The following is a 67637-nucleotide window of genomic DNA, read 5'->3' as shown; positions in this document are numbered from 1 at the left end:
CCAGCCCCCTGCTCCCCTCTTCTCCTTTTCTCTCCTCTGCTCTCCCCACCCGGCTCGGAGTAATATTACATTAGATGTGGCGTCCTGGGGCAGGGCAATTCTTCTGTGTTAGGACCAGGATGCTGTGAGGGAGCGAGCCAGATCCAGGATCACCACAGAGGAGATGGTTCCATGTGCCGCACTTCAGGGACTGTTTACGCTTCCAAACACGTGTTTCCTTCCTGCTTTGTCCCGCATAACATAATGCTACAAAAGGCCGCTGTGCTTGCACCTTCCCCCACGTCTTCTCATCAGGCTTCTTTCTCATTGAAATCAGACACAGATCACAGCGCTTAATTAGGCCGTGGCTTGCACCAAGTGCCAATTTTCCCAAGTGAAGCTCCAAATGTGAAGAGGCTCTTTGAGAGGCCCTTGAAGGGGATGAGCCTGCACTCGAATGCCATTACCTTGCAGTTACCAGGACAAATGCCAATCTGGGTGTGAAGAGGCCAGAATGAATGCCACAGGAAGGGCTTGCCTCTATGCTAACAGTGCATGTGTAATATGTTCTGGGTGTTTTGTTTAGATTAGCTCCAAATGTGGTGATTACACAATATCAAGGACAACAATAAATATTTTGGCATGTCGCTAGCACTAATGACCATGAAATTATTCGTCACACATTTTAAGTGACTATATTCCTTGAAGTACGCATTTTTAAAGATCCTTATAAATTGATTGCCAACCTCTGTGGTCTATACTGCCTTATAAATCTGTCAAAGCAATCTATAATGTTTTAGCCTGTGCACTAATTGAGATTCAGTAATGATGCAAATGTGGGGAGATTAGGGCAGGTCAGTCAGGGAGAGGCTTTAGACAAGAAAAACATATTTCATCATTCTGCAACAAGAGAATTTGAAGCATTGCTGCTATGAATAGATGAAGATCGATATAAAACTCTGGAGGAACGTACTCTTCCACCTTATTAAACAACAAGATTTCCCTTCCACTCACTGGTACACTGAAGGCACCACGGACAACAATATTCTCACTCCCTCTCCCTCTCCTTCTCTATCTGTATTGTGACATCTCTGTTAGGCAGCAGTTCCCATTTACACAATGTCACACCAGCCAGTGGCCTTGCCGCAGGATAGACAGACTCACACACACACACACACACACACAAAGGCAGACACAGGCACACACGTACATCATCTCACGCAGAGGCTCTAGGCTCCTTTGGTATGTGTCTAAACATGTAGCATGATTGCAACAGAAAATGAATATAAATCAAGACATCAAGTGCTAATTAGAATACGTGCTGAGCCATTTCATAGGTTGCCTGCATGCATACACCCAGTGTGGCTGTCAGCGATGTTTGGGTGAGGACCAATACTAGCTACAGGAGTATGCTCCTTACTGCAGCTATGCACTATATTTGCCACAGAAATGCTCCAGTCGAAGTAAAGGGCACACAGTGCTTGAGTGTTTGATAATAGCACACAGTTAGCAATACTTAACTTGCCTTGGGTGCCATTGTGAGCAGTTAAGGTCCAGAGCGAGTGGTGTGTGTTCGCAGCTGGCTGTGCATGTGCACTCTATACCAGCTAGTGGGGAGCAGCTGTGGGTCCGACTGGCAACTGCGCTTGGCAACCCCAGGATGCACCACACACACGGACTAACAGAGACATGAACACACACACACACACACACACACACACACACACACACATGCGCGTATAGTCTGTGATAGGACAGAGCTAAAAAAGGGTGCTGCAATCTTTCCCGCACTGTGTTCTGCAAAGCTGCTGAATGTGACTGGGTCAATCAGTAATTTTGGGACACTATTTTATTAAAATCCCCCGACACATCTTTATAAGCAACCATCACGCCTGCAGCAAACCAGCAGATGAGGGGGGTGAGGTGCGGGGCAGCCAAAAAAAGAGTGAAAGTCCCTTTGAAACAAATAAGCCTATTAGCATAATTTTCAAAGCCTCTTGGAATGTGATTGCGCCTATCTGAGCTGGTCCTCCTCCTTGGCTCTGTTGGGTAAATGCTTGCCCACAGAAGGCAGCACAATGGGAGCTCTGCTCTGGCCACCACCTAATCCCCTATTGTGGCAGGTTTACTACCATCTCTTTCTGTGCCACTCAGGTTCCTCCATTCCTTGGGAGGTGCTGGACCACACGGAATCCACTGCTACTGATAAATCTCTCCGACAGACGAAAGGGAGAGCAGGTCAGCCAAGGGTTTAGGGATTGTGTCGCTCACATTTAATGTACGCCACCTGTCAGCCGCTGCCATGACTGATAACAGAGGAATTATTTTCGCGCGGGTGCAGCACCCAAACACCAGCCATAAAAATGTCCCATTCGAATCCAAACGACCTGCTCCTTCCTATTGTGGTGCTTCTATTCCTAGTCCAAGCATGATAACCAGGCCCAGTGCTGCTGTTGGCCAGGGGAGGATTCAGCAGACTGTGAATTAGTGTCTGTCTCTCTATTGTGTCCCTGTGGCCAGCAGTAACGTGAGGGCCTCCATTACCACAATAATGAGGGAACATACACACTCAGGCGACAGGGTTTTCTTAGACTGCGTTACACCTCCTCCAGAACCGTATCGAGGGTGACACCAAAAGCAAAAAGGGATGGTGAAAAAAATCTGAAAATTCAGGGTAGAAGTAATTATTATTAAAATGGTGCCTCCCTTACGCCTCAGTCAACTTCACACATTTGGTAAGTGGATGTATGCATGTATTTGTGTGTGTGTACAGCATGCATGTGTGTGTAGTATCTGCATGTTATGTGTTAGCATGTATGTTTTGTGTGTGCGTGTGTGGTACATGTGTGTGTGTGTGTGTGTGTGTGTGTGTGTGTGTGTGTGTGTGTGTGTGTGCAGAGCACTGTGAACAAAGGCCTGCATGAATGACACTAGTCATTTGGAATTGTCCTGCTTGTAGAAATGCTGAAGTAGGTCAACTAGAACTCTTCAGATCAACAACACTCGTATGGCCCACTTCCCCACCACCCATAAATCCTCATCCACCTGTTCATAATTCACACCACACAATATCAATACTGATGTGTGTGCACAGACACACACACACACACACACACACACACACACACACACACACACACACACACACACACACATACACACACACACACACACACACACACACACATACACACACACACACTCACACACACACACACACACACACATACACACACACAAACACACATGCACGCACACACACACACACACACACACACACACACACACACAACACACACGCATGCACACATGCCACACACACACATGCATGCACAAACACACACACACAAACACACATGCATGCACACACGCACACATACACAAACACACACGCATGCACACACGCCGCACACACACAGATACAAACACACAAACACACACACACACACAAACACACACGCATGCACACACGCCACACACACACACACACACACACACACACTCATGTGGCAATATATAGTGTATAATATGTAATTTTTATGTACACAAACATTCAAAGTACTATAGAACTATAAACCCACACTTAATGGACTTTCATACTTGCACATTATACATTTCCACACGTTTTTAATACATGCGATGTATACATGTTTCAGTATATAAATAAATTCACTGAATTCTAGTTATTTACACATTTTGCCTTTGATTAATCCACTCTTATGGTGGGTGACATGAAATAAAATGTTCTTGATTTGTTTACCCAGCTGACTCCCCACTTTGTCTTGACTTTGTCAAGAGACCTAAAGTGATGCTTCACATGGGGGTACAAAGGAGTTCTCACAAACCTGCAGAGTTCCTACAGTCTAATTTCAAAACATGGCTTTTCACTGCAAACACATGGCTTGCTGCGGCATTCACCTTCTCTCAGCTTCCAGTCTGGAGCAGTTCTGCTACAGACCATTGGATATTCCAATCTAATATTTACATGCTTTCTGTGTATGTGGCAGAGACGAGTAACCTCACTGCAACAACTTTTTTATTTGTTCCGCAAAAATAGCAGAAATGCATCTTGAAGGGAGAACATTGTGATCAGTAATTAGAGCTATATGTCCAGTGTTTATTGTATATGACATATTTATTCTAATAAGCACCGTACTGGGTTTCGTGGTAATGACAGTTAATGAATTGGCCCTAATGAAATAAATATGTAGATCTCATTAAAGGAACACTGGCTGCCTGTGTATAAAAGTTCCCCGGAAAAGATCAGCTTGGTCAGCGATTAAAATCTGTGAGCATAGTTAGGGAGTGGGGTGACATCCTCACTGTATCAGGGAGTGCAAAGACCACTGTGCTATTTAGATTGCTGCGGCAGGTGCCTCTGTGCTAGCCTGGGCAGAGGGGCCCTGCAAATCAATCTCTCATGTCGGGCCACTCGGCAGGGTGTCCACACATTTTTTAAGACTGGCCCATCCAGCCGGCCCCTATCCATCTCCGTACAGGGAGAGGCGACGCTCCAGGGGGGCAGGCTAGCTCGCTCAGGGGCCGCACCGGACAGGCTGAGCGTAGAGTCCCACGCCGCAATAAATCAGAAGCTCTGAGTTCAGAGCTGCACAGCAGGGCTGTCAGGGTCGGTGGAGACACGGCACCGCAGGTGATCACTCAGACACTCGGGCACAGCCATGCCACGCATCAACAGTCTCTTCTTACCTAGCCACTGGCAGCTGCTCAGATTCCCTTGCCTTCCCCTCACACACACAAATATCCAAACACATCAATTACATTCTCATACAGCCACTTGCACAATTCCCTGTGACATAAAATGTCCTCCTGTAGAGCTCTTAAGCCTCAGATATCTGCTGATGACACAGCAGTGAGACTGAATTTATGAGACAAGAATGAAGCTTTGAATTTAAAAAAATAACAAAAAAAAAGAAAAGTGCTGCACAGCAAGTCAGCATTCTCATGGGCGAGGATACAGAACGAGGATGCGGGTTGAGATGATACATGAACTGAGATCTGCTGCTTTCACCTTCAGATAAAAACATTGCTGGCTCTTAAACTCTCCAGCTCACCAAGCAAGCCTGCAGAACAGCGGAAGGTTGTCTAGGTCCTGCTTAACTCTCCCCAGCATTGAAAAATGCAGTACTTGAGGAAGGCCGACATTTCACACAAAAGCCCCTGGTTACACTTGTCCTCTTACAAGGAGTGTGGCAATTATCAGAGTGTTTGCAGCAGTCAGGGGGGCAATTACCTCAGGGGGATAGAAGCAGTGTTCCACATCAGCAGCTTGGCACGGGAACGATCGATCTCCTGGGCCCCTGACACACATGGTCTCACCTGGAAATCTGCTCTCTAACACGCTGAGACCCAACACATGGCTCCTACAAGTCTGAGCCTTACACTGTACCTGAGGCCTACAGGCCCAGACTATGACCCAAACGCAGTGGCATGCTGCACTGAGGACCGCATAGAGCAAAGAACTATCGAGTTTGACAGATTTTGTGAGAACACTAAAAGTTTACACTTAAACCTTTTGAGGTATGCAAACATATAAACCCAGGCCATTATTAAATCAATCATGAAACAGTGCCTCACGGTTTTGTTCTGCTGCATTTCTGCTTCTGTTGCATGACTGTTATTTCAGATATCTAGGAACTCGGTGAATGTTGCAACTCATCATAGCTTACTCATCATTAGAGCCACCTTATGTAATGTCTGTATATTTGGGTTTTGGTTTGGCTTTCAGCACATCTCAGCATTGTTTCCATACCACAACTACCATATAACCAATTATATGAAATGGTGACCCCAGGAAAGAAAATGTTTATTTACACTCTATAGTGAACAACAGTTAGATTTATTTATAACCTTACCATTTCACAAAGCATACACACACACACACACACACGCATGCACACGTGCACACACACACACACACACACACACACGCATACATGCACGCACGCACGCACACGTGCACACACACACACACACACAACTACTGTTGCCCACTCATTTATCTCCCAGATTCTGTATATCTGAGCTGGAGTTTGGTGGACTTTGAATCCTTTTCTCTCATTTCTTTCCTTTGGTGTCTTGGTGTCCTCGAAGCTCTGTGCTCCTGCAGAAGTGCTCACACAGCAGAACCCAGCTTCACACACACAAACAATGCAGCACAGAGTCAGTGAGGGAAGTCTGCATACTTTGTGGGAGCTTTGAGTTGGGTGCAAAATAATGACGAAATCCATATTCTCATAACTGTGTGGCCGCGTGTGTGTTTGGCACTACACGTCTACTGTGCCCCAAGAGCAGAACAAACTCATTAAAGCTCACCTTGCACATTGCCTTGTGGAATCATTGAAATTCCAACTCTGTGTTCAATAATACCTTCTCTCTGGATTGCTGCACCACATTAATGGCGAAGGCAAAACCCATGCTCTGCTTTACGTCGACACTCACACCGCACACACCAATAAGGACCCTTGTCTATCTGCTTTGTCTATCTTTTTCACAATCTGATAAGAAGGTGTGAGGATTTTAAAAAGAAATGTACACATTTTTGATATAATGCAATGCAGCCACAGTTCCATTAATGTCACCCTTCAGTGCATGAGCCTTTGTTCCTGGCCTGATGACACTCGCTATTAGTTTGCACTGATGGATCTCTTAAGACATCAGAAGGGATGTTAGAACACAGTTCACTGTGAAAAACAATCCCTGCACTGGGCCCCTTTCCTCAGAATCTAATCGATGTGCACTCATACAGGGCTTGTCAGGACTGGGCTTCTTTGACTGGCCAGCAGCGAAGAACAGACAGTAGACAAGTTGACAGTGGCCCACCACGGCCCACCCCCCATCGATCTTCTGAAGGCCCTGCTGTTACACACACACACACACACACACACACACACACACACACACACACACACACACACACACACTATCCTACACAGCTGTGTGACTGCTGTGGCAAACATACAGCATGCCACCTAGCATGCGACATACACACACACCATATACACCATACTACACACACACACACACACACACACACACACACACACACACACACACATTCTGACTTACAACCACCTGGTAAAAAAGCATGTGCATAAGGCAAATGGATCATATGTAAAAATAAATAAGTAAATAAATAAATAAATAAATAAAATGTTTATATAAAATTCACTAGATACAGCAATCACTGGTGGCTTAAAGAACTCATTTTGACGGAAACAGAACTATTGAAGGGGATCTTTGTGTAATAGATTGCTTCACTTACGTGGCAGTCCACAATCTCTCATTAATCACAGACACTCACCCTCTCTAGCATGACAAAGACTGGGCATGCACTCAGAAATGAACAATCAGGGGCCTCGCCAATGGAGCTCCAGCTATTAAAGCTGTGTTTGTTTGTGCTAAACTAAAACCAACCACTAAAGAAGCTGACAGAAATAAGCCTGCCAGAAACTGCTTCACTTCTACAGACTGACAGAGTTCGTGATTACTGAGTACTCGCTACTCCGGATACTGACTTCTCAAAGTGTTGTGGGCATTTTCCTGCTTTTATGTAAAGCAGATGTAAGGAGATTTGAGGTACCTCATTTCTGAATCACCTCCAAAAAACACATACAGTTTATTTCATGCATTTTTCCTGACAAATAAACAACAACTTGGCAAGCCTAGTTTAACCGGAACACCATTCTCCGCACAGCAGTCTTCAAGTGTCAACAGTATGATATGTGAAACCGCTGGAGATCTCTGCAGGAAACATTGAATTTGATTGGTCTTCTGTGTCTTACTGCTGAGACAACTGCCCTGGTTCCAAAAGGCCTTCTCTCTTGTAAGCTTTTCAATTATTAGTTGTAGACACAGCTAACAATAAATGTTAAAGTAAAACTCCACTGTCAGAAAATGTCATGACATCATGTTATCATTCTAATTTTCTTATGTATACAAGACATAATGAGAGACATTCGAATATACATAATTCATAACGGGGGTGGATCACGAATCTCATGAATATTGTATATAAAGAACCTGACAGTGAAGTTGGCAGCATTGTGGCAGATTTTCCACACCTGATTTGGAAGATCAGGAGAGCTGTTTCTGCATTATTTATCAACCCTGACCATACATGTATGAGGCTATGGCAGAAGCAGAGTTTCCATCTGAAAGTAGAAGTAAAAGACCTTAATGTAACAGAATGGTACAGGGATGACCTTAATGTAACAGAATGGTACAGGGTACAAGCTTACATAGTGAAGGTGGTAAGCCAGAGGCAATATGGCAAAAAATAAGCAGTTCTCATATGTTCACAGGCAAACACTTTTAGAAGTATTGTGCAAAATATATCACAGCAGTAGTACACATTTATACATAGTTATAATCTAATACTGTATCTAATGCAAATTATTAGTGCTTACTTGTATGTAATTGAATGCAATCGATGCACTTAAATGTTAACTTTCTTCACATCTAAGGTTCTACTGAGCCTCTGCATCATGCGGAGAGCTACAAGATGTTGATAAGAGCTGCTGATGGGTTTTGGTGGAACCTGTAGTATTTTGCACTGACGAGAGGTGATGTGCTGCTCGGAGGAGGAGGGAGTTTTGAGGGGTTGAGGCTGAGGATGGTGTGATTAAGGTGGGGTTTGAAATGTGCTGAATGTACAGAGCTAGAGGAATGTCTCCCTACTGGGTGCACACATGGCTTTTCGCTCTGCTCTCCCCCACAGACCCGCTGAAGCTGCAGCCTGGACAACAGATCCAGCAAAACCAGCGTCTGCTCTTACAGGATCCCAGGGCTGTGTCAGAGAGTACTGTGCCTCAGGACTCCTCCTGTTCAGATGCGACGCCATGCGGCTATTTGGTCTCCCCATGTTCCCCTCAATGATAAAAACGTCTCTCACAGTAGGCTGTTTTTTTTTTTTTTTACAGAATTATGCTTATACTTAACCAAATAATGAACATAGATTTAAGCAGGTGTGCCAGTGCTGTAAACAGAGTGTGGAGTAGATTCACTGACCTAGTGTGTCATAAGGCCTGATAGCAGGTTATGATGATAAATCCCATCTATTCATTACCATTGATCTCACTTAGTAAAAATGCTGGCTTTGGACAAACTCCTCTGTACTTCTCTTATGTAAGCTTGAACATTCTCCAGCATCCAGGTATTCTAAATACAAGCTGAACGGCAGTAAGCATAATTAGCCCAATTAGAATGATGAGTAATAAGGGTAGCAATTCTTCACACACCTGGAGACAATTTTCTGATGCTTTGTACACTATAGTGCAATAATTACTATTGATCCATATCATGTGATTTCCAGTTGCTCATTGTTCTTTAAACTGCATCTGTAATTTACACTAAACAATTACATAGAACTTGTACGCTTTTAAAATCCATTTAGTAGTGAGCAGACAAAGACCATGCTATGCATTTTGCTACACACACACACACACAAAATGTCACATATACATGTGTATGTGCCTATCATGCCATAGATATTTTTTGTTTTTAATTACTTAAATAGTATATACAAGTATATACATTTAAAACACATTTAAAATTTCAATCAAAGTGAAACTTTGAAAGAGTAATCAGAAGGTTGGAGTCAGAATGTTTAATTTATGATGTGGTGATTAACACATTTTAACACTATAATCGTATGCAGTATTATCTGATATCTCTGTTAGACAGGAATTTGCATGGTAACGACATGCAAATGAAAGTGAGCTAAACCTTTCCCTACCTATTTATATGTAAATCATTCTATTAATTGGTTTGTCCTCATTAAGTATGGCAAGTTGTCACTGATAGGCTTGACAGTCAACCATCACAGAATCATAGAATGAAGACCCTGTGGAAAATCATTTATGTAAGATTATGGTTGATAAACAAACACTAAAACTCATCTTGTTCACCTCCTTTTTTGATGATTTTAAAGCCTTGCTGTTATTCTACTATGATTCCCAATCATCCAACCATTTACAGTGCCATCCAAAAGTAAACCATAGACGATTACACAGATAGTGATAAAACCATCCCTCCTTTGAGAAATTAAACAAATCAAACATGCCTATTACTTGATTCACTGACATTAAGATCCATTATTCGGGCTGTTTCAGCTGTGTTTTAGCTGTGAGGCTAGTCTTTTTCAGGAACTTAAGAGCATCTAATGTCATTGTTTTACTGCTATGCCCTAGAAGCAAGTCCAAATCTCTGAACATAATAATACATGTGCACGGTCTTTAAGCATTAATACATGTACACAGTCTTTAAGCATTAATAAATGTGCATGGTCTTTAAGAATTAATTGTGTGTAGCAAAGTCTCAGAGTGGTTTTTGGCAGAAGACTGACATTCCTTCGTCAAGTGCCAAGATCAAGGACAGGGTGATGAGCAAATAATAATGTTTGAGCTATTAATTTCCAATCTAGAAAATTTCTTTGCGATGGAACTCAGACCTATTTGGTTAAAAAGAGAAAGAATGCTTTGTAACCAAAACTCCTCTGCAATAAGAATAAGTTTCCTTCCTTTAATAAAGCCAGTTTTGTGTAAGTATAGCACAGTATACATTCTCTTGTATCTAGTATTGCAAACAAAAATCAGGAATCCAAAGAACCAACTCTTTTTAAACCCAATTACTGGATTGTTATACTCCTTTTGACAGACACCTCTGTGGATTTGTATTGGAAGAACATGTTGAGAGATTAACAAGAAAAGGAGGGTGAAAATGTCCTCCAGTTAATTTTGCACAATGTGTATATTAATCTTAGTGGACTGTCCTTGGTGGCATTTCCAGTCTCCACGGTCCCCTGCTCTGACCACATGTGTTTAAAGACGTCTCTCAAACAGTGGCTTCCTGAAAGGTCACTGGTCGTCTCAAAGGCAACTCACAACCTTTAAAGGTCTCCTCCTTTGTCCTCTCTTTAAGTGGCACATCAAAGAGCTTGTTCTTCCCGCCACTTCTCAATTACAAGTTCTGATCTGATGTCTGAATTGAAGCACCAGGATGCTTCAGGATCTGGGCTTTACAGCACTGTCTGATAGTATCACCACAGAACATCAACAGAAAAGCTTGCTTTGTTGAGTCTCGGCTGAGCCTCGGGGATCTTGGCTTTCATCAACCTAAGCCCCCAAGCACAGCCTTTTCCGGGTATCCATTGTAGCCTCCACGCACTGCTGCTCTGGAAGATCCACTGTTATGCTTGGCATTGGAGGTGAAGGGCCTGCTAAAAGGCTGGGGAGCTGTGTAAGTGTACTGGAGCCTGAAACACTTTAATAAGCTGAGGGTGCAGAAACTGCATCCTCTCAGGAGTGATGCATGCACTCAGCAGGCTAATCTGTAAAGGAACTATGTAGGTCCTTTCCTTGACCTGCCTCTTTCTCTCCCTTTGTCTTTCTGCCTCGCTCTCCCTTTCTCTCGCTCTGTCAATCTATCCCTTTTTCACTCTTTGCCACTTTCTGTAGTCCTCTCTTACTCCCATCCCCTCGTCCAGCTGAACGGAACAAAGCCAGAAGACCTTTCTGGAACTCCTGGATGTGAACTCTTCCTGCATTCATCGATACAGCAGATTTTTTCACCTTTAACTGTGTTTTCCCAGACAGCTTTACTAAAAGAGAGGAATATTTGACTGGATGTCAAGAATTTGAGCATTCTCCACCACCATTCGGAAGATTCACCCAGTATTCTGGTTGTGAACTCTCGGTTAGTTTAGAGGATGGAAAAGATCACCTGGGCATATATGAGTGGAATTTTATTTTATGTTAATAATGGAAGTTATCATTTGTTTTATACATGCAATGTCGTGTAATATATAAACATAAGCAAACATTTTTATTTTGAGCCAGTGATTTCAACGTTTTATTATTTTTTAAATTAAAAAACCTTGATTATTCTGGACCATTTTATTGGACATTGAATAAACCTGATTCTACCAGTTGCATTGCCAGTGGTGAATCATTGGAAATTCTCTTTAGTCTAGAGTTAGGTTTAATTAAGGTTTAGCAAACTGGCCCTCTTATGTTAGATAATAGTGTTATCAGACCAAATCTATTATGTTTTGCTAATGATTTTGTGTAATTTATGTTTCAAAAGCTTAATGCACAGTATAAAGAACATTCTAGCAGTTATCTATTCATAAGAACAGCCATGTAGCATGCAGGTATTATGAGAGTCTCTTTGTTGCTTGGAGCCTTGCAGCTCACAGTTACTGGTAGGAACACACAGACAGTGGGAACTATCCCAGAAGCCTATAGGACACAACCAAACAAAACACACCATGTACTCATTTACAAAAGAATAAACAAACATTTGCACAACAATGTAGCCAAGCTATTAAGCACTTTGAGGAAGGCTTGGTGATTACTTTTCAAGATAATATACTAACAATAATTCATTTTAAAATCTTAGCATCTGGTTTGTGCTGTCTACTGTAACTGTAAGTACAGCATTTCAAATGCCTTGAGAGCTTACTCATTTACAGTAGTGTCATTCCTAAACAAACAGTATTGTCTTCAGACCTATAGCAGCAAATGAGGTTTCCAATGCTACCACCTGCTGCACTGATGTAGATGAAACACTGGAGACAAACGAAACAGCCCCAAAACACCAGCTTTTAAGCACAGGGCCAAGGTCTACACCACAGAAAGCATGTGTTCTCCAGTGGAGCCAGGGGAATCTGGGCAGATCTTCTAAGAATGGCAGGTCTAACATAGAAATACTAATCTGGCAACATATTGTTTTAAAAGTGTTTCCCTCATGAGAAGATGTTCTTTTAGCCAAATAACAGACATTCACTTACCAAAGACAAAAGCAACAGAGGCATAACAGCCTAAGTTAAGAGCTAATTAATAACACTGCTGTCAAAACTGAAATCGAAAAGAAAAAAACAGACACACAGTGCCAGAAGAGGCTGCCATTGTGTTTGGCCTGGTGAATGGTCTACTTCCCCCTGTGTGGACTGAGTGAGGGGTGGACTTGGCCTCGGGAGTGCCTGCAGCACTGGGTGCCAGAGGGGCCTTGTCCCGCTGTCAGGCTAGCACCACGCTCATCCATCACAGGCACACCCCCTCCAGCCCACGTCCATCCTCCACCGGGGTCCATCCCAAATAAACAGCATCAGCCAGTGGCCGCATCTGCAGCCTGGAGGCTTACATTCCTGGGCCTGTGGTTACCATCTTTGAAGTGAAAAACTCCAGGCCCGTTCAGAAAAAGCTCTGCCTGGGCTGGAGCTCCCTCCAGACCCGTTCCCTTCTGGCCCACTCCGGAGCCCTGAAAGGTGAAGTGATAAAGGAACAGTTGGAAAAGTAAACACGCTTTTGATTATGTGAATAGATTGGAGCTCTAGGGGAGGAGGGACGGTGTGGGGACCAGAGCAGAGGCCCAGACACTCGGCCCGTCTCAGTGCCTTTATGCTGTTCTCTTCCCCACACACATAATTCTTGGGTCAGCATTTGAGAATAGTGTCTTCAATAAAAAAGCAGCGCTTGTTATTCAGACCGCTCCTTTCCCACAGGATTCCCCAACAACTGATGCTTGTGTGAAAAGTATTATTGCAATGGGTGTTACCCAAATTTAATAAGGTTTGTTATATAAAGTGAAATGATGTGATGTTCCAACGTCAAATACCTCCCAGGGCCTTTCCGGAGAAACATGAAATAAACGTAGAAATGGAAAGGTTTACAAAGGCTACATAAATAAGGCACTGCAGAATTACTTGTAAAATAATAAAATTGAACTTTTCACACCATAACAACATACCATAACAACACTAAACTAGTTACAACACTGTAACTGTTTACATATAAAACACTGTTGACATAAATAAACCAAATTCATATTTTCCATCATATTTTTCCATGTTGTGCTGTTGTCTAAAGAAACGGTTGGATTCTTGTGTTGACCTTTGTGGATTTCTAATGTATAGTTCTTGCATTGTAAAACCATCCTGAAATAATCTCACCTCAGTTTGCCCATGGAAAATGTCCAGCCCGAGTATTTCTTGTGAAAAACGCTTTGGGGTCAGTGAATACGCAGCTAGAAAAATAGTGAGGGTGTAAGTGTTCCCTAACTTTCAATTGATAGAAAAACCAAATGCAGTGAGTCTGAGGTACAATAATGACTTCCATGTGGGACCTCACCCAAGCTTATGAAGGATAATTTCAGCATAAAAGGCCCAAGCAAACTTGGCAATCACTGACTCTGAGGAACAAAGGCTCCAGCCTGCAAAGGTGTCAAACAATTACCACACTAGGTAAAGACACAAATAACCTTCCCTGCATCCCAAGGCCATGGGTCTGACTCATAAAACCTGGGCCTACTGGAACAGAAAGCATTGAGGAGATGAAGTGGGCGAAGCCCTAGAACCGAGCCCCAGCTCCCTGCAGCACACACGGCCTCATGACCCCTCACGACCTCCACCCGTACTCCAGCTAAATGCTAACAAGCTCAACCCTCGTGGGTCTGGATCTCGTATGACGAAGGGAGGCAATGAAGTAACATAGCATTCCCAAGCAAGCCCACTCAGCAAACAAATGGAAAATCAAGCAGACTTCTGTGGCAACCATTTTTCCCCCTTTACTGAGCGCTTGTAGTGGGTCATTGTAAATGATAGCACTCAGCAAACCACTGGCCTCCTGCTCCAAAAGCAGGAGAAGATGGAGGACACAATCCTAAGAGCTGTTCTTGAAGAGCATGCACAACATAAACAAGCTCTGCGAGCAGAGGCTCTTTATCACTGGGCCAGAAAACTATGCTTATTCCAGTTCTGGTACGGTACACAATTATACACATATAATCTTTCAGACACAAGTATAACCTCCCAATATGATTTACTGTGAGGGTACAACTAAGTGTTATGGCAACCAACAAAGTCTGAACATAAACCAAACTATTCCTTAGAAAGGAACTCAGCGTTTGATGTGCAACATGTTCAAAGATGCTAGTCCAATGCACATTTAAGCAGAGCTTTCTATCTAGTCTCTATAGACATGTTACTCACAAATACACAAGGAAGGAGATATTTATGGACTGTAACTGTTCTCACGGTGTGAAAGTGCCCTGATTAGGAAGTGACAGTAAGCATCACATTACATAATAAGATAAGTGAAAATCTGTCAGATCTGAGCAAAAGCAGCCTGGTCAGAAGCCCCATTTGGTCTTCTCATTATTGCAAATGGCCTGAATATGATGAAACCTGAAAGCACTGGAATCCTAACAAACAGAACATCTCACACTCTGTCCTTCATTTCATGTGGGAGCACTTTGGCCGTTTTAAGGATGTGCTGTTTGGGAGCAACGATGTGGTCCATCAGCAGTAGGACGACCTGCGGTGAAGTCTTGACAACATGCATGAGCCCTACAAGTGCGTCTGAGGGAAAACAGAGGGGAAAGCATTTAGAGAGAGTGTGGAGAGTGATAGTAAACACGTGGCATACGATCGACACCTAGGCACGCAAGCACAGCCTTTGATCTTCCAGTCAGGACAGTCCGAGCACCGCCAGCCCGACCACTTTCACAGAGCATCAGTGGGAAGAAACCCAGAGATGGAAAAAATCACAGTTCCTACAGCCTCCTCCAATGAGCAGGCTCCCACAGCGGAGCATGTGCCCTTGGGTACTACTATCATGACTGGTAGCACTTAGATCACTGTGAAAAAATGAGAATGTCTGAATTAATACCATTTGAGGTCAAAGGGTATGTGTAGGGTGAGTGACAGCAAGCTGTGTATGGCAGAATGTTTTTGTTTGTTTTTTGCTTTGCTGCATTTTTCTTTCACTTTTTGGAAGTTTAGTTTAAACATTTATTCTGTTACAATTTATTGATCACCAATTTCAAAATGTATCAAAAATGTAAATGTTTGTATTGCAAAATGTAAAGTAATGTAAAGCATTGCTATATTAAAGTAACACAATCTGATTACTTTCTGTGTTTTTTTTTTTTCTTCCAAAGAGTTTTGGAACACTTTTCCCATACAGTGCTAGCCAGTATGAAACATGGCAGTGCCTCTGTGCAGACTTATGAACAATTCAGATGTGTAAAACATGTCCCTTCTTCAGATGTCCGGCATTGCTGAGTCCCTGTGCTGCAGAATGGCCAGCCTGCACGCTTGTTAATTCGGTAGGCTCCTCCCAGACAAGTACGGAATGTTATGGCATTAGTGAAAATGACTCCAAACTCTTTGTGGAAAATACTGAGTAAAACACACCTCAGCGATAGAACACTTGTCTATTTCACCATTTTGCCAAAGAAAGTGCGTAACTTCTGGTTAAAAATTGGTGTACCTTGGAAAGCGCATGATAATCCAGGTTCTTCGCTCCAACGGCATGATAAACAGAGTGAAAACAGGAGTTTCTCACTTTATAATGATAACAGAACATATGACAATTGTAGTGTTAGTGACTGGCTGTTTGGAATCCAGTGATCTACTATTTGTCAACTGAACATGAAAGATGTGTAACTTAATCAAGGTAAATTTTACTTAACATATATAAAATTCATATGACCCAAATAAAGTGTCCATGAAAAGCTAATCTTGCCTTATCATTGGGAAAGCCACAGCTCAGGATAAAAATCTTGTAATAAAGCTAGTATCACTCAAAATGCTTAGTGTGCAGTAATGAAAGCAAAGAAAGGCATGAAGTGTACCAGAAAAAGTTTGCAAAAGCACGTCTGTCTCCAGTCAGTAATTGCAAGGAAAGACCACACCCAGTGTAGGAAGACAACACGTTCTGCGTGTTTTAAACCTTCAAAGGCTAGAGTCAGTGCCTATGTTGCTGAAGTGCGACAACAGCCGGAACCATACACTCGTTAATATATACAAGGAACCATTTAGGGAAGAAAGAGAAGAACAAAGGAAAATAAGGAGTAAGTTATCCTTGTCAAGTTGTAATGGAACACTTCTAGTAATCTTTAAATTTACCAGTAATCTTTTCTGTAACGGTAACAAAATACCTTGCTTGTATACTGATGTAACATCATTACATGTATTTGAGAATAGCACAAGTCAAACTTAGCATTCACCAGGTGGAAATGAATGAGTCCCTCTGAAGCACACCTACTGACTCTTGAGCACATGCCTTGAGCATTAAAAGGCAACATCATCGTCACCAGAACCACTAGATAATGATATTCAAACAAAGCAACCCATTTTAAATATTTTAAGAGGAAGCTATGATACAGAACTCTGATAAGATGTATATCTCTGCTGAATGGACACTTTGATGTGCAGACAGACATGGCCCCTTCATTGCAAGGAGTCGAACTTCTTAACTGAGAGAGAAAGGCAAACTTTGGAACTAAACCTGGGCTCAAAGCCTGACAGCGCATCACACAAACAAGATTAGTGCTCAAAGCTCAATGAAAAGTAAGAATAGCATCTGTCTGAATTAAAGGCAGTTTTCAGGCTTGACATCCAGGAAAGCTTTAAGGGCCTGTTAAAACATCCCACTGAACTTTCTGCAGCAGCATTAATAAGATCTGATAACTAATCAGGGACAGCGAGTGTGGGGATTGTATATCCTGGTAAATCCAGGAGGAATGTAAACCACTGAGGCTCTCAAAGGAGGCCTGTGGCAGCTGGGAACATGGGAAGCCCAGCGAGCAGACAGACATCCGGATCATATACTCCTTTTATTTGCTGTTTTAAGATCAAATTATGGTTAAAAGAATTTCACACAGATATTAGACAGTTCATGTGCTGAGTTCATTATGGTAATAGGACATACTTTCATGTCTCCTTGTGACTTACTCATAGTGTACCAATATGCTGGCAATAAAGCTAATGTCAGAGTTTTAAGACTTTACATTTTTCTCACCCTCTTATTGTTAATGCTGTTCAGTAGAACTATTGGTAAACATCTAAAAAACACAATTAAATCTTAAATCTCTCCTCCAGTTGTATTTCTTTGCTTATGGTCAATGAGAAACACTGTCTCTCTCTCACACACAGTTTCACTTAGGTAGTGTTTGAAATTAAATGTGCTGCATGGTGATGCATTGCAAACTTAAATAATTTCAAACACGCAATATGCACGTATATACACGTACACATGTTTATGTACACACAATCACATACTGCATGAAAGCAGCCCTTCACCACAAACAGCACATGAAATATTCAGGAAAGGACCTGTGTGAAAGCCCTCCCTATGACTCAGATGCACACTCAATGTGTTAAAGTCTGCACACCTCAAAATATCTGTGTTAAAGCGACACTCAGGCTCCCCACAGTAATCAATCTGTTAACACCGCAGGGCTGCATAGTGAGCCGTGAATCCAGAACTTCCCCTGCAAATGCGGCTGTAAGGATGGAGGTGCAGCTGTCACACTCTGGTAATACAAGCCCTTATTAGTGTCCATTAGCCTGTCCTGAAACTAATAAGAGATTGTCAAATCCATCCAAACATTCAGAAAAAAGCAGCACACAAATAAGATAATGCAGCAAATGGTGATCTTAATGCAATGGTCAAGCAGAACAGCAATAAGTTGTCACATCCATTTTCAGTACAGGGTGATCAGGATGAAGCAGTTTCAGTTACTGCAATGCTGCAAAGTAATTGATAGAATTTATCCAAACATAAATTAGGGATTTATTAAGTTGTTAACTTAGTCATTAATTTACTCCCTCATCCTCTCACTTACTCATGTTGTCTTGTCGTTATCACTGCACATTAAAGTAACACGACGAATCACTTGTCAGTTGCCAGGTTTACATACTACAAATGGTGCTGGGATTGATCAAGCGTCGGAGTGGTCACCTTCGCGGTTGTCAGTCTCGTGCCAAACCACAGGCTAGAAAACCAGCCAACCAAAACGCACGACCATGCACAACTATTTGACATGTATGGTCAGGCCTCAGACATCAGCTTTGTATTTAGTTTCACTAGAAGAATCATTTTGGCTGCTTCTATGGTTCATTCCACTCTTGGGGTAAAATGAGAAAGGGCGAAATCACATACGTTATACATGATGTGCACTGGGCAAATAACAGATCGGGAAAAAATCTCACTAAAAATCTCAAAGGGATTTTTCAAATTCTTTGATCAACACCGATTACAGAAACATTTCATTAAAAAAAGAAATGTAATTCAACAAAGTTGTTGTTATTGTTGTTAGTAAGAATTATAATAAATGTCAGTTGACTACTATGAAATTTACAATGGAACTGACATTGGCCATTTCCTTTGCTTATAAAATTATTACAGTCTTTTTGTGTTTTGGGAAATGTATAATTTACACAAATAATAAATGCACAAATAATACAAATTTCAGGAAATATTAATTCAAATCATTTTCTGGCAATATAATACCCTATAACAAATTACATATAAGATGCAGTGCAATTGTGTTATTTCATATATGTGTAAACCGTTATCATGTACACCTTGCAGTATTAGACAAACAGTAAAACTAAAACCTGTTTTTCAAATACCAGACCTCAGTTCATGGCTGTTCTGTGAGCTAACTCCCATCTACAATAACAGTAAAAGCTAAGCAGTGTGTTTAAGTAGCACATCATACTAATGAGAAAATCACTGTTCCCTCCAGTTTTACATTAAACATGTAAAGAGCAACAGTACACTTATCCTGTATTGGAAATAGGACCCAAAATGTTTCTTATCGTATTTGGGGCGTTAATAAGTTTCAGGCTCTTGATCAAATCATGGTTATAATCCCTTCATAATATATGTTTATCATAGATTGCTATGATATTATTAAATTACTCCATATTTTTCTTTTTCCAAGGCAGGTTCACACATTTACATACACTCATCTACTTGAATAGTTTCCAGTCATCAATAATCACACATCCAGAGCATTAGAGAGTACACAACAACATACCAAAATTCCCAAACATCTCAGCACCCAGTCGGAGTGGGGAGGCCAGACACATAGCACTTTATGAGGTATAGTGATTTCTCTTGGGAGCCAGCTTAACTCAAATAATACCACAGGCAGGATTGAGTCTCACTCTCTGCAAGCCAGCTGCCAGCCAATTTATTATCAGCCCTCTCAACCACAGCTCTTTCCACAATTATACATGCCAGACAAAATATATAGCTTAGAATGCATACTCTGAGACAGCTCTCTCTGTAATGAACTTAGCCATTGAAATGTTAACATTCTTACTTAACTTGACATTCTGAATGTGACATGGCATAGAAAACACTGCCCACACTATTAAAAATGCTGGTGTAGAGGAACATACAACATTTTAAAACTTTTAAAATCTTTTTATTACACACACACACACACACACACACACACACACACACACACACACACACACACACACACACACACCTCCAGCCCCACTGTCCTGGATGCCAAACACACATTTTGTATGTCTCCTGACGAGGTGATACAGAGAAGTGTTTCACAAGCTTAACTGCTTCAAGATGCTCCTTGGGGATGCCTGCACCATAGATCACTCCCCTCTCCTGCACAGAACACTCATGTTCCTCTCCTGCACAGAACACTCATGTCCCTCTCCTGGACAGAACACTCATGTTCCTCTCCTTCTGCACAGAACACTCATGTTCCTCTCCTGGACAGAACACTCATGTCCCTCTCCTGGACAGAACACTCATGTTCCTCTCCTTCTGCACAGAACACTCATGTTCCTCTCCTGGACAGAACACTCATGTTCCTCTCCTTCTGGACAGAACACTCATGTCCCTCTCCTGGACAGAACACTCATGTCCCTCTCCTTCTGGACAGAACACTCATGTTCCTCTCCTGCACAGAACACTCATGTCCCTCTCCTGCACAGAACACTCATGTCCCTCTCCTGCACAGAACACTCATGTTCCTCTCCTGCACAGAACACTCATGTCCCTCTCCTGGACAGAACACTCATGTCCCTCTCCTTCTGCACAGAACACTCATGTTCCTCTCCTGGACAGAACACTCATGTTCCTCTCCTTCTGGACAGAACACTCATGTCCCTCTCCTGGACAGAACACTCATGTCCCTCTCCTTCTGGACAGAACACTCATGTTCCTCTCCTGGACAGAACACTCATGTCCCTCTCCTGGACAGAACACTCATGTCCCTCTCCTTCTGGACAGAACACTCATGTTCCTCTCCTGGACAGAACACTCATGTCCCTCTCCTTCTGGACAGAACACTCATGTTCCTCTCCTGCACAGAACACTCATGTCCCTCTCCTGGACAGAACAATCATGTCCCTCTCCTTCTGCACAGAACACTCATGTCCCTCTCCTGGACAGAACACTCATGTTCCTCTCCTTCTGCACAGAACACTCATGTTCCTCTCCTGGACAGAACACTCATGTCCCTCTCCTGGACAGAACACTCATGTTCCTCTCCTTCTGCACAGAACACTCATGTTCCTCTCCTGGACAGAACACTCATGTTCCTCTCCTTCTGGACAGAACACTCATGTCCCTCTCCTGGACAGAACACTCATGTCCCTCTCCTTCTGGACAGAACACTCATGTTCCTCTCCTGCACAGAACACTCATGTCCCTCTCCTGCACAGAACACTCATGTCCCTCTCCTGCACAGAACACTCATGTTCCTCTCCTGCACAGAACACTCATGTCCCTCTCCTGGACAGAACACTCATGTCCCTCTCCTTCTGCACAGAACACTCATGTTCCTCTCCTGGACAGAACACTCATGTTCCTCTCCTTCTGGACAGAACACTCATGTCCCTCTCCTGGACAGAACACTCATGTCCCTCTCCTTCTGGACAGAACACTCATGTTCCTCTCCTGGACAGAACACTCATGTCCCTCTCCTGGACAGAACACTCATGTCCCTCTCCTTCTGGACAGAACACTCATGTTCCTCTCCTGGACAGAACACTCATGTCCCTCTCCTTCTGGACAGAACACTCATGTTCCTCTCCTGCACAGAACACTCATGTCCCTCTCCTGGACAGAACAATCATGTCCCTCTCCTTCTGCACAGAACACTCATGTCCCTCTCCTGGACAGAACACTCATGTTCCTCTCCTTCTGGACAGAACACTCATGTCCCTTTCCTGGACAGAACACTCATGTCCCTCTCCTCCTGGACAGAACACTCATGTCCCTCTCCTGGACAGAACACTCTTCCTCTCTTCATAGCATACACACGTTATGGCTGACAGATCTGGGGTGTGTCTGTATCTCTGTGAGTAAAGCAGTTTTGCTCTTTGCATAGCAGACAAAATCAACAGTCCCATGGATTCAGAAACATTAACAGTCAGTTAAGCAACAATACTAGTGTTGGTATTGCAAAATATGAAGAAACAAGCTGAACAAATGAATGGCATTGTTACCAAAGATACTGTTGTCCCATTTGGAACTGGTCCACAGCACTGGCACTAGTACATGACACTGAAAAGATGAAAATAATGGCCCATGAATTGGAAGGCACTGCGAGAGGAAACGAGAGAAAGAAGAGGCGAGAGAGGCTGTACCTTGGCAGGTGACTCCTCGATCCTCATAACCAGTGTTGCACAGACATTTCCCAATAGGCACCAGCCATTCTCCCTCTGTGCTGCAGTACATTTTTGGTGGGTCCTCTTCCTTGGAGTTGTTCACGCAGGAGCCCCTCACCTCTACTAATGACTGAGTGTCCATTGGCACAGTGTCTGGGAACATGGCCAGATTTCTCACTGTGAAAGGGCACTTTTTAAAGTACACCCGCACTGACACCAGAGCTACACAGGCCCCCACATCCTGGAAGGCCAGGTAAAAGCCTTTCTTGGTCATAGGACCCACCTCTCGCACTTCTGTGTTGAGCTTAAGGATGCGATCACCCAGGTCCATTTGAGTGAAACTCTCATCAGCTGCGATGGTGTCTATTTTAGAGAACTGGTGTTCCCGGAACTTACTGCCCTGGTCTTCATCAGTCTCCAGGTAGTGCAAATTGAAAGTCTCTTTGCAGGTCCCCAGCACCAGAGGGATACTGTTGCAGTCTCTCAGAGTGAACTTGAGTTCCACATAGATCTTTTGGGCAGAATTACGAGGGATCCAATTGGTCCTCAGCCAGTTGTTTTGGCTGTACTCCATGACATTGCACACCTGGAAGGTCCTGATAGGAGTGTAGTGCTCGTCCACCCCACTGATCTCCTCCCACTGGGAAAAAGACAGGGAACAGACATGGTCATCAGGGAACACTTCAAAGCCATAGACCACTGAGGTCCATTATAAACTTCAACACAAAGTAAATCACAATGCAATGCATATCACATGAGAGCTGGGCTAATTTATGTCTCAAATACAGTTACATTTAGAATAATGAATCGCTTCAAATCAATATTTTGTCCTTTCTTCTATAATTAATTTGTAACATAATGAATAGCCTCTAACAATGTTGTAAAGTGTGTTTGTATCACAGACTTCATCATGTGAGAGTTGGTGTCCAAAGACATTGTGGTTTAGAATCATGAGGCCTTCAGGTTTAAAATATACAAAGGAGAATAAATGAAGAACTTAGAAGCTGTGTTTCCTATTACAATAATAGAGCACAGCCTGGCTCTCCTTCAGGCTGAAGTTTATGAAAGCCCATGGCGGAGTAAAGCAAGCCTTCTTTAGTAGCCCTAAGCTGTTCATTACCAGACAGAACAAGTGTGCTCTCAGACCGAAGAACTGCTTCATTTCATCTGTGGCTGTACTTAATGAAATGCCCGTTTAAAATGTTTTAAAGACAATTTTACTTCTACATTTGCACAGCTTAGAAGACTTCTTTAGAATTTTATGCATGATATTTTATCATATGTCATGCCATCATCACCATGCAGTAAGGTATATCAAAGATGGATATTGACATTGGTACAGAAGTGCAGTAAAATGTCATCTTGTCAAACCGTTGTCCTTTCACATACGGAAATCTCACATTAAGATGTACTGGAGTTGAGGTTCAAGTTGTGTTAAGATGATATATGTAGATTCTTAAAAACCAGAAATGTTTTCAGTTTCCAGAGTAAGGCTTTGCTGTAGCATAAACTAAACTTTTCAAATGTGACCATTCGGTCAGTGTATCTGTTACAAATACCCATACAACAGTGACACACATTGATTGCCCCTAATTTCTGGCAGTCTTTCAACAATATAGAGTGGTTTATGCATAGAATTACACATATTGCTTAATTAAGGATAACTTTTAATAGGCACCAATTTCCAAGCATGACTCCACTAATTAATTTAATTAATATCAGATCCAGAAGATCTAGATGAAATTCTGGAATAGGGCCCTAAAGCCTTTGTTTAAAACAGTAGCTGCAGCTAGCTGACAAAATTGCATGGTATATCTGCAGATCCTGCAGATTGCAGATATCACCTAGTTGCTATGACCACAGCTGAATGAAATGTTTTTGATATCATGTGCTTCATAGTGGACAACTGTGATGCAAAGTAGAATATATTACTGGAAAATTTAGGTGGTGATTTGTCTAAATTACTTTCATACATTGAGGATTTGTGTGTGTGTGTGTGTGTACGTGTGTGTGCTGCCTGCTTGTGCTAGCCAGCACACTTGATGGCCCAAATGAAACCCAGGTGCTTGGGCTGCAGTGTATTATCATATTGCCCAGAAAGACTGCACTATAACCATAGCTGCCAAAGCAAATGAAATGTCATATAAGATATGTAGATCACACATTTGAGAACATCATATTACAGGACCTGTCTTCTACACTGTATAACATCATCATGGCACAAGCCCAGGCATATAGAAAAATAGTATGGCACTTTAAGCAAAGGCCTAAGCTTGGATGTTTCTTTCAATTGGTACCTGTTCCTACAAGATAAACTCTCAGAGCATCATTACCTCTCCACTTTCCAACTTAGCACTATTTAGGCAGACTAGCAGTCTAGCAAATATTGCTTCACAACTGTAATATCCCTCCAGAGAGGAAAAGCAACGGGGAAATGTGAAAATCGACAGTTGGTTCATTTGGTGGGGATTTAGCCAAACTCCCCTCACGTACACATACAGTGAGGACAGGCCAACTGGTAAATACTTTCACTTAATAGATTCCCTGGCACAGGTGGACATAGCAGAGCAGAGTTTATGTTTCAGAGATATGTACAAAAACCATAATCCTCCTCTAACATTACATCCTCCTCTAGCATTAGTTAGAGAAGACTGACATTTAGGTCTTCCTTCACCTAGCATCACATACTGTACATACATATTTTCTGTACGTACACACATACCAGACAAACGTTTCTCTACAAAAACTAAGGACCAACTAAAGCCCAGTTTTATTGTTTCATAGACTTTTCCTTTATGAAAAAGCCTTTTTGTTTTTGCTTTCTTTATAACCTTTTCTTACGTAACTGAGTGTTTGCTATACTAGGCCATCATGACAACTGTGGCCTGTCAGTCAATGCCTTTCCATCACTGTTTTATGACTGTGGGACCATAAGACGTGAACTACCCATTTCACCCACTACAGACATGTGATGTGCTAATCCCAGTTTATACAACATCTTTTCTCGGCACTTTATACAGCCGGGCACCTTTCACTTTCATGACACTAAAAAAAGAAAAAGAAAAAAATCTGTTATGAGAACAAGATCTTTGAAATGAGTCTGAGTATTACACTGACATTTTTGACTTTCCAGAAATATGGGTATTAGCTGACTGAAAAGCACAATTAGAAAAGTGAGTTTAGAAATGTAATATGAGAATTCATTGAGTTCATTGCCTAATTTGTCTCAATGGATTATAGTGCAGCATACTGGACATGGACTGGTATGGTCCTTCCAGCAAATTATAGAGTTACTTATTATTTGAAACGTTCTATGAAATGGAAAGGAGATACTATTTCTCTGTACACAGAAAGTTCCATGAAACAATTCCTTTTGGTTTTGAAACATGAGCCTCATGAGTTTTTTTTTGTCCACCACTGTATGACAAAAAATTCATAATTTATTCAACAAACATAAATGGGTTAAAACAGAGCTAAAGTCATGCCACCCAAGGATTTAATGACTCCAAACATTAAATGACATTCCAAGTCCCTAATCCGCAATGGATCATCAAGCCATAATCTTCAACCCTATGCTCCCTGGCACAGACAATTTCCAGAGTGGCACCAGACTACTAGAGAGCCTTGCAGGCAGTAAGGCACAGCCTATCACTGGGTAAATGTGGTGCAAAACACAGTTATCTGCTGGCAGAGAATAAAGAAGGACTGATGTAATTTGGAGGGGTCATAATAAACAGCGCTGCATGTTTAAAGAGTCGTCTACACTGATCTGATTTAGATTTACTGTCCTTATTCCAGAAGGTGGCCATACAAGGAACGTCCGAGGGGTTTATCCCTTAATTTGCTTTAACCACTCCGATTTGTGCTTACACCGGCAGAAGGCGGGTGCTCCATCCATCAGTGTCAGTGCCGTGCCGCTACATTATTTGAAAGAATTTTCGAGGGCAAGGCTCTCAGGGGGAACGATTTATTGGGACAAACTAGGGGAAAGCCATGAGTAATTACAAGTAATTCACCTTGAAGACTTGATTTTCTGCATTCTCTTTCACTACTGATGACAATGGGACTCGCAAAATAAATCTGTGTACTTAGATATACAGCAGAAAGCAACTGGAATAGTTCAACTTCCATTCAGCCTGTTTAAACATTCATGACTGTTTAAACCATGCTTGTTTAGATTTAATACCAGTAACCTTAGCAAGAAATAAATGTATATTTTCAGTACTCAAACATTTGGCATGGAACACAGGCATATTTTCTCACTTCTTGTTTTCTCCCTTTTCCTTTATATTTTCTTCACACCCAACATAAGCTCTATAACTGACAGTGCGAACAATTAAGAGAACAAGGGGAACCATCTTTGGCAGCTATATGGAACAAATCACTGGATTACCCTCAAGCAACTGCCCGCAAGTAATTTTAACACTTAATAAAGTTTTTTAAATGGTTTGAGTAGCCCATGAGACCAATTCATAGTATAAGAAATAAACATGGCCATTACTGGACACTATGACCTTGGAACTTTGGAAACAGAATAAAATTAGTCTGGAGACTTGCTAGTCTTTTGTGGTTTTGGGCTGTGTTATTATGTTTGATTATTCTAAATGTTATTTTTGCTCTGCATATTACAATGTGTTTCCTATGATTTTTTGCTATAAACAGGGGTTTTTAAAATATCCTGAACTTTGTGTTTAATCTCCACTGGTTTCTTATGTTCCTAGGTTTGAAGAACAACAACAAAAAAATATTTTTTTAAAATCTAAAATTTAAAAAAATTAGAATTTGACTACTGTATATTTTGTGGGCATCCTGCACTAAAGAGAATAATTTAACACTGTCATACATACCCCATGTGATGGATATGATATCCATCCCAGCTCCCCCTGGCTTGCTTTGGAATCCAACAGGTTAACTGCAGGAAAAGAGAAAGACAAAGAAAAAAGTCAAATGAGCATCTATCCTTGTTAGCCTCAATTACCCTCCCACTCGTCCCTCAGGAGACGAGAATGCTCTGACCAGCAGAGTATTTATTCAGCTGCACTGGTCTCATGGCACCATCAAATTAAACAAACAGTGAAAGCCTCTTCTCTCAGTAGATCAGACCCATCCTGTTGCAGACTCAGGGATAAGAAACGTTACCCCCATCAAGAGGTCATTTCAGCTGCAATCCCTCTACCCTGGTAACAGTATGAGGCTACCAGTGGGTGGTGGTATCTCAAATGACGATATCTACACTATCCTTTTTTGTGTGGGTTTGTGTGTCACTTCACTGATAGGAATCTTTAACAAGGCAAGTAGTGCACAAATGGTTCCCATTATCTCACGAGCATCATCTGAATGAAATCCAATATTTGTTATAATTTTGTAAGCTGTGAAAAGACACTAATCTTTCTATACACTCAGGCTTTGTATATGTAGGTTAATTTGAATGTTCTGAAATAAAGAATTAGTGGCATTATCTGTAGATAGTTGTGTAATAGATGTTTAATATCTGAAGCTCAAGGCTGCAGTTTGTGTTTGTGGGGTCAGTGATTCTGTACTCTGTCAGGTCTTGTTTAATGACGTCCATAAAGGGTTAAACACTAACTAGAACACTATCTATCTACTTTTCTCTCTCTCTCTCTCTCTCTCTCTCTCTCTCTCTCTCTCTCTCTCTATATATATATATATATATATATATATATATATATATACATATACACACACACTATACTATACTATACTATATATATATATACATATACACACACACTATACTATACTATATATATATATATATATATATATATATATATATATACATATACACACACACTATACTATACTATACTATATATATATATATACATATACACACACACTATACTATACTATACTATATATATATATATATATATACATATACACACACACTATACTATACTATACTATATATATATATATACATATACACACGCACTATACTATACTCTATATATATATATATATATATATATATATATATATATATACATATACACACACACTATACTATACTATACTATATATATATATACATATACACACACACTATACTATACTATATATATATATATATATATATATATATATATACATATACACACACACTATACTATACTATACTATATATATATATACATATACACACACACTATACTATACTATACTATATATATATATATATACATATACACACACACTATACTATACTATATATATATATATATATACATATACACACACACTATACTATACTATACTATATATATATATACATATACACACACACTATACTATACTATATATATATATATATATATATACATATACACACACACTATACTATACTATACTATATATATATATATACATATACACACACACTATACTATACTATATATATATATATATATATATATACATATACACACACACTATACTATACTATATATATATATACATATACACACACACTATACTATACTATATATATATATATATATATATACATATACACACACACTATACTATACTATACTATATATATATATATATATATACATATACACACACACTATACTATACTATATATATATATATATATATATATATATATATATATATATATATATATATATATATAACACGATATACACTGTTCCACAAAAAAAGAAAAGAAAAAAAGAAAAGAAAGGTAAAATTAGGACAAAATGGTGAGTCTATAAATCTTAAAATTGCAGTACTCTATAAAAGATCTGAGTTAGGAAAATATCTGAAAAGACACCTTAATTCTTGTGACAAACTCTTGACATCTCTCCATCTCCTGCTCTCCTTAGCTTGACTGCTGTTTGACTGAGCAAAGCTCTCGCACACACAAAGAGAACAAAGACTGCCATCGATGTACAATAAATGCATAATCACAGCTGACATGTGGAGCACTAAGCCTGGTGCCCATACCCAGGATTAATCGCTATGCTGCTCACTCGAACTGGACCGTTTGCCAGCAAACATTTAACCCCCCCAATGCCCCCCTCAAAAAACAATAGCACAGAGAATAAGCAAGGGCACTGCCAAGGTCACACATGAAGAAACAGACATTTTAGCAGAGCGGCTCAGTAAAATATGTTTTATTGGGAATCCATTCATTTTATAAGCAAAATCTAACAGTGCATCTAAAAATGTGACATGAAGCATGGCAAGTATTAAAACCAAGAAATCCTGAGTCAGACCTGCATAAAATAACAGAGAGTGGTGCCTCTTTGTCCTGGTGAACACTGGATATCTGGAGTAAAACAAAGATTTGAGAGCCCATTATCAGATTCCAACACAAAACTCCAAAATTGGGGGCTTACCTGAGCTCCAGCCAAACAGCTGGCTGTTCCCAAACAGTAGACCAATTCCTATTAACTGTAATAAAGATATCTGCTTATGTCAGATAATGGCCACTCTATCCAGCTCCATTGGTTCCAATTTACATTTCTCAATGAGGCGAGCCGATGTCTCAAATTGAGCCGACCGGGGGAATTTGAGAACAGAAAATTAGATGGCTATACTGGTGAGGCACATTCTCCAGCTGTAGGAGCAGGAAATCACAGCCAAAGACACCACCCACCCAACCACACACTCAGCAGTGGGGAACAACAGGCAGCTCCTCTAAGTCCAACAGAGCACCGCCTTTGTACGGTAACTCAACTTATTATTAGCAATTCCATTGCTCGTCCATGGGAACAAACAAAACAAGGCAAAACAGGTAAATCAATACAAGAGAGACAATAATCTAAGATCACAACCACAGGCTGCCCATGGGCGTCCGTGGTCCTGCTAAATCATCCCTGCAACAATAACTATTGTTTTCCTTTCATCAGTGCAAAGCACCTTCATGGAACACAGCAGCAGTGAGAAAAAAACAAAGGTTCTATTTCACGAAATATCCAAAGACAGTCCACAGTCCTCTCTCTCCAACACTCACAATATCAATTATGGCTGCTAAGGGCATAACAAGTACACATGTTTAATAGCTTTCTGGAAAAATATTAACATACCATTGTTAAAAAGTCATTGTTAAGTTAATTATGATCTGAATATGCTTAGCAAGAGAGCAATATGGTCTCCGAGGATAAACTCAACTTTTTTGCAGTAACCTTTTTCAGTAACCTTTTTCAGGTAGCTAATTAAATCTGTTTTTGAATTAAGATGGGAATCAGTAGACTCAGTTGGCGCAGCAACCCTGAAGAGCAGCACACAGGGACAAGAGCTGCTAAGGCCTGGTTTAGGCAACACTGTGAGTGTGGAGAACACATGCTGGAGCTGGGGACCATTTTCAGAGGATTTTAGAATGAAGCAGAGAACATTTAATTGGCTTGGACAACAATTCGCAGTGATCTCCCAACATCTAAGCAACATCTAACAACAACAGCCTCTCCAAGATAAGCAATTATATGTGTCCTTCTATACATGCATGTATTAAATGCTGTGTTTCCTTTTCAAATCAAATGTTTCAGTATGTGCGTCAGATACAAAAACATTGAAAACTATACTGTTGCTTTACAACAGACACATGAAAAGTCAATTTTGGATGAGTTTTAAAGTTTAGCTGAACTGTATCTTTTTAAATGTTTAAAAATAAACATGAAAAGTTTAGGAAAATAACACCTTATATAGGTACAACTAAGACATCATCACAGGTCACACCTACATTGGCATGGCTGTAATTAAGTATTAAACTTTCAGGAATGAATAATTCAGCTGTGTCTTGGTGTGTCTGCTGCTCCAGCCAATGCGCAGCTTCTCTCTTGGTCAGCTCCTTACGAGTTCCCGAGAATCCTCCTCCCGCACGCCAGCACTGGCCCAAGCAGACTGCCGGCCCAAATGCACTATGTGTAAGCAACGTTTTGGCACCTCTGAAAGGTACAATTGCTCATGAAACACAGGCCTTCCCAGTGGGGACCTAACGCACCTCCATGTCCCCTGACAGCCAGCGCATGTGTCAGGACTAGCAGTCAGCGCTGGGTATCGGTTTGCACTAGCAACATCCAATATATGTGAATGCATGTATCATATGTGGAAATTAAATTAGTTTGATGCTTTGATTATGGTAAAAATATATAGAATTAAATTATTTGTAGGTTTTTTTTTTTGTTAAGGTACAAGTGATATTTATCTCTTATTTGTCTTAAACAAAGTATCCCATATATGTTTAAAAATGTATGGCCAGAGTATGGACAGTAGGAATTAAAACCTTTTTCCACAGGTTTGGCTAAGTTGAACTTAACTTATATAGTGTTTTTTAAAAGGCAGAAAAATATTTGCTTCTTTAAATAGAAATATGTTTGTGTAGGCAGCCAGCCCAGATTAACGAAAATATAAAAACGAGTTCCTGCTTTTTTTCCTGCCATATGCTGTGTATTATAAAGGAAAATAACAATCTGGCAGGTGAACTACTAATCGTCCTGGAACTATTTATGAAATTTTGCCAGTATTTATACAACCAGTTTTAAACAAGAACTAAACTATTAAACTATTTCAAGTATTTGAACAAAAAAAAAAAAATCACATTTCTAACAGAAAGAAATCAAGCATGTAAAATTACAAAAATGTTGCACATGTAGTACAAATCTTTCAGCAAAAAACTAAAACAGTTATTTCCACTATATACTTCGCCTGATCTCTATGCGCTTTTGCGCACCACACCGCAAAGCAGTCCGGAAATTACATAAACCCAAATCATAAAGCATAAACACATTTCTTCAACTAGTTGGATTAATTCAGACCAGATGATGCAATAAACTCGTATAAATGTATAAAATAAACTGCGCGTGTTTTGGATCTTCCTTTTGAGGTGGAAATTAAATGAAAATATCGAGAAAAATCTTCGATACTTTCATTTATAACAATACTAATAACAACAATAGTAATAGTGATGGTTACAGGTCACAACAGACACTTTTTCTCATGTTTCCTAAGACCACTATTGAGCTATCAAATTATATCAAATCAAATCAAATGCATTTTTATAGCGCTTTTTACAACAGATGTCACAAAGCAAGTTTACTAATGTCCAAGTCCAAGCTCCCAGTGAGCAAGCCAAGGGCGACAGTGGCTATAACCTCTAAACCCAACCAGAATAAAGCGAGGTTGTCTTCGTTTAGGCCTAATGACAAACGGTTAACATCTTTTCCAAGCCGAACTCCATATGCGATGTTTTATCATTAATACAGATACTATAGCCTATAGCTTTATCTTATGCTGCGTTCCAACTACGACTGTATGCTATGATGAACTGTGATGGGTTTCCCAAAAGTACCGTAGCACGGAGATCATAGATAACTGGAGAATGACAGTCGCTCTCTCGTTTAAGATGAGCTTCACCCTACGAACTGTTTGGGAAACGGGGCCCTGTTTTGTATTCCGGTCATACATACCGTACTTCCAGTCACATAGAGAAATTTCAGAGAGAAAAGCTACTGATTATAAAGCTAATTCTATCGTGCTGAGAAACTTGTCACCTTATTCTCGGACAGTGATTTGGCACTTTATTTGAGAACCGCTGAGATTCTAACTGACCTTAGAAAAAAACTAAAATGTCTACTCTAAGCACAAAAACGTTCAATAATTCCAAGATCTAATCTTTAAAAAGATTATCATTGGCAGTTCGTTAGTTGAAAGTTAACAGGAGTCAGAAACAACCGCTACAATAACTGTATAATGTAATTAAGTACACAAGGTTTCCATCTTTCTATCTATCTATCTATCTATCTATCTATCTATCTATCTATCTATCTGTCTATCTATCTATCTATCTATCTATCTATCTATCTATCTATCTATATATATATATATATATATATATATATAAGTAAATTACTTATAAGTATATAAATAAATGTTTTTTTTATTTTTTATTTTTTACATTTTTTCCCAACTTTTAAATTAATTAAGAGACTGAAAAGCTGAGGAATGGGACTTTCCTCCAACTTACATTAATGAATGTGCATATGGCTCTATACTGACACTCACTGGTGAGATTTTCGTTCTTGACGTGCACAAACTACAGAGTATAATCTCACAACTAAAACAGTTTAAAACTTCAAATATAACTTGACAGGAGAAAATTATTTTTTCTCATTGGATCACTGCTGGGCATCTGGGTGAAGACTATGTGAATTAAGCTTAAACAGAATCGACAGACGAAAGAAAGAAAGATTCAGAAAGTCGTTCATATGAGCAGGTATTTGTAGTCTAACCTACTGTGCTTTTATGGTAAGTCTCACTTGTCAGTACAGCAAAGGTCTGTTTTAGCCTCCGACATTATAAACTAGGCCATAAGCTCAGGCTATAACCGAGAGCATGTGCACCAACTGAAATTTAGAAATTCGGTAACAAAACACCAGAGGCAATTGAAATGACAAAACTCAGTTCTGGAAGTGTTGTAAACATTAAGTGATATTACCCTTAAAACGATTTACTGGAAACACTATAATTACCAAAGTAAAAATTTGAACTGATCACATTTTCTACAGGAGACGAAAAAATATATACTAAAATAACGTATACATTTGGCGGTGGACTAACAAGATACAACTTTATAAACATCTTTTAGTATTTGTTACTTCGTAGGTAATTAACTTTTTCTAGTCTTTTATATTAGACTCAGTCTTTATGTTCGGTCGATGACTTTAAAGAACAATCATATTAGTCTAATCTCAGTTTTGCGTGAAGAAGAAACAATCAATGGCAAAAAAAATCTCTAACGTTTGTTTCACATTACTTGTTTATTTGCGGTTGTATGGTATTGCCAACCAGCTTCGTTTACTGTAACCTACTAGTGGATTATGTAGGCCATGAGTAATTAATAGAAATAACGTCTCAACTATGGCGTAAATATTGTTTAATTATGTAAACAGTTGCTGAAGTGAAATCATTTGTGACCATTTCAAAGTATTTTTAAGTAAATGCTGTGATCAACAGTTTCCCCGTTGAGATGAGATGCACATACAAGCTGCATACTGTGCCAACGCAAAGATCTTATCCTAAACCTTTACCCTTTTATTGCTTATACTCAGGACAAACATGCACATGTACGCCGTCCACTTGAGCCTTTATTTTTACTTTAATGTACTAGTCATAAAAGTCAAATAATTGGTGCTGCAATAAGCAAATGGCATTCTAGCCCAAGCTAAGGCCGCAAAGTGTAAAGCATGCTAAGTCATAATGTTTATGGTTGGTTTCATTTGTTTCATATATTTACATATATATAGACGACAGTATTACCAACTTTATTTAAACCGATACATAATTTGTGAAGTGACAACTTCATGAAGCGAAAGAATGAGGCGATCTGCTTTGAACGAGCGTAAGCTATGCCTTTGTCCAATCAACTAAACTGCTTTTTTTTTGGTTGGTTGAAACCCATGATAAATTCAATTTGTTTCACTAAACATATATAAGGCATAAAACGAGTTTGAAATAGACAGTTTATGAATTACTCATTTGGCTAACATTGCGCGATCACATACTTATCGATCGGTGCAATGTATATGTCATCATTAAATGAATGAATTAAAACCAAAGACAATTGTCTATCTACAGAAAAATAGCGGTAGCGCACAGACACCATACGTCCTCATGAGTGGTCGGAATTCATTTATTTTCATGTGCTGTTCAAGTCCCCTAAGTTAACACAGCCTCCTGCGAAATGAATGGCATTCGTTATTCGATACGTCAACCCAGATAAACCCAGTTTGGCTCCAGAACCGACGACAACTCGAGAATACTGCTTCACAGTCAACTCCGAACTAAAGTACACCATGAAATTCACATATTTTTCTAAGTTAAAATTTCTGGAGGACGAACACCGAACTGTTTGCAGTCAAATGTTCCATGTAGCTTAATCAGATGTGTCAGGACGACTTTAAGGAAAAACCGTCAGTCCCGTTAGTCCCGTTAGTCTCCGTCGCAGGATAGCCTACGCTGGGATGAAGCGTACACTTATATCCCACCCCAGGTCTCTCATGGCAAACGTCGTCTTACCTTCATTGGAAGGATAAATGCTGAGTTCGGCGCGGAAAATAAGGGTGAAGACGAAAAGATAAAGCATTGGGGTCTTGCAATCCATGATGGCAATTCAGAGGACAACGCGAGGCGCATAACTCCATGAAGCACGCCACTGATGTGAGGGCTCCCGTGCCGACACAAGTTACCATTCTCGGCTCAGGGCTGATGTCAAGTTTGACACCGGAGACGAGGAGGAGTCTCTCGCTCCCTCGTTCGCTCTTGCAGTCTCTTTTTCCGCTGGGTCCTACGTGCCAGACCACGAGTCTTAGAGTTATCAGAAGAATTCAGATATTGTGCACAAGGAACGTAAAGACGAGAGCACGTTGCAACACATTCCATAAGTTTAGTCCCTTTCTCCTCCTTATAAAGACGAAAATACATAAAACCTTGTAAATATATTCTTATGTGCTATTTTGAACTTGAGTTTTAGCTATTACTAGGGGCCTGTACATCGTCTGCATGTCCATCTCTGGTCTTGAAGGACTATAAGTCCAGCGGTTTGACTATTTCCCTCCTCAAGCATGTGATTCACCTAATCAGTTAAGTACTAAGTTTAGTAGCGGTGTTAGTGCAGGAAAATCACCAATGCTGCACTCTGGGCTTGTACACCCATCTATTCGAGGAATATTTAAATGACAACGGACCCTGCTCCCATATTGACTGACTAAATTAGTACTTATTGTAGGATATTGTTTATTACACTGATGTTGTTTAACAAACTCTAGCACTTATTGTTTATTGCACTCATCATTGTTTAAGATAGACATGTATTTGTACTTCTAGGCATCAGCAGTGATCTCCTGTATTCTACAGTATTCTAGTTCATTGGTATATTGGACTCTAACCTACTGTACTGTACTAGGATGTATTCTATGAGTAAATGACAAAGCACTTTTGTAAGTAGCTCTGGATAAGAGCGTCTGCTAAATGCCGTAAATGTAAATGTACACCCCCAGAATAAATCTAGTAATTTGCCAGTAACCACAGGTTTAAATAGTCATTGCAATGTTTTTTTTGTTTGCTTGTTTTGTTTGTTTGTTTGACTGGACAAAACCTAAAAAAAACAAGGCCATGAGTGCATTAATAATATCAGTGGTATACCAGTGACAGTGGTATATCAGTGCAATACCAATACCTACAGGATGGCTATGATGTCAAATGTGCGTTTCATACATTTCTAAGGAACTGATTGGTGGAAAATACACTTTCTAGCCTGTGAGAGGAACTTCATTTAGAGAGGTCCTGCTTTGGAAATAGCACCATGCAAAACCATCACAAAGAGATCAGTAGAGCACTGCATTGTCATAGTATAATTGTGACAATTTATCCATACTAAACAAACATAATGTCTGATTTTTATTCTAAATATCACTAAGCCAAGCAAATTTAACCTTATCTTGAAATGAATAAAACAACAACAAATCCATTGCATTTTTATTTGTATTGTGAATATGACTGTGTTTTGAGAATGACCTAGCTATCAAAGTTTAGCTTACTTCAGTAAAAACAATACACAGAAAATAATTCTGTACTTAATTTCCATTACCAGATTATTTTTATTTTTAATAGATTCTGCAATCATTTATATATGATATGGAACCAAAATTAAAATAGTGAGCCAGATATTTTATGGTTATACTTAGATTTTTAAATTAACATCCTAATATAAAACATATAATTTTTCTTTTCTTACATTGCACATTGTACCTTAATTGTATTTTATATGATAAAAAAATAATAAATGTATTTTACATAAACAATGTCAAACATTGTAACAATCTACATAAATCAAAAATATCATGCTACTCTTATACTGTTATTATCTATTCCAAAGCAATTTGAGCTTTTAGCTATCCATTTAGACTATGAAAAGGGTTAACATTTGACTGTTGTTGGCTGTTATAGACCACATTCATAAGGATGCTTTATCCTCCCTTTCATGAATTTAAGTGAATTGCTTCTTAAGGAGGTCATTTTGACGAGTGGTTTAACTTGGGACCAGCTGACCTCCTTTAAAATATACTGTAACTCATAAAATTTATCACAAACTGTTAATGTTCCCACTTGGCCAAATGAACAAAACTCAAGCAAATATATGTTGATTGATCTTATATTAACAAAATTAAACTCATAGATTTACTGATTTTAGAATTTTTCCTAGTGACCATTGTGTAGTAGCAGCAGTTAGAAATTGCTTACAGAATTTTAATACTTAGGGTTTTTATGTTACTGGGGAAATTATTTTGAATTCCTAAAGCTGATACTGCATCAATATATTTTCAGTCTGTTTTTGGACACTGAACAAGCATGCCTGATTAGGGATTTTAGAGTGAAGGTATAGATAATCCTTGGATTTCAGATACATTTATTCATGAAAGAAATATTGCCTGGGAATGAAAGAAAATCTGAACTGACAACTGTCTTTGAGAAATAGGTGGACTACCCTTCGTTGCAAAGTGAAATCTAAATTTTATTTTGGTGAAACAAGAAGAAACTGAAATAATTCCAATAAATTTTGGAAAACTATCAAGTCATTGTCCTGTATCCAGTAATCTTGTTATCTCCCAGACAGAAATTGTGTTTTAATGAGCCCTTTATATTATTAAAACAATTAGTTTTACCACTTTTTACCATATTATTGTTGATCAACTTATATTTTAAATTGCAGAATGTGGTACCAAAGGCCTGGAACTCTGTTGTAATTTTGCCATTGCTGAAAGGAGCTCCATCTCATTTAGTTAATTATTGTCCAATCTCAAAACTGTTAGCCTATTAATACAATAATGTTGTTAGTCTGCTCATGCATGTAAAATAATTAGGATAAAGATGTATTAAACAATGTTGTTAAGAAAATGTTTTGCCATTAAATTACAGATACTGGTAGTACAGTATATGTTTCTTATACTGAGTTTGTGTGTTATTTAATATACGTCTGTGTATGTGTGTGTGTGTGTGTGGGGGGGGGGTGTTGTCCATGGTCCATTTGCCCATGTGGTCACTGCATACAAGATAGTGATGAGCTAGAATATTTGTGATAATGGTCTCAGAAGCTGCCAAGAAGAAAATCTGGTTGGGATCCAGTGCCTGAATAACTTGGGCAGTGAGTCTTGTCGGCAAACCTGGGCAGGAGCCCAGATAGCCTGCAGGGACATTCCACCACAGACTTACTTCTGCATGCACAGGATCAGCCAGTCTTTTCACATTACATTCTTCCCCCCCAAAGTGCTAGCATCATAGAGCATGATCCCAAATTGAACAATCTGTCCAACAAGTAAACCTGGCTTTAGTAAAGAAATGCTAAACAAGGAGAAAAAAACATCAGACATGGGAATTTAAAAAGTAAGCAATATTGCTTCTCTTGATGGAATTGAGGATTTGTCTGGAATCTTACTTTCCTTCAAACTGCCATGTGTGGTTCTTATTATAGCATGAAAATAAGATGCAATAATGTTTGCTGATTCCGTCAAGCAATAAGAATGTAACAAGCCTTGCAAAATTCAGATCTGCTCTCATGATTCAGTGCATGACTGATTGATAACTACCTAATAAGATAAGACTGTCATTAATTTTGCATAATGCATACAAGCACCCATTCTGTTGTAACAGCGTTTCTTTAATTTAAGCTTGAACTTAAACTAGTTTTTGAAGTAAAGACTCTACAGCATGCTGCTGTATAATGGTGAGGAAGGCTTCCTTTCCATCTTGTGTTTCAGTACATTCACAGTTTTGTAGTGCCACATCAAGTGTGAAGATGCCAGTCTTGTTTGCCAACCTGTCACCATCTGCTCTTGGTGTATGCCAATCAGAGTTGTGAATGGCACCTCTGTCTCACCAGCCAACATAACAGTTGCATTGCAGTTATTCTGCTGTAATTCTTTTTACAGACCATGCCTATTTCCTCATTAACAAAGAATGATTTTCCTCATTATTGAATTGATACATTATTTTACATGATAGATTAGTATTCACATACAATAGAGGATGTGCTATTCACAAAAGCAGAGAAAGCACAGTCTCCCCTGTACTTTAATTACAACTGAAGAATATTCAAAAGTAGTTTACTTGTAGACTTAAGAGGCCTCAAGGTAGAATGAGGATGGATGAGGTCTGAAATATAATAAGGTATAAAAGTCTATTAGCATAGCCATGATCTGCTGAAAAACCTTAGATTGTAAAGTTTACATTTTTGCTGGTAATCAGTGGATAAAGTTCTACGCAGGGAATAAAAACATCAACATCAAATATAACACAAAGATGTATATATAAGTGTGTAAATCACAAGATAAAAGACATAGTTCATTCATTATGTCTTTGATACAGTCAGAGGGGCGAAACACAATGACCTCATTGCTCTCATTTACCTGTAGGAAGTTTGTTGCGTTTAATGTCCTTGAGGCATTCAAGAATCAATATTACAGAAATATTGGGCCCAGAATGGACCCTTGCTGTACTCCACAAGTGTTTGATGCAGTACAAAAAAGAAAATAATCCCATTTCTAATTGAAAGGTTACCATCTTTTAAATAGGAGGGCTACCACTTCAAAAATAATGCACTAAATTCTAACACTATAGATGTAATGACCAGCTGTTAATAAAATTAATACTGATTAATAACAGTAGCAAGGCAGCACTTCTAACAATATCAGAACAACTGAGTTCCAAGAATTAACAGACCACAGCAAGTCACTGTACATGTACAGTATTGAAGTGCGTCCTGAAGACTGCCTGAAATTTCTCTAGAATAGTTCTCATGTACTTTTAATAAAAATGGAATTATGGAAATGGGTTTGAAATGACTAGGGACTGTAGGGTCAAGGTCTTTTTGTTCAGAGTTTGGACCTTTGCACATGAACAGCGGCACTGATAAAGCGCCTATTTATGATGGACAACAAACTTCACACTAGAGATTTTTTCGTGATCAAGTCCACTTGTCCTGCAAGTTCAGTACATTTGGCCAGGCATGAAATCTATTTTCAAGTCTTGGGGCAGTCCAGAGCACCAACATCTGGTTGTTTTGAAAATCTTTGGTCTGGGGATTGCTTCTATTAGGCTCTGGTGCTGTCTGCTGTAGGTGTGGAAGCTATCTGCTCCCCATGGCACATGTGGGTCTGTGTGATTGGCTCATTTTGTAACATGACTGCTTTGTGTTACTTCCTTTTTCAAGTTTCATGATTGTGAGAAAAGGAATGCAGTGTAATTCATATAGACTATCCATGTAATGGTCCCATGCTAGCACCATTATGCATTGGTAAAAGTCTAAAAAACCACACTTCTATAGGATTGGAGCAAGATTACTTAGAGAATTGCAAAAAATGCATACTTTTGCTGACCTGCATGGCTAAAAACATTCTTCTTCTCCAGCAATAATAAGCCCTTCCCTGAAATGAGCCCAGAATTGGTCCTGGGTGCGGACTTTTCAAAACACCCTAAGATCAAGAGTATCTAATGGAGTTTTCACACTTAAATACTTGAGTCCGCACCCTGGACCATTTCCAGGCTTGTTTGGGAGAGGGGCATTATAACACTTGTTCCAAATATTTGAGTCCACGCCCAGGACCAATTCTGGGCTCATTTAGGGAAGGGGCTCATTATTGCTGGTTTGCTTTCAGAATTCTATCTGAACCATGGATTGATAGAGCAATTTCATGTGTCATTTTTCTGGCACAAGTTTGCAAAATGTTAGCCACTACATTTGTCTCTTTAGAGCTTTTTACTATTTCCTTGGATAGAAACACTCAAGTGGTGAAAACCACCACTTTATTTGGATGCATGACATGCAGCAGTCTTAAGGAAATGTGGTTTAAATACTAGAGTAGATATATACTGATGCATGTGATCCATGAGATTGGTTATCTGCACCACTCCCTGGCTTGAGAACAGCTTTCACATTTGACCAAACATACTGAACTCGCAGATCACACGGTCCAAAGTCTGGAACGAACCTCTAGTGTGAAAATGCCCTTACATCTGAATTGTAAACATATCGCACAATTCCATACATCACTTTTCTGGTGCAGGTTTGCAAAATGTTAGGCAATAGGTTTGTCTGTTTACAATTCTTTTATACCTTGGATAGAAACAGTGAAGTGGCGAACAACACCCTTTTTTGGATATATGGCATTTCACTAAACAGTAATACATGCTAACAAAGAGAAAGTATTTAGACAACAAGTCAGCAGAAACATGCGTTTTTCAATTTGCTCCCAGTAAACAAGCTCAGTTCTTTGTACCACTCATGGGCTTTAAACAGTTCACACTTGACCAAGCTCATGGTGTACCTGTACCATATGGAAAAAGCAAAATAAAGCTCACATTCAAAATGCTGTTTTGCTTCCCTAATACATTTTTTCCCACAGCAGAGCTCGACCAATCGGCCTTTGGGCCATGCTGTTCATACGTGAAGCCCTCCTGGGTCTGGGGGGGAAAAAACATAAAAAACCCTCTCTCGTGGAAATGCCCTCGCTTGCTTTACTGAACCATACTAGCAGATATTTTAATGTAATCAAATTTGACAAATTTGAACACACTCTATCGTTGTCTTATGAAGATGTGGGGGGAAAATATCCAGGAAAGAAGTGCTCTATATATAATATACTTACTAGTCTAAATCTGAACAAGATTGTAATTTCACACTTTCTGTTATACTGAATATCAGCATGGCTGTGATTATCTTTGGCTAATCTTACAACAGAATCACTGTTATACTGATACTCAGTACAGCATGCTCTCCAGTGTAATGTTGCTTTTATACAACACTTCTACAGGTGCCATTTATTAGTTAGCAGTAATAATGACAACCGATTAGGATTTGTTTGTTTATTTAATCATTTGTTTGGCTTCACCAACATAAATAGTTCAGCAACTGAAATGTTGCGAAGCAGCACATTTTCCTGTTCTCTTGCTTGCTGTGTCATGTAGATTCATTTCCATGGACCAGCTACTGTGTATCATGGACATTTATCTGTATTTTCCCATTTATTATGTAACCCGTAAAATAAGCATTTGTTGACAGTCGCTTAAGTGCTATGTGTGATTCTGATGAGTTAACATCTCTTTATTATTATTATTATTATTATTTTTATTATTATTAATAATAAATACTTGAGTTAAAATACAAAAGTAGTTGCTAACAAATGTTCTTAAGTATCAAAAGTAAAAATGTATTTATTTTGGTAAACAATTTCTATTAAGGAACTCTCCTTAAATAAAGCTGTTCATCAAACATTAGCTGCAGAAATTAAAAACAAAACAAAACACTACTTTGATCTTCCTTCTGCATAGGGTTTCATACTCCATGCTGACAGATATTATTAATCTACAGCTCAGTATTTCTGCACATTGAAATATCACTAAAACATTTAACCATAGAGGCACACAGTATATTTGTTGCACTGAGATCTGCCTCTTTAATTTACACAATGTTACATACACTACTGAGCACATTTTAAAGTGTAAAATATATCATAAGAGATTAGTGAAATGAGCCCTATGGAAGCACCAGTATCATCATATATCGTACGCATCATATGACAACTCTGTAGCACTTTTCCTAGCAGGCCATTGAAGTGTGGAGTTTAAGCCTCTGTTCACTAAGCACACCAATGGTGCCTAGATTGTAAAGCCAGAGGGTGCTTACATAAGCCTGATTCTATGAAACCCTGCAGTACATTTCCTGTCATTATAATGCTGTGAGTGTATAGCCTGCATTTTACAAGCCGCTTTTCTGGACAGCTTCTGTTCAGAGTCAAAGAATTATCCCTTATCAATTCATTAATCACACACCTTAATTATAGCAGAGTTACTGTCAAACGACTGCAATGACACAGGAAAAGTGATATAAACCAGTCTGTCTAGGTTTCAATTATGCATTACTAAATAAGAATGATTATTCTTTTGGCAATTCTGGTTAATAAACTACATTCCAAGCTCAATGTGTCTATAGGATGGATGTCACGGTATGGCCCCTCCCCCAAACATCTACCTGTGTCTGTGTGCGGGTTTGTGTGTGTGTGTGTGTGTGTGTGTGTGTGTGTGTGTGTGTGTGTGTGTGTGTGTGTGTGTGTGTGTGTGTGGCCACGCCCCCATGTGTTTCACACCTGCTCCTCGTTGTGATGTTAATGTGAGAGTATATAAGTCCTTTGTGTAAACATTAGTATTGTCAGTGTTTGATTCCCCAATGGTCTTAGAGCTACATTGTCTACGTTGTCTAAGTTAAAAGAAACGTCCGCCCTCTTTGACTCTGTAAAATGTATTTTCATTTCAAATAAAAAAGCCAAGCCACTTTGGAAGCAAATTATTAAGAAAACAGAACCCTCTGGAGCAATTACCTGTGTCTGCTCCTCATTTACAGCTGAGTGTAATTGCAAACATAATTATGGTTATAAGCTTGCCATGACAAGAGACTCATATGGTTTTCCTGACTGAAGGATACTAGACTTTTAAAGTCAAAATAGCAGTTTTGCATCTAATTGTAATTATATACAGAATATGATGTCAAATATCCTGTGCCAAACCATTAGAGTTTTACCCAGGACCCAGCTCACTCATATCAAAAGATACCACAACCTCACAAGCTCTCCACAGTGGTCATCGGGTACTGAATTAAGCTTTTGGCACCTCCAGAAGGCTCAATAGTGAGGTCTGATATCCCAGACCTACACCCTCTAAGCTCACTTTTAAACCAACCATAGACGGCTGGGGTTTAAAGTGGTGGGGTTTAAAGAAAAAAGACCAATCACATGCCAACACACACATGCAACTACACTACTGTCAACTTTTACTGTCAACTTTGCGGTCTATATATTTTTGATATATCTTTTTATATAACTTTTTAACATAGATTTTTAATAGCAAAGCATAGCCAAATTACTTATAATCTTCGGTGGAAAGCTTGTCTCACATTAATATATGCTTTATAATTTTCAAGATCAACTACTCACTGAACATATCAGCATTTTCAGTCAATAATGAATAACTAAACAACAAACTAACTAAATAAATTATATTCTTCCCTCCCACTTGGTCAACTAAAGTGATTTGCTGACTAAAAAATACTTGTCTGCTGTAATCTTATCACCTAATAATAAGAAGCTGACAGGCGAAACCCACAATTATAGGCTGTCTCGTTAATGGCCTTTCCATTTATCAAGGGTGACTCCCAGTTGAGTGCAACATTGTACTCGAGCACTGTTTGAGCTCAGGAGACACCCAAGACTTGTACTTCTGACAGCAAAGCTCAGCACTTTAGCTTTTTTTCCTTTTCCGCAAGAAACCTCAAAGTTTTCCCTAAATTTAGCTGGACATGCTCTGTTCACTCAGAGGCAGGGGAAAGAAAAGCCCTAGAAAACCTACAAAATAGAGTTAATTACAACAGGGCAGCATTTGCATATTCAAGGGGACCTCAGCAAAAGATGTGGGTTTTAGGCAATAATTAAATGAATACAGCATAATTGCAGCTGTCTTGTTCTGTTCCTTCAGCTGGGCTGGGATACACAGGAGGTGTTTCGCAATGACATCCCTGCCGCTTCCTGCCTGTACAGTCACTTGGTTTGTTAATAAGGATGGTCATCTCAGACTTGCCCTCTGCCTCCAACTATATCTCATCCTATCACAGCATTCCAGGTCAACTCACCATGTAGGAACATCCTACAGACACTGACACTCCTCTGTAATGTTTATTATGTTTCACTGCTCAGAAGCAAAGCATTGCTCTCTTCAGTTTTTTGATAGGGCAGAGATTACCAGTATTTATCTTTATTACAACATTAGCTAACTGGCACCTCAGCACAAGCCATGAGAGTGTACTGCTTTGATAGCTAGTGAATGCAACACATATACAGCTGCAAGTTGACTTTTGTTCTCTTGTGGTATATATAGGATAATTACATAAAATCATTTAAAAAGTATTACTATTTATCAGAGTATGCAAGTACTTTTCCATTTAAGATTGCATTTAAAATAAACATGTTATTTGCAGTGTTTTCAAAGCATTGTGCATTGTGCAAAGGTCAGTCTAAAAATGATGATGGTAAAGTACAGCAGACAGTCAAAAACAGATATCAACATATTTCCTGCATCAGTAGCAAACTGATAGCAAAAGTAGTAGTGTGAGTACCAAACTGTGCCTGAAAATTAGTTTGGACATTTTACATGTTAGGTTTAGGGTTAGGGACCGTATGCTCATTCTGGATTCTAGCCAACTTGTATTCTGCAAAGATACTATATTCATGACAATTTTATTGTGGAACTTAGTGGAATACAATTAAGTGAAAATGTACTGCATCTACAATAGAAAAAGCTTGACTGGCAGTAAGCCAATCATGTCACACCACTCTGGTTACTGCATTTTTGAGAGGAAAATCAAGTTATATTGAGACATTTTGGACATAAGGATTGACCTTAGTGGTACAGTTTGTTTAGCTGATACATCTGGAAAAGGGCCACAAGGCTCTCTCTGACTCGAAAAGAGGTGGTGAACAGACAGAAGCTTTGTTATTCTCTTTCTCACTTGCTGATACACATTCATAAAGGCAGGTAGGTTAGCAGTATTCATCACTGAATGCACTGCCAGCTTATAGCACTCTTTTCCCGACTCTTCCCACAAAACACTGGAATTCTCAGTACAGCTTAAATCCCTGCATGGAGCTCTACGCAGTGGCACCTAATTAAAATGGCCACATAAAGAAGAGTTTCTGCAAGAAGAACCATGTGAGTGGTGTTCTCCTGTCAAAACCTTGAACATTGGGTGCATGGGGCAAAACGATGAGTCCCAGATTCTAGCAGGCCAGTCAGAATGGATGAAGTGAGAACTTGGGTGCGCTGCCATGTCTGCCAGCGCTAGACCAGGCCTCTCCTCTCAGCAAATCACCATGCCAACGCACAGACGAGCCACACCCAACAGCATGCATAGCTCACCAAACAGGGCACCATCTAACCAGCTACCATTCTCCTGCTGGAAGAACCTTCCTCGTCGGGATGTCTCTAGATATCGGGAAGGACAGGTCATTGAAGGGAAGTCTTATCATTACTGAAAATGTTTCAGTTTTATGATTAACATAACAACTCAGCTGGCCTTAAGCCTAGGGGCTTGAGGGGAAATCCCGGAAAAATAAATCCAGCACAGAGCAACTATTTTTTGCATGCACATGTAGGTATTAGTTACTACATTTCAAAAGTGATTAGTATGAACAATTTTCTGTTTGTGCCTACTTTCAATGCCCTCAGAAGTTCAGTTTATTTTAGAAAATTTTAGAAAAGTTCCTGACACATGAAAGTGATTGTTTTATAACATGGTTGTTGTCGGGTTATTGGGTTATTGGCATTGGCTTGGATCCAACAAGCTGGTTTCACAAGTGATGAAAGTGCAGCAGCAAAAGTCATCAGCAGATATGCATCACCTTCCGTGATCAATTTCAGCAATTATATAAGACTGCTCGCCTATCATGCGATGGTCTGAAACATCCACAAAAACATCATCATCCCTTTTTTAGAAAAGCATTTATATTAATTTGTTAATGTTTTAATACATTCAATTGAAGTCCAACAATCATTTGCAGATATCAGTAATTAATATGTTAAATTAATTGAATAACAAGATGGTGGAGTTTTTTAAATTGCTTATTCACCATGAATCTTTGCCCAAAAACACTTACCAAAAAATAACTCTGTAACGTCTAGACATTTTGGGTGCTTTACACTCTGTGAAGATGGAACACACTTATGGCCACTGTAACCCTGAGAAAAAAGGAAAGTTAATTTAGCGCCGTGCATGCCAGTCCAATCATGGCTGTTCATGACTGTACTGGCCCACAGATTTATGGACCATTTCTGGATACTCCTGTAAGCAATTCACCATAATTAGCTGAGATGAACTTTTATGGATGGGCATGTAATTTACAACATCCACAGCCTCTCAGGCATCATTGTTCTAGATCAAGAGCGCTCACAGAGAATGATGAGGAATTGCTCTTAATAGTTGTAACATTTTGATGAAGCCGGAGTGAAACGCGAGCGCAAAATAACATACAAAATGTTTATACAGAAACGGTTTACAAAAGCAAAGTGGCTTCTAGTAAAGAGTAACTGGCTTGCCCAGTCTCTAGGTAGAGTAGGATGTATAATGGGAAGCACTGAACTGTGGCACCTGTTTAAATAAAAGGATTGGGGGAGTGGCTGAGGGCTGTGATTGACATGTGGGGTCTGTGTAGTGTGTTGACTGGGTACCAGCTGGGGCATGACAATAGCAGAGTAGCAACTTGTCACTCCTCAAGATCAGTAAAGGACATACAGTTTGATACTAACATGACTGGGCACTTGCATATCTGTTAGTTGAGTGAAAATCTGTGATTTTCATGATCATGTATGTACAATGGATAGCCCACCACCTCCCCACAGTTTTTATGAGAATAACCCAAAGCTTGCCTCTATGCATCTACGCAACTGCATGAAGCTGTCTTCCCACAAGTCACTCACTCTCCTAGGAAAGGGTTAGATCCTAGCAACTTAAAGCTGTACTTAATACAAATGCAGATTTTTTCCCCAGACTGCACATCAGAATACTGTTGCCACATTTGACTTGTGTCACTTTTTTTGTTTGTTTGTTTGCGTGCTTGGTTGGTTGGTTGCTATTGTTTTGTTGTTTACCATGCAACAGCATGCACAGCTTGTGAGGAGCATGACCCATGTTTGCCATGAAAACATATGCAAAACTGGTACAACTTGAATTTGATTACTGCAAAACAAACATAGCCTCTCAACATTAACCAGCAGTGACAGTACAATATAACAGCCTGCTATCACACACATATGGAACATGTTACACAGTTAGAATAATGCCCTGTCTCACACATGTATTTACATTTGCAATCTGTTTTAGTGTGTGATATTGTTCCTTCTGTAGTTATGCATGTAAATGCTTATCCAAACAAACACCATAAATACAGGATGGCTCAGTGTGAAACAACGTTTTTCCTGGCCTGTTTGTATGTTATAACACAATAGCAAGGAAAGTGAATGGATCATGTATGAGTGCACATACTCTGAAATGCAGCTCAATCAGGAAAAATAGCACTAAATATGAATCCTCTTACAACACCATGGTTGCTTTGTATTTTCATGGGAGGATTACATGTTCCTTGGCATGAATATTTGGGGTCATGCTGAGGTATATGTAATGGCTCCTTTATTCTCTCAAACTTTGAGGGAGAAGGCATAGTGAATCAGCTACAAAAACCCTCTTTTTTAAATGGTTTGACCCAGGCAGAAAGTAGTGCCTACAGCACACATACCTGGCATAACTCAAATGCAATGGGAGTGCTGCCCAGCCCTAACTGTATCAGATGTATGGGCTGGATCTGACTTTCAAAGCTGTGTCTTTTAAGACATCTCTGAAGCCTTGTCAGTCACTCAGAAGTCCAATCACTAAAAATGACTGATTTATCATACAGGAAATGATATTTCTGTGTATGTGTGTACTTGTGTGACTGTCACAAACCTTGATCTACATGGCACCCATAAGTCATCAGGGATGGTGGTATCTGTTTGATAAAGCACCACCAAAGTGTATGAAATAATCAGAACCGCAGAGCTCAAAGACACATCAAAAAATAAAGAAAAATAACAAGTGATTCACAGTGAAAAAAAAAAGGGCAATTATTTCATTTTTATGTCATATCCAAATAATCTGTTACATAACAGAACAGTAATGCTTAATGGTACTGCTTCAGAGGAGGAATACAATCTACATTAAATAATTACTTATAAATTCTCACTCAGACAGAAAACAAAACTTTTTTATCACAGCTGCCTTTAATAATGTAATAGATAAAGTCAGAATCCTTCAGTGTTACTAAACCTGCTAAGCAATAAACTTGAGCTGAACTGAGTGGCACTGAAGAGATATGGGACCCTGCTTACCCAGCCTGTTGGCCTGGGTCATTAGTGAACTGGCCTACATATTTTCATTTGCCAGTGAACTGCGGGAGGTCAATTGCTTCCAAATTACTCACCATTGCCGGGAAAACATCGAACACATAATTAGTTCACTCTCCCAGATCAGGCGATTAACTGTGTTTTAAGAAACATTGAAATGCCTGGGCTACTGATATTGCAATTAGTCCAATATGTGCCCAGACTGGGAGATGCCTTCAAGGCAATTGCAGGACACACTGTTACACAGCAATGGCATCAGCTAAACTTGGGTCTTACTAAAACTACTTCTGCTGTCAAGCTCACTTTGGAAATGGAAATGAAGTCTAAAGTTAATCCTGACCAAAAGGGGAGGGCAGCTACAGCCCTTGTTGGAGGAAACATAATATGATCTCTGAGCATAGTCACTCGGGTGGTTATATATGGTCTTTTGATTACTAGTTAAAGAATAAGATTTTATAAAAAAAATATAAAGGAGCTTTTGCAGTGACAATGCTAAAGACGAAGACAGATAACAAATGTTATTGCATAAAATGTTCATAGAAGCTTTTCATTCACATTCATGAGGTTAAATACTAGCTGAAAGAAAGAGGCTATGCTCACTGCTCTCAGGTTTTTCTATTTTAGATCTAGGCTTCTATTATTAATGCAACATTACTGAAGATAATTAACGTTAACATTTCAGGAGATATACTTCACATTCTGAGACAGCATTGAGATGGCCCAGATGGCCTCCATTGGGTGCTGGATAGAATCATACTGCCTGATAGGGACAGAGATACTTTTGTTTCTTATTAGGTTTAAAACACATAAAGACACCATACCTACTAATTTAATGCATATAAATTAACTGAGTTCAAATATGTATAATTCATATAGAAAAGCTGATTAGTCTCACCTCTTATATATAGAAGACATGATTTTGCTACAGGTTTCTGTGACTTCTGTAATTGTTTTGCATTTGATTTTGGGATGGTCTTACCATCAGTTAAGTGCTCCAACTAGGCTTATGTGTATGGAAATGTGCAAATCTTCATCAATAATATGGATTTAATTTGGTGTTTTTGTATGCAGTTCAGTGATTGAGGACTTTATGTACACTAAATGACACTGATAAAAATATTTGTTGCAAGTTTTTCATACATCCACAAACGATACATGCTGAAATAGAACGTCCCCCCCCCCACGTATAATATGTCAGACAGTATACACTCTGGGTAGCTAATCTCAGCTGACCAGACATGAATGAGCCTGCATAGAGTCTAGGGACCAAAATAAAAAAGTGTAAAAGACAAAGATATGAACATCAAAGACAGAGAAGAAAAGGATGAGGAAGACATGAACATATGTTAGCTGGGGTCATAGCCCATGTCACAGAGAATGATAAGCATTGCTTTGTATAACCATAATGCCATAGTCATTGGCAATTTAAATTGATCATGTCATTTACGGGGACGGGTTCACTCCTCCCAGTGAATTATTTAACTCTTTACTGTGACCTTTCTAGAAGTAATCTGTTAACGACTGACTAGTGGAAAAAAAAGCTCCTCATAAACCTTCAGGATGAAAGAAGACAGAAGCAGAGCAAATAAAAAAAGAAATACACTGGAGATGATGAAGAGCATTGCTGGATGAAATGGGAAGATATATTTGTAATTGAAGAGGCAGAGTGGTCTCAGCTGTGGGGACTAACCACGCTAATAGCAGAGCAGCTCTCTGGAGGTTGTGTTGGCTGTGGCTGTTAGTGGCTACCCCCATCCCCATCTGAAATGCAGCCCCACTCTTCCTTTTCACCTTCTTTCCCTCTCTTACGCTGCACCTGAGTCTGTCTCAACCCCCTCTCACCTCACTTTCACACTCTCCACATTACCTCACTGCACAGATTTTTCATAGTTTTCACCCTCTTGCCCATCTGGCAGCATAATTCTCCCTGTTTGAATTAAGTTCCGGGGGGTGGAATCATGGCCCGCCCAAATCTATCCCTCCTTCCACATCAGAAAACATTTACAATAAATAAAATATATACATATGCTGAACCAACAGTGTGACTTCTCTGGAAGTTACATGGGGTGTGTTTTGTGTTGGCTTAAGAGAGGAGAGAAACTTAGTCCTCACAAAACAAATAACCACACCACAAAGGTGAAACACATGCAAAACATAGTCTGAGAATCAAAATGAACCGATTATTCAGGTATAGGCACAAAGTAATACAAACACACTTATCTCACACAGACTCATAACACTGAAGGCAAAGGCAAATCCTGCATGATGAAAGTCTGCAGTGACCATGGTCTGGACTCATCAGCACCTGTTCATAGCTGGTCCAGTGCAGACTATCTCATCTTGCAGGCTTCCTCTGACCCTGAGGACTGACATCAGCATCCTTATCAGAGGGTCTGAGCTTGCCCCTGCCCTGTTCAGATAGGGCCTTCCCCAGGAGAGGCACCTACGCCTGCAGAGAAACAAATGTGCCACCTACCACAACAATGGTCAACAGCACAATGACAACCCCCACCCCTCAATTTAATTTACCCCGTGCTTGCGTACTAGCAATCATCACAAGATGACCTTGCAGTGCACTATCCCTTTAGGTTAGGTTAGAACACAAATCATCCATAAATGAGCTCAGCTGGGCTGGATCATACTGACCCGTAAACCCGCCAAACTCATCAGTGCAGAATGGCAGCTCTCGAAGCAATGACCTCGCGAAGCATTAGAGAAAAACCAAGAGGGTCATTAATGAGGTTCCATGGGCTTAGTTATCCTAATTTGAACTGCATTGAAGAATTCCCGAATCCAGGTGGAGGAGAGGTTCCGCTCTCTTCCAAATGAAAATGCTGCAAACTGCAGAATTACCCTTGGCATGATTACTAATTAAAATTTGTCTTGTGTTTCCTGTTGTTTTCTTCTCTAAATTATTTTATACCTAAAAGCCTCCTACAGAATGCAAACATAAAAAATTGCCTATGGTGTCATTGGATAACATCTGTATTTCTAGAGACATTCTATAAGCAAAGCTGCAGAAGAAGCTGGAATTCCCCTCTGGCCCTTCTGGTCACCAGTGATCTGTATTAACCCTTTATTATCCAGTTTGTCCTTGGGACCTGTCATGGCAATGCAAGAATGCAAAGAGCCCTACACAGCTGCTATCGTATCAGACCAAACTGATTTTATATGGTGTATGCTGCAAACAACAATGTTCATGTTTTTTACATTATTCATGTTAATTTTAAAAAAAAGTGTCTGCACTCAAAAAAAGTATATCATACCTGGAAGAATATTGCTGTGCTGCTCTGCTGTAAGAAGGTGACTTTGGCTCTCGCCTTGACCCAGTATGTTCATCGTGTGCGGTGGAGCTGATGAGCATAAGTAGGCTACTCAGCCACTGTATGGCTTTTTAGTTGTTGTTTTTGAGGCTGGCACCATGCAGGAGGGCCGCCTGTCAAGGGAGATGACCTGGCCACTCCGAGGGAGCACCTGCTTGGTTGCCAAGGAAACAGCAGGTGCGGCCAGGTTGAGGGTGGATGGGGCTTTGGGGGAGGAAAGAGATCAGAGAACCAGTGAGCCAGGCGAAATGTGGAAGTTGGGGACGTGAGTGGACTGCAGAGTATCACTGGTGAGAGGGTCACAACACTGGGCCAGAACTACTGAATCCATGGACAGCAACTTCTGAGCTTGCACTGTAGCCTGGACAGCAAAACATGACATAAATCACATATAAAAAGTCATTTGTATATCTCATTTGTATATATGTTAAGCTTCTTGCAATGTGCATATTTGAGCTTGTGAAGTCATCCTTTGGTACTCATTTTGGGCATTTGTAGCATTTGTTACTCAAACTATTATCACAAAATTTTTACATTTCTGAGGACAACCAGGCAAGATGAGACTTTTATAAAGCTTATTTAATTAAAGTCACAATCAAGAATTTGAAAAGGCATCTTTGTAGGATTTAGAATTTATAGTATTTTCCAACTGATGTTTAAATATCATACTTTATTTAGTGGCTTTTGCTTTCTGGTGTCACATTCTGGCTGACGCCCTGCCACGTATGAGACAGCGTGCATTAACACATGCCCACAAACCCACACACCCACAAACCCACATCATGTCAAATCAGGGCTTTTATAAATATTTAAATGGGACTTAGCTGACACTTTTATCCAAAGCAACTTACAATTATGACTGAGTACAACTTAAGCAATTGAAGGGTAAGGGCCTTTGGATAAGAGATCCAACAATTGCAACTTTCCAGTGGTAGGGCTTGAACCAGCAAGCATCCTATTGCATGTCAAACACCTTAAACACTGAGCTGCCACTGGCTCAGAAACACAAACATAAAGGCTTCTTTCAGTATTAAAAAAAATTCAGTTATGTTCATTATTTATTTTCAGTGTAAATCAATAAAGAAATGTCTTATTCTTTACTTTAACAATTCCTTTAGTGAGATGTAAGTATTCTCTTCTCAGAGATGAAAAATTTGAGTATATAAAGAAATCCTCAATATCAAAATATGCAAAGCCTTAAGATTCATTGTTGGATTTGGATGTGCTGAACAAAACATCATGAGCACATGACTCCAAAGACACTGAGCAGCAATCATTCAGCTGGCACCCTTGATTAGATTGGGTATAAACTCACATGCACCTGGCCACTGTCACCCAGAGCATTGTCAAGTTAATCTGTCAATTAAGGTTTCACTGATGAGTATCTTATCTTTGGTTAATACTCTCTCCGTTGAGATTTAACAAACATGATCAGATTTCATTAAAAAGCATGGATTTGGACATTGTTTACATTTACATTTATATAGGGTTTTAAACTTAGTTTCATACATAACGAAGCTTGTCATGATTGCAAGCAGGTATATATTTATGGAATTAATTCTATAACATAAGATGCTGATATGAAATAAGAGTGCATATCTTAAATTCAGCATGCCATGGCGAAAGAACAAATATACCATCCAACATACCAAGTATACATAACAAAAAATGCAAATTAATTAAGTGAATTTGGGATTTATTTTAGTACACAATACATCATTTTCTCTTGAAAAGTAAGCAATTGCTAGAAATATGACTTTAAAAATATATTTTATTGTAACACTGTCAGTATATATTAAGTACCTTCACGTATGAAGCATTGTGCAAGAAGAAAACTGCCACAGTTGCTTTCAGATGAATTTCAGTGTAGTTAAATATATACCTGACATAAAAGAGCCTCCCCAGAATAAAGCAGAGACAGAATCCATTACACAGCTATATTTAGCATTGATAACACATATTGAGTAATGGAATTGAGTAGAAAATTCATTACGAAACACATTATGATTTAATCAAACTCCACAAAATTATATTCATTATTCTCTGACAAAAGGCTCATTCATTTCTACTGCCGTGCTGGCAGGCACATGGTGTAAGTGCTCCCACTGGCGAGGTGATGGGGCTCCAGAACTTCCACAGGAAAACTAAGGTGGAAATCCAGCTGGTTGTTCAAATGATTTCAGACAGAGGCTATTACGTGATGTAAAACCAAATACTGCTTCTGTATATTTCAGTTAGAGATTTCCTCAATTGTAAACAATCCCCTAGTTCAGAGAACATTAAATGCTCTTCACATTAATGAAGCTGTAATCAGTTTGAAAGTTGTTACTTCCTCCAGATGTAGCCATATAAAGAAGTGTACCCTGTCCCTTCAACATATTGCCCTGCATCCCAACCTCACTCTGTCTTTTACCCACTGAGGGGGAAAAACGGTTAGTGAGGATAGTTATTACTGATGGGGGGGGGGGGGGGGGGGTTAAGAATGAGATTTTAAGATAACAATACATATGTCCATTTTAATTTATCCAAAATGGGTAAACAAATATATTTTGTGATATTCGAGACAGCAGATGTAAAATATTAGGAGTCAATTTCAACAATTTCAGCATCTAGTCTATACAGATATTGTAATTCACTGAGAGGCTCTCATGGATATACTTTGACTCATGTTTAGGTAGTTATTGTTTAGCTAATTTAAAGGAAAACCTAAAATTCACTACTGTTACCAATAGTTTAATGGAGCATAAACATATTGGATCAACCCAATTAAATGCTTGTGGTGACTCAAATAATCCAAGTGTGAGTCTGAATCTGTTTGCAGATTACAATAAAATGGTACAAATTGTGAGGCAAAAACCAGTGTCAGTAACAATAAGCAAACAGAAGCAGGACACAAATGCTGAATAGAGTGACTTTTCTTAGGAGCAAATCCATAAACAGCCAATAGAAAGGTCCTGGGTCGGAAAGCCATGGGAGTCAGTCAAGGTCACAACCAGAATACATGAATACAAAGAACAGACCGTGGAAGCTATATACACACACACAGAAGCCCAAGTAGAAAAACAAGAGATACCAACACAGGATAACTGGGACGTAGAAACCGTAACAAACACAGTGAAATAGAACATAGCACATAGTTCACCGTTGTGAGACAGGGAAACTACAGAATGAAGGTAAATGAGAAACACTTGAAACCAACAAGGAGTGGAGAAAATTAAACAAGGGGCTAAATCAGGAACAAAGGCAAAACAAAGGAACACATGGCAGGTTGCTAAGGGAACCACAACACCAGAGAATGGGAACAGTGACTGTCAGGGGCATAGGCTAGATATCAGATACAAATTTCACAGGGCATGAATCAAAAACCAAAAGTAAACAATGCCAAAACCAGGGAATAACAATAATTGTACAGAAATGCACACAAGATTGATGGCAGGACTTGCAAAGTTATGTTTAAATATGCAGGTAGAATGTGTTCCATTAGCCAGCAAGTGAGCATGATGTAGTCATGGAGACTGGTTAGTATTCCAGGGACAGGGACCTCTGGCAAGAGACAGAAGTGTATCTGGATGGTTAAGCAGGGGCAGAAAGCAACTTCTCCTCCACCCAAGTGACTCCTGAAGCCAAAACAGGAGAATGCCAGGGCCTGCCCCTAGGCCAAGGGGCTGGAGGACTGGGATGGGCTCTGTGAAAATCTGCAATGAATGCTGGATCCAAGATGTCCTCCATGGGTACCCAGGCCTGTTCCTCTGGACCATTGGACACATTGAGCAATAGCACTCATCAGTAAATTCTAAGCATTCTTTGCCCAGGCCTAATACTTGCTCCACTCATACTGGTCATAGCTAAAGTGTGATTTGAGAGTGTTTGATCTCCTGACTGAGCCTTTCAACCTGGCCATTCACTTAGAAATGGTAACCTGAGAACAGGCTTATGATAATGTTCTGGTGCTTACAAAAGGTCTGCCAACCTGAGATGTCCATTGGCTCCCTCTGACAATGACCACAGGGACTCCATAAAAGTGGAACATACCTTGGAACTCCCCCTGGCAGTGGGGAGTTTAATCAGTCACACTAACCTGCAAGCTGTCAAGAAACAATCTATGATCACAAGTATAATATATTTCCTTGAGAAGGGGAAAGATCTGAGATAAAATCCACAGACAGATGAAACCAAGATCTCTGGGGAACAGGAAGGGGCTTCAGCATACCAGCTGGCACCTTGTGGCTGGACACAGACTTGACTGCATTTGACAGAATTCATCATGTCCTTCTCCCATCTAGGCCACCATTAGAGACCAAATTAACCATTATTCTAATCCAGGGGTGCCCAGAGTTCAGTGAGGTATGAACTCACTACAAAACCATAGGTTGCAACAATGACAGGATATGCACTCTTCACTGTGTGCAGTCAGGGAGTTGGTTGGGGGAAGGAGGGGTGTTCCTGAGTCTCAGCCTGTCTGATCTCCTCCAAATTATGGAGGAGGAAGCATGCGCTGATCCAACCTTGTTTTTAGGTCATCATTATGGGGTATGGAGAGGTGTCACATTTTTTGATGGAGCCAACATTCCTCGGTGCCTTTGGAGTAGTTGAGCATGTCATCCATGTCAACTGTCAACAGTTCAGGATGTCACAAATCACTTCATGCATGAATACAGAAGGGGCATTAATTAGTCTATATGGCATGACAAGTACTCATAGTGACCTGTATCAGTAATGAAATCTGTCTTCCACTTCTGCTGCAGATGAGATTGTAAGCACTATGAAGATTTAATTTAGTGAAAATACTCATATTGTTCACTGAAGGAGCTAGAGGAAGCAGGTAGCAGTACTTGACAGCAATGGCATTAAGCCATGGTCTGAGTCTTCCATCTTTCTTTTCCACAAATAGATCAGTCTATTGGCAGGGATGTGGAGGGTGAATATACCCCAATTCTAAAGCCTCTTGAATGCAGTCTTCCATGTCTTTAAGTTCATTTAGAGAAAAAGGGTATCATTGATAGCCATAATAGTTATGGGTGGAGACAAAGTAGTGGGATAAGACGGTAGATAAAACAAAGGATGAGACAATTGATGAAGATTCTATCAATGCTGAAAGAGAAGAGGAATGGCATTACCTTAGCAACAGCAGAGTTCTCTAAAATCTGTAATGCTATTGCATACTCAGAGGCTGGGGTCTTGCCTTGTTTGAGATGTACATCCTCAAGGATTTCTCAAACTCAGAAAAGAGCTGAGAATGGGTTGAATGCTGTTTCCAGACTGCTGTTTTATTGGTCAGTAAAAAGATGACAAATACTATTATAAAGTTGTCAATAGGGAAGGTAGCAGGAGCGTGATAAAAATACAAAGAGCACTGAGCAAAAAAACCTTACATTTCTCACATGAGCCATTGTAAATTTTAGGGAGGGCTATGCATTGTGAACATACCCTGATGGCTGGAGATGCAGGTTTGGTTGAGTTTGGGTTGGTGTACCTACTTGTAACAACACCTCGCTGATAGCCTTCATCGGGCATCGCAACTGCATCTCGTGTTATCCCAAGTGAGTCTCCTGGGTAAATATGGTTCGACAGCGCTGTTGTATATATACTGGATATCCAGTACTGGTGATGTCATGAAGTCATGAAGCAAGAATCAGAGTCAGCGGTACAGGCTAGAGATCACAGAATAAGTATAAGGACCAAAAGCAGTACTGAGAACATAACTGGCAGGAATCAAAACCTGAAGTCAAGCAAAGTCAAAACCAGACGATAACACAGAATAATGGTTCAGAAATGTACACAAGAAAGATGGTGAGACTTTACAAAAGTACATGACAAAACACTGAGTTTAAATAGTAAATAGATAGTAATGACTCTCAATAGCCATCAGGTGAACATGATGAGTAGTCATGGAAACCAGTCAGTATTTCAGGGATGGCGAGCTCTGATAATGAGAGTGTGGATGGTTGAGAAAGAGCAGATTTAACACTAAGAAAGTAAGAGAGGGTCTAGCTGTTCATGTTGGAATGGTACCTAAAATCTGTGCTGACTATTGTTACTGGCTCATTGAAAAATAAATCTTAGTGCATTGCTCTGACAGGTTTATTGCACTGTCCAAATTTGTCATTTTGTTTCAGGCTTATTTTGTGTACAAAAGCACAAACAGAAGGGGAGGTATGATTATAACAAAAGAATAAAGGGTTCTTTTGAGAAAAGGACAGGATGAGTTAATTAGCCGCTTTCAGTCTGAGTTAGTGATGTTTACACTAAAGCAGCTGGGTTTGTGCTCAGCCTGGCATGCCCAGGAGACAGTGGCGTGAAGCCCCTCAGCTACACACCATCCAGGAGGGGGCAATGATTGGCAAAATATGAAACCACCCTTATGGCAGTCCAGCATCCCTTGTTCAACACGAATGACACAACCTTCATACCAATACACTCATGAATGGAAATAAGAAAGTTGGAGGACTGCTTCTCACAATGTTGAACTCAGATTTCCATGTGGTTGACATATAAAAGTTTGACATGCAAAAGTATATGAGAATACAATTTTGTGAAAATTTGGACTCATTAGCCTCATTGTGCAAACGAGCGGAGAAAATTACATCTCCATGAATGTGTTTAAATGCTTTAAAAAGCACACGTACCCCGAGATTCCACTGGCTGCTACATTTCCAAATAGTAATGCCGGGTGATATGTATGAGTACTCCATAACAACATTATACACAATGCTGTAAATTATGAATACTAAGAAATTCTTACAACAACTGTTGGTTGCAGAACTGCAGAAATGCAGAACTTCAGCATTAGCCTAAGCATTTCAACTAAAACCACTTCATAGTGGAGTGTAGAGACCTACGGAGAGTTAAGTCTGGCTGAAAGAGCAAAGAAGGTAAAAGAAAACATTTGTCTGACTGGGTTCTCCATGAGGAGAAAAGCCAGTATCTCTACAACATTCGAAACCCAGAAACTATTTTGTTCACTTCCTGTGGCAGCAGCCCAGTACTGGCTGCATGTGGAATTGTGCTATTAGGGTCAACACAGGGCGGTCTGGTGTTTTGGGGTGTGTATGCAGCCTAGAGGCTGGCGCCTCCTCTACTGCTACAGCTCTGGTCCAGCGTTTAGTAGTAGAGAAGGTAGGAAAAAAAACAAAGTGTGATTAGTAGGTGTAGAAGGTGCAGAAACTTGCCTCATTCTGATGCACAGTTAGGAAAGTCAATAAGATTTAAATAATAATGAATTAGGTCATCTAGAAGCAACACATCAAGCCTGAGGCTAAATGTAAGACTAGTCCTACCTACTCTTTTATGTTAAGCTGGACTCTGGCTGGCTAAACAAGCCTGGAGAATATGAAACATATGTCCAGCGCTGGGTAGACTGCACAAATTGTTCTTTCATTCAGTGGACATCAGGTCCCTGAGAAACTGCAACCAGAGCCGGGCCTTAAAATAATAGTTGGAGGGCCTTTTCTGCCCTCAGACACTTAATTGTAAGGAGCTCCACTCACCCCAGACCCCTGGTCTCACTCAGACACACCGAATGGGCTGGAAAATCATTTACGCACTGTACCATAGGCATGTCCAGGGGAGCTCAGAGCTGCACAGTACAGGTATCTGAATGGTCCCACCATACACCATACAAATGCATTCATTGTATACTGTCGCAATTTGTGTCATTTAAGTAGAAATGTAAGCAAGCATAACTGCTCAGTTCAAAAGACAACTGTAAGGGTTCAATGTCAGTGATCTACAAAGTAATGTGTACATATATGATCTATGTACAATAAACATCTGTGTTCATTTATAAGAAAGAATGCATAAAACACAAACAGCCATCTCATTTTATAACAATATATGTCTGGCTACCTTGTATAGTTTCAAAGTCAAAACAAAGCCATAAAACTTTAACTGAAAAAAGATTTGGCTTTGAATTAAATTATTAGATGTTAGAACATTGCGCATTGATATTCCTAAATGTCACAATCATAAGACAGGACCTAGTTTCATGCCAAAACCCGCCAACCTTAAGTAGGAGTCCTCTCTCCCAGGGACATAGTGTGTAATAATGAGACCTGAGGAATGTTTCACTTCTCTATGGGAGTGCTCTAAGAACAGGCTTTCAGAAGGTATTGTGTTAGACGTTTTGATTTGTAAAGCACTTGTCTATTACTAACAATCATTGTCTACATGGCCAACATTCCCAGATGTGTTACTTTAATTAAATCTATAGATTAGTTTAATTATTTCATTTACTACCTGAGCTCCCTGCTATTTGTCTTGCACATGCAGCACAGTTCAGTTCACTCTCTGTAATTGAAAGATTTCCTGGAAAATGGCCAGACTACAGAGCTAGTGCTCAGTGATGCTGTCACTCTAAACACTCTTAACTGCAGTGCTAGTGTAATCTGGAGGAACATATATCTTTTTTAACAATAAATCCTCATATAATTTGCAACAAACAACCTGGGGCCTTTTAAAAAGAAATACAGACAAATTTAGACTTTTGTGCTTTGTAATATTTTAGAGTTATATTTAGGGATTTTTAAAAAGCAAAAGTAATATAAATCAATTTGTTTTAATATATTTTGGAATATGTATATGGCTATCTTTTGTCTGTTTTCAGAATGAGTAACAAATATCACGCCACAAGTGTTTGTTTAACTTCAGACAGAATTCAAACCCAGGCTGAAGTGTGCTCTCATGAGACTGAAATGAGACATAATTGTGAGAGCAACAGAAGCAGGTGAGACCGTTGGGCATGTCCATATGTAACCTATTTCCATACTATAAAAACCATGTTATGGAAAGTGCATAACTTATTCTTAGCTCATATTTCCTTTTAAATTATTCTGAGAGAAATTATAACAAAATTGATGAGCTTGCTAATTGGATAGCGTTTCAACCATGATACCACTCAGTACTATTGGATGTTTCATTCACAAGGGGAACTAGAGTAAGTCATAGATCTTGACTTTATCTTCCGCAGTGTAGCCTGGAGAATAAAAGTGTGGGTTCAGGCTCTGGCACTGCAGTGCAAGCAGAGGCTTTAGACCCACGGGTAGAAACTCTCATTTCTGCCTCTCTGGCAAATACTCTGTTTTCCTTTCCTCACACCAGGTTTTTTGGAAACCCTTGTTAGTGGTAATTAACAGAAGAGGATTCTATTGTATGCACTTGTAAGTAATTTCCCACTTTGAGCTGAGCCTTTCATTTCTGGCCCCAGCTCCCAAAAGACCTTTAAAGTTGGTGAGTTTTCCCATGATAGGGCTGTGGTCTAAGGCAGAGTGGGGATGAGGTAGCATGCCGTGTGTCAGTGTGTGGCTGAGCCAGGGTCAGACCCAGCCGAAGCTTTTCACAAACAGGAGCCTGAACTCTATTACAGATGCAAATCCAAGCTGTTTGTAAAGATTGTTTTAAGGGTACAATGGAACAAGAGGACTCACATAGCCCTCCTCACAATCTCCCTCGCCTTCTCAGAGCTCATAGGTTCCTTTGTGTGTGTCCTAGCAAACTTCTACAGCCTAAACTGCTGCCATTGTGCTGTTGCCTTTATTGATTTCCCTCCCTGCCAGGGTCAGACAATAAACTCGTATGAACAATTTTGTTATGTCCATTATACTCAATATCAGAGCAATGTCCCAGCGATTCAACCCTTCCTCGAAGAATTAGACCCACAGCACTGGGATCCAAATTGGGGGATTTATTCATTTTGCTAATTTTTGTTAGAACTTGAATACCTAATTGTCACAAAAGGTGCCTAGGAAAATCAAAACAGATTTATATGCACAGTGACAGCTTAATATACCGGATACTGCCGTTTGTCTTGTGCTCACAGTCTTATTGTTTTTTAGCATGCACACCAAAAGCCCCTGTTAGATGACCTAGAAAATGCTGGTCAAGATGGGATATTGTTTGCATAATGAAAGGAGAAGAGGTCTTCTAAAAGGGTGAGGAGTTCACCAGGCTTAGTAGTCAGAGGCTAAGATAGTTTTGGTTGGACATGTCTCTCTTCAGCTGCATGGTTCGCCTCAGGGGTTATGAACCTGCCAGTGGCCTGCAGATCTGTAGTCTAAACAGGTCAGCACCAATGCACCTCAATAAGAGACATTTCAAAGCCTATTAACTCAGTTTCTGAAAACTTCAAAGCAAGGCTTTGCAGCAGATTAATTTCAAAATAGATAGGACAAAAAAAAAAAAGAATTAATTAAATTAGTTATATTTCTGCATGTAGTTCATTTTACAACACAGTATAATCACACAAAATGTAAATGTTTACAAGATTTTCCTTAAATATATTCCTGCAAGTTTACTTAACTCATGAAAACACACACATACTTGATAAAGTCAAAATGACTACGGTATTACAGGGTCTCTTAAGTGTTTGGTTTTGCTCTTTACATTCTCCAGCAGGGTCCTGTTAATGCATGCTACTTTCTTCTTGTCTTAGTCTCTGCAGAGCTTTTCCCAATGGCTGCATGGATCTGCTGCTGTTGGACTGTGTGTATAGGCAGGCCAATACCTCCTTAATTACTGTGCTTGAGCACACACTGGGGCTGCTGCACTGTCATCCCTAATCCACCTAATGAATGAACACCTCATGCTTTCAGCATTCTCTTTTATATCACTATCCCAGCTTCATCTATTTTGGTTCAGTTTTCTTCTCACCACCAAAAAATCCACCAGAGCTTTTTATTTATTTTATTGTCCTACACAGATTGGTTTGGGGTTCTCCGGGGTCCTGTTTGTGCTACATGCAGCCTGGTGTTTCTTCTCTTTCATTAAATTCAAAACAGTGCCTGTCTCAAGAGAGCAGCTGGGAAGGGCTGGACAAGCTGTTGTACTTAGTCACACAGAGACATGTTCTTGCTCTCTCTGCTTGCTGTTGTGTGAACAGATTGGCTGTCTCATGCTGGAGGATTTACACAAATTGTGGTGATTCTTTGTGTATTACTGAGCAAATTTACTGGAGATTGTTTTAGTCGAGTCTTCAGTATAGACCAATGTGTGTTAACAGACTATACATCTTACAGCCATGCCTTGCATGCTGAAATGTACATTTGTGTTTTGTTGTACCAAAATCTCAAGGATGCAATGTTGGGTGTAGGGTTTTTTTTTTTTTTGGATTGTACATCTTGAACAAAGCAAACCAACAATGCTGGGTATGGAAAACCAACAGCGTGTAGAAGTTCAGAAGTTCAATTGCATTCTTTTCTGTCCTTTTGGGTTGTGCTGGTGTCTAATGGTTATGTAAATTCACAATGTCTGCTGCATAGCTAGGGAGTAGTTTGTTTAGACCACATGCATTCAAATGTTTAACCCCAATTTAATGGTCTGTTACAGCAAAAGAACTCCACAGGAAGAGTCGAAGGCCTTTTCTGCATGGTTGACCATGTACCATGTCCTAATATAAATCTCTTTGTGACCTACCATGCCCTCAAACAGCCTGTGATCATGTCAGATTTGTGCCCTCTAATTCTGTTGAATCATAAAAAATGTATAATTTTTCTGTGCTTAAAATGTTTTATGGCTTGCATCATCCTTTAATGTCTCAACTAAATGTTCTTCTGTATTATGAGTATTAAAATGATAAATCGGGTCAGACAAACTGGAGTATAATTGACTAATTATTTTGTGAACTGTTTCTTATTACTATGAGTTGGATTTTGTGCTAAAATATATTAATTAAACATGTATCCCATGTTTAAAGTTGAATGGTGCTCAGTAAAGAAAGGAAGTGGTAGTGCAGTGGTTAAGGTACTTGATGTATAATCAGAAGGTTGCTGGTTCAAGCCATGCTACATTGGCCCTGAGCAAGACCTTCAAGTTGTCATAATTGCAAGTTGCTTTGGAGAAAAAGTGTCAGCTCAATTCCACAAATATAAAGCATTTAGACTTGCTATCTGAAGAGGTTAGGAGTCCAAAACCCCACCCATTCAACTTGGTGCTAATCTGTATAGCAGGTTTAAGATCCATTTTCCAAAGTGAGTGGTGTGGATATTAAGGTTGGAGCACTGCTTGGTAGTTGATGTTTGTGTAAATAATTCCATATCATGTTTAAATGGTTTTCCAAGCTTAAAAAAGAAATTAAAATGCTTAGCCTCAGTAAAGTCTAGGGGGTGGGTAAAATACATTCTCAAAACACACCATTAAATTCCTTGTATCCAGAGCTTGTGATGAATCCAAGTGGTTTGAAATAATTTCAGGTCAAAGAAACCATATTAAAATAAAGTGTGTTTTTCTCTAACAAAGTAACCCAATCAAAATATTTGTGAGAACTTGAGAACTTGATTGACAGTTTAAGAACTTAATTCATTTTCTCACAAAATTCTTGAGCTCTAAAACTCTCACTTTCAGGTTTTTTTAAATATGGGAAAAGAATGTTTATAGGTATATCAACTTCTGTAAATAAGCTAATTAAGACTTTTCATTCCATTTGTATTTTTATCCCATTTCACAACTTCAAGTGTTTAAACAATCATGAACTAATTATTACAGCCCTGTCTGTTGCACCTTAATTTCTCATATATTTAGCTTATCTTGTAGAAATCTCAGAAAAAATATGTTCAGTGTGAGCTACTTTGGAGGGTGAAACTCATTAGGCAAGTTAAGTGCAGTTTCACTGAACCCACTAGTCGACCCATCTTGGCTGAATATGGAGTTCTTTATATAGAAAACCCCCTTTGCTATTGTTAGCCTCAAGTTCCCACTGAGGCCTCGCCAGATTGGAGCCCCCAATCTGGGTGATCTGCCTGAAAACATGGTGTAAAATCCTATTTGCATTGTTTTTATCCATAGAATGCACAAGTGTGTGAGCCGTAGAACCACCAGACCTCTGCCAGTCCCTTTATTTTCATCACTTCTGTCTCTTCCTCTCCCGTTCTCTCTCTAGCACAAACTCATACATACACACAAACAAGTACACACACTCTTCTCGCTCCTTTTCACCATGAGCTTGCAGACACCATCAAAGACTCACCACATACTGGCGTTAATCAACACTCCATAGCTATTTCGTTTTCAGCTATTTCGTTTACAAGTAACAAACAGGCCAGAAACGGCATGTCTATTACTGCACTCAGTGTTGCTGCAAGACTGCTCTAACTTGGATTAGAAGGATTTTAAGGCCACTTTAAGCAGGCTTTAATGCTATAGCTATCCAAGTAGAGCACCACCTCCATACCAAAGTCAAACACGCACGCACATACACACACGTTACTGTTATCTTTCCAACAGTATGATGCCCTTTAGAGCTAATAGTAACCTGCCAGAGTGGATGAAAATTGCATCTTCCCTCACATGGACCCTTTGACAAAACTGTGGCTGGTATGTTCTGCATTTACATGTCCTGGCCTGGGGAATGCATCAGAGGGGCACTGAGAGGGACATGGTCATAAGGGGTATAAGGGCCTGGAGGTGGCACATATGCAAACAAACAACAACTCTCCTGTTCTCAATTATACAGAATGGTGGCTGCAAGCCAGCATAGTGGCATAATGTGCTTCTAAAAGTTTGTTCTCATGTAAATTGCTATGCTATATTCAAAGCCCAAACTTTTGTAATTAATCAGGATAATTTACTTGCCCCAAAGATGTTTCAGAAGATGTGGATTAATTGCAAAATATCATGGAAAATAAAGGCTTATTTATGAATTACTCCAACCTAACCAACAATGAAAAACAGCAACACCACTATATTTTTGCTTTGTCTTTATAGCATTTACACAATCATGTATAACAGTGTCCGAAACGTCATAGAACCTTCACCTCAAGAACCTGCCCACCCTCCCATGCTGGGCTGCCAATGAAAACAAATCGGCACAGCAACTGTCTCCTCCTCCCTGCTGTGGGTGGGTATTGGGACATAATAGATTTGAGTAATGAAAGATGACAGAAATACAGAGTGCAGGCATGAGCACTCCTCCCAAGACCCCTGAAAGCAGGTGCACGAGGACAATGGGCCTAAAACCACTGCGCTTGAGTGCAGCCCAGGCTGAGTCACTCTAACTGAGTCACTACATTAGTTAGCCACTGGCCATGCAGGCAGGTGCTTCACCAGCTGCAGGGAGGGCTTTGTGTACAGTGCGCCTTGGCCTCTCAGCTGCAGATGCGGCTGGAGAGGAAGCTGTTATTCACCCATCTCATTACTCTACGTTTACAGCCTACTGCTGTGTGTTTTACAGCATACAGTAAACCCTGCGGTAAATGCATGCCAGGCTTTCTATTAGGCTTCATGAGGGGAGGATCACTCTGGCAGAACGACTTCTTATTTACTGCCTTGCCTCGCAGCTTTAAGTTTGAGCTCTAGAGAGTCGGAGATGGTGTGAATTTTCCTTATCACACTTTTACCTCACATTTTCTACTGCTCCTGTCCCCAAGATGTTATTATTTTGCCTCTGTTGTATTTCTCATATTTTCATGGTTGTATGAGACTAGTAGTAGAAAACTTTGTGTTAGTGACAAGAAATTCAGAAAAATGTTTAAATTTGAGCACCAAACATATATACATATACAGCAGTTCACAAATAATTCTTTATTTTTATTTAGGCATGAATGAAAACTTACAGTCATGTTGGGTTATATTGTGGTTAAATGATGTTGTTTTATAATATTTATTAGAACCATAATCTAAAAACTTCATCATATTAAAACTTTGTTTTCAGTCCATCTGAACGAGTACAGTTCAGATATAGCAGGAGAACTGAAAGTGATGGAGGACCTAAAGGATTCTGTATGTGAAATAAGATGCTGGCTGGCCAACATCCAGAAACACTTAATGAAAGTGTTTGTTATTCTTAACTTCCAGATTATACAATGGTTAACCTTCGGCTTACCAGTGCTCACTGGACACAGGACAGGAGAGCATGTGAAACTACATGCGAAACATATACTTCTGGA

The 67637-nt window shown here is 39.7% G+C and overlaps 1 protein-coding gene across 2 annotated transcripts; it reads right to left on the bottom strand.

The window, feature by feature from the left end:
• Window positions 1-10774: 10774 nt before the first annotated feature.
• Window positions 10775-35696, bottom strand: LOC145655116 (ephrin type-A receptor 3-like). Of its 2 annotated transcripts, XM_081708899.1 has the most exons (4): window positions 35489-35695; window positions 27286-27350; window positions 22418-23078; window positions 10775-13257 (listed from the first exon to the last, which is right to left on the bottom strand). In XM_081708899.1, exons 1-4 carry the CDS (start codon window positions 35571-35573, stop codon window positions 13157-13159), a joined length of 912 nt encoding a protein of 303 aa, XP_081565025.1. In that variant the 5' UTR covers window positions 35574-35695; the 3' UTR covers window positions 10775-13156. The 2 variants fall into 2 exon arrangements, with proteins under 2 accessions (XP_081565025.1, XP_081565023.1); XM_081708897.1 differs by lacking the exon at window positions 10775-13257 and having other exon boundaries at window positions 21941-23078; window positions 35489-35696.
• Window positions 35697-67637: the final 31941 nt, after the last annotated feature.

Source organism: Electrophorus electricus, unplaced genomic scaffold (assembly GCF_041902795.1).
Source record: "Electrophorus electricus isolate QZ-2024a unplaced genomic scaffold, ASM4190279v1 Scaffold177, whole genome shotgun sequence".
NCBI lineage: Eukaryota > Metazoa > Chordata > Actinopteri > Gymnotiformes > Gymnotidae > Electrophorus > Electrophorus electricus.
This window is presented reverse-complemented; position numbering and strand designations above follow the sequence as displayed.

What these genes read in the sequence shown, in the direction of transcription:
- LOC145655116 (XM_081708897.1), bottom strand. Translation starts at nt 35,573, where the DNA reads ATGGATTGCAAGACCCCAATGCTTTATCTTTTCGTCTTCACCCTTATT. An exon ending in CATTTATCCTTCCAATGAAG is followed by an intron (nt 27,351 to 35,488) that starts GTAAGACGACGT and finishes CTTTTCCTGCAG; the next exon opens with TTAACCTGTTGGATTCCAAA. An exon ending in TATCATATCCATCACATGGG is followed by an intron (nt 23,079 to 27,285) that starts GTATGTATGACA and finishes TCTTTTTCCCAG; the next exon opens with TGGGAGGAGATCAGTGGGGT.